This window comes from Oncorhynchus kisutch, linkage group LG6 (assembly GCF_002021735.2).
Source record: "Oncorhynchus kisutch isolate 150728-3 linkage group LG6, Okis_V2, whole genome shotgun sequence".
NCBI lineage: Eukaryota > Metazoa > Chordata > Actinopteri > Salmoniformes > Salmonidae > Oncorhynchus > Oncorhynchus kisutch.
The window spans coordinates 12,396,157-12,468,245 of record NC_034179.2 but is presented as its reverse complement, the minus strand read 5'-3'; the positions used below and the strand labels follow the sequence as shown (position 1 = coordinate 12,468,245).

Genomic DNA, 72,089 nt, shown 5'->3' with positions numbered 1-72,089 from the left:
TTCACTATTCAGCGCATGTGACAAATAAAATTTGATTTGATTTATAAAAATGGCGTACAAGACAGCTGTCTGATTCGCGCCTGTCTGAGTGGACTAATCCATTGTGGAGGCCTTGGGGATGGAACAGTCCATCACTAAAACGTGCTTATATACTGTAGGCTACTGTATCAATCGCTCATTCATTCATTTGTTCAGGTCATCCACACAGCATACGAGTCATTCATGATTTGAAATGTAATCAAGCATTTTAGTTTTAAAATAAAATAAAGCGAGTCTGGAATAATTAGCTTAAATAATAAATAAACCATTCAATTTCGGGAAATTGCATTCACGAGTGAATGAGACTGTGTTTAGTCTTTTCTGTAATAAAGGCTTGACAAAAAAACATTACAACAGACTCTGGTATGCTTATAATTTATTTAGTGTTGTTTAAACTGTTCCAAACAGTCAGAAAAGGTTTGTTGTAATCTAACAGCATCTGTTTGGAAACATAATACGCAGACAAAGCTTGTTCCTTACCTTATTTTTCTTCATCTCCAGTATTTAACAACTAGTCACATTTATTCCACACATCTGACTTCCCCTTTACTTCCTGAGAAACCAGTACACATTCCCCCATCTCCAGTTTGTCATGTCCTCTGCATCCATTTTGCTGTTACGGTGTTCAGAGTTTGTTATAACCCATTTATTGATGTGATTATGATATGCTATAGGTCAGGCCCTGTCGTTAACGTGCATGAGATGCATACGTGTCACGTAGAGAGAGCAAAGGGGTTGAGGGAATAGGGAATGTTTTTCCTCAACAAATGAGGGATTTCTGTAACAAAATCCTTCAGTCAGAAATGTCTGTAATTATGTTACAGCTTCAGCAACAGACAGCGTGATAAACACTGTTGATGTTCTGTGGTGGTCGCTGCAGCAGGGAGGAGAGAGAAACGGTTGCTCGTCACACAGTCACTCGCTGCCATGTTTTTTACCACAGTGCAGCAAGTCTGAGCCTGGCCAGGCACAATCAAATCAATTGCTGGTCGGACTCCCTCTAGTCATTTATGCGTCTTAATTATTTAATCAAACAGTGTGCATAAAGCATCAGACAAGCTCAGTGAATATAGTTGATTTGATTAACACACATAGGATGTGTCTAAATGGAAAAAAATACACATTTAAAAATCGATTGCTCGAAAGAACAGATGACTCTTGGTCGACCAAGATTTATTTTTGGGGGTTGGGGACAGCCATATATCATCATTGAACAAGTACCAAGTCTCTCAGCTGTGATTTTACATAGGCCTAATTTAGCCTAACAAAACGTCAAATATTGATTTACAAGACAGGTATTCCTTTTCCTTACCCATTTTTCGTTTTTTCCTCTTGTCCTTTCTCTTGACGGTGGTCGCAGATCTCCTGACAGTGGATTTAGCTGCCCTGGCCTTACAGAGTGGGCTCCTGTCTGATCTGCGCTGCCCACCTGCTGCACGTAGTTCCCCCAATTCCCTCACTTTCTTCCTTTTCTTGGCCCGAATCCTGTCCATCCTATTCTCTGTCACGTTCACCTTGCGTGGGTGGCCAGCACCAGAGGGTGACGTTGTTGATTTATTGTCTGTGGCACAATGGCAGCGATGATTGTCCTGTGACTTTGTCCCTATTTCAGAGAAACATTTTGGACAACATCTTTGTCCCTCAGAGAGTTCGTTCCTGTCCACTTTAACATAGACATCAGTCAGTCTCATGGGTATAGTAACACCAGACCTGCTGGTATATGTTGCCCTAGCAGGGCGAGCAGGGGACTTCCCTGTATAGCAGTGTTCCCCCACACTGAGACGCGGCTCACATGACCCTGATGATACGTCCGATCCCTCTTCCTGCTTCACCATTCGTCTATTAGGCCTATATTCCAATTCCTGTGGCTCTTCCTTCACATTCCCTCTGCCCACAAAGTCCTTGATAGTTGAAGAGGGCCCAGTTGAGCCAGTGAGTCTGTTCTGATAAGTAGGCTTACAGTCCTCCTCATCCTCCACTCCCCGTGTGTGAAATTGCCCAGTTCCACCCCTGCACATGTCCCCTTTAACCCTCCCACCACTCTGTCTGTCAGAACTAAGTTTCTTCTCTGAATCCTCCTCCATTGAAACCAGGTGCTCAGAGTCCTCTGATAGCCCCTCGTCAGGCTCCACCCTCTTCACCCAGACAGCTGGTAAGGGGAAGTCAGAGGGCATGCTGACACTCTGGCAGTAGATGCGTAGGTCCGCCCCGCAGAAATGCGGAAAGTGTATGTAGGCGTTCTCGTTCCCGTCATAGCCCAGGATGGACTCTCGGCACTCGTGGATGGGTTGGCCCAGCACAGCGTCCTGTACGTCCTTCTGGGTCTCGTATACGTTGTCACACAGGCCTTTGAGCAGCCACACACGCTGAATGAAGGGTAAGAGATGGAAGGGGTTCTCCTCCAGGGGGCTAACCACCCCGACTGTCCTGAAGAACTGATGGGATAGGCCCAGCTGCTCAGCCATCCACCCCTGGTCCTCCGCCGTACCCATGGCATAGTACCAGCCTTGCACCCTGTGGCGGAGCTCGGACTCCCAGCGGCAGTAGGTGAGGGCTGGGCGACGGTGGAGCGTCCCACTCCTCTGGGGCGGGCAAAGAAGTGAACTCATGATCTTGGAGAGGAAGATGCTGCAGCGAGGCATGAGGAGGCACCGCTCCAGCTCAAAGAACACTATCTCTGGGAGGTTGAGAGCTGCCTGGGCCAGGCAGAGGAAGTGGCCGATGGCAGGGAGTTCCCACATGGTCTTCAAGGGGGTCTGGGAGGCCTGGGAGAGAAGACTGCGCTCCCACTCCTCCACCTCCTTGGCTGAGGTCTCCTCCGCCTCCTTCTTATCTAGCTCCCGCTGCCTACAATCAGAAATGAAGGATGAGTTTATGAACCAGATGTCCTACTAAACACAAACAATCACAGCCATAGTCATAGACAGAATGAAAAATTATTTTAAATGTTTAATGTAATTATATTGTCACAGTTGTCAGGATTAAGCAGTCTATGGAATTTTCAAGTTTTATTCTGACCATGGAGGGAGTGGGAACATAGAAAACCCTCAGGCACTGGAACATTCCATTCATATCTTACCTCTTCTCTTCCTTGACTCTCTGCTGCCCCTCCAGCCTGAGTGCCTGGACCATGATGGACTCATTTCCCCCCACTGTGATCGTAGCCAGGCTGCGAGGCACTGTCCTCCGTCTGGTAGAGGTGCCTACGGGCCCCCTCTCATCCTCGGTCCCCAAACGACCCTTGGAGGTCACTGCCAGAGTGGTCTTCTCTCGCAGCGTCCTGGTTGGGTAGGTGGATACAGACACAGCATCATAGGGCTAGTTAGGGTCCCAGTCATTTCATCAAGGGTCCTGGATGAAACAGACACTACTGATGTTTGAAAATGTTTTACTTTTAGTTACTACTACAACAGCAACTGAAGAAAGAATCCATACCATTGAATGTGTGCATTTTAAATGTGGATGAATGTATGTACAATATGTAGGCTGTGTCATGAATACTTGAATATATATACACCATGCATTCGGAAAGTATTCAGATCCATTGACTATTTCCCACATTTTGTATTCAGACTCTTTGCTATGAGACTCGAAATCGAGCTTAGGTGCATCCTGTTTCCATTGATCATCCTTAAGATGTTTCTACAACTTGATTGGAGTCCACCTGTGGTAAATTCAATTGATTGGACATGATTTGGAAAGGCATACACCTGCCTTTATAAGGTCCCAGAGTTGACAGTGCACGTCTGAGCAAAAACTAAGCCATGAGGTCGAAGGAATTGTCCATAGAGCTCCGAGCCAGGATTTTGTCGAGGTACAGATCTGGGGAAGGGTACCAAAACATTTCAGCAGCATTAAAGGTCCCGATGAACACAGTGGCCTCAATCATTCTTAAATGGAAGAAGCTTGGAATCATCAAGATTCTTCCTAGAGCTGGCCGCCCGGCCAAACTGAGCAATCGGGGGAGAAGGGCCTCGTTAGTCAGGTGACCAAGAACCCCATAGTCACTCTGACAGAGCTCCAGAGTTCCTCTGTGGAGATGGGACAACCTTCCAGTTGGACAACCATCTTTGCAGCACTAAGCCAATCAGGCCTTTACAGTAGTGGCTAAGACAGAAACCTCTCCTCCGTAAGGCACCTAAAGGACTCTCAAACCATGAGAAAAAATATAATTTGGTCTGATGAAACCAAGATTGAATTAATTGGCCTGAATGCCAAGCGTCACGCCTGGAGGAAACTTGGCACCATCCCTAAGGTGAAGCATGGTGGTGGCAGCATCAGACTATGTGGATGTTTTTCAGCAGCATGGAGACTAGTCAGGATCCTTGATGAAAACCTGCTCCAGAACGCTCAGGATTTCAGGCAAGGGAAAAGGTTCAACTTCCAACAGGACCATGACCCTAAGCACACAGCCAGGACAACACAGGAGTGGTTACGGGACAAGTCTCTGAATGTCCTTGAGTGACCCAGCCAGAGCCCGGACTTGAACCCGATCAAACATCTCTGGAGAGACCTGAAAATAGCTGTGCAGCGACGCTCCCCATACAACCAGACAGAGTTTGAGAGGATCTGCAGAGAAGAATGGGAAAAACTCTACAAACACAGGTGTGCCAAGCTAGTAGCGTCATACCCAAGAAGACTCAAGGCTGTAATCGCTGCCAAAGGTGCTTCAACAACGTACTGAGTAAAGGGTCTGAATATTTATGTAAACGTGATATTTCAATTTGTTTTATTTTTTAGACTGTATATTTGCAAAAAAAATCTAAAAACCGGGACAATTTAATCAATTTTAGAATAAGATTAACATAACAAAATGTGGAAAAAGTTAAGGATGTCTGAATAGTTTCTGAATGCACTGTAGGTATGTAAGACTTACCTTGACAGCAGTGTCAACTTCTGCTCAAGCATTATTTCCAATTTCTGTGCCTGTTTAGAAATCCAGTGGTCGACCCCATGGTGCCTGTAGCAGTTCTCTAGCATTAGCCTGAAGTCTGCTACAAACTCTGTGATTGTTTCATACTCCCGGCTAACAAACTTCTCCTCCATCCTTCTGAAACACATGGACTTCTTGAGGTGACCCCTGACCCAGTCAGTGTGTTTTTCAAGGCCAATGGGGTGCAAGAAGGGAGTCATGATGCCTTTGTGCTTTTCCAGAAGAAAGCCATTAAATATCCTATAGGCCTGCTGTAACTCATAGCTAAGGTCTTCTTCAACTGTAACTGTGGTAGGTATGCAGACCTCTGACAATGACAGTTCGTTTGAGATTTCAGGCACCCCATCATGTCTTAGCGCAGGATTACTAGTAGAACTACTGTGGGAATGAACATAAACATTCTCCAGGGAGGTTCCATTGCTGAGTCCTCCTTTGGTGACTAGGCTGCTGCGTTCAGTACTGTGCCATTTGGAGTCTAATGATGATACAATGTGAACATTCTGGTTCTGAGATCCTGAACCCAGTTCATTCTGACAGTCTCGGTTGAGAAAAAATAAATTACTATTGTGGCTGTCCTTCTTGTCAGACAAGTCTTGCTGCTCCCCTTTGTCGTTTTGTGGCACCTTGGGTGGGTTAAATGTTTCAGTTTGCACTTTCATGTTGCTGGCTGCCCTATATTTCAATAGGAGGTAGCTAATTAACTACTAAAAAAACAGACTTTTATTGGCTAACCTTGTTAGCTAACCAGCTGACCGCAACCTAACATTGGTAAACTTTGTTGCCATCTTAAAACATTTTTTTTTAAATTAAATGCACAATTGGCCGTTCTGTCAATTACGTTCAGAGTCCTTCCTCGTTTTGACTCTTCAAAACATTCACCGGCACGTGCAAGAATGAGTTGACGTTACAGTTCTACCTAGCCAGCCAGCTAGCTAGCCATCCAAACAGTAGTTAGTCCTAGCTAGCCAGCTACCTAGCTAGCCAAACAGTAGTTAGTCCTAGCTAGCCAGACAGTAGTTAGTCCTAGCTAGCTAGCCAAACAGTAGTTAGTCCTAGCTAGCTAGCCAAACAGTAGTTAGTCCTAGCTAGCTAGCCAAACAGTAGTTAGTCCTAGCTAGCCAGCCAAACAGTAGTTAGTCCTAGCTAGCCAGCCAAACAGTAGTTAGTCCTAGCTAGCCAACTACCTAGCTAGCCAAACAGTAGCTAGTCCTAGCTAGCTACTTATGATTTAGTTAACTAGACAGCATTGTGAGATACGTTATGAACGTTCGTTTGACAGCGAACATTGTTATTTGTTCATAAAAGTATTAGGTTGGGCTTATTTAGCTAATCCACCACAAACTAATATACATTAGTTGACAAGAGACAAAGTGAAGTTAAAAATTTGCCATATAGCTATTACCTAGTATAACTTTTCTTTGATAAATTATCTGATGGGACTGGTAGTCTAGATTCGACAAATATAGCTAGGTCAATTTACAAGGCCATTACTCATACCTCACATCAGCGCTTTAAGGTCGCGTCCGATACAAGCGGTACAAACTGCTAGTTCGCTAGCCAACTTGTTAGCTAGCAGCTAGTTAGCCGGTGTTGTACAGGCAGTGTGGCTGTGTCTCCTTCACAGCCTATCATTGAACTCATTGTTTCCAGTCAGAGGCCTGCGTCCGCAGTGTCCGATGCAATGTTTTCAGGGAACATTTTAGGCAACACAGCGATGAATCCTTGCTATGATGAGCCAACGAAACCAGTTTAGCTAGAAAGATAGCTAAATGAGAAGATCCATCAATTCAGCAAGCTTGCTGGGAAGCTAGTTAGCCGGTTAGATAACAATTAATGTAAGTTATCTAACTTCAACATTTTCTCAAATTAAATTAACTAGCATAAATCTAGATAGAGAACTTTCTAACTCAACTCAACAGTTTACAAAGTTAGCCAGGTATCGAGTCCGTTCCACCAGAGATGCTATGCTAGCTAGCTAACTAAATATTCCCCGAACGACGTTTCTTTGCATCGTCCTGGGTGCGTGTTAACACCCTGACGTAGTCGCGTGGCACAGATTTTTTTTATTGGGGTTTCATAATACTGAGAGAGGACTTATTTCCCTCTTGCAATATAATTACTTTACCAATGTTAACGAATTGTTCAGACAAAATGTTGATGAATTTTAGGCACATTTGTATACCCTAAAATTACAAAGAGAGATGATGAGCCTTGGCAAGCATACTTTGTAATTCTAACCTGTCCTCTTCAAGTTATTACCTGCCTTTTTAAGCAGGTACAGGTGAAAAGCATGTCAGATGTCAATTTTACCACCGGCAATTAATGTGAGACTGATGGCAAGTTGACAAGTAATTTAGAGATAGACGAGTCAGTCAAGTTCTGCCCCTGAACAAGGCAGTTAACCCAGTATTCCTAGGCCGTCATTGAAAATAAGAATTTGTTCTTAACTGACTTGCCTAGTTAAATAAAGGTAAAATAAAAATAAATTAAATAATAAAGAAGTTCATCACTGGTTACATATATATATTCTTCTATGCTATAATGGCAGTCCGCAAACAAATGTTAAAGTTGCATGCTGCCACTTACTGTGCTGGAGTTTGTGGTCAATCATGGTTTACAACATTAAGGACACATTTCTACATCCTCCTACCTAACTCAGCAATTCTGAGAAAATAAAAAAGAGCCCTACTAACTTTTAATAGACCCCCCCATCCCATCCAACCTCAATGACCCAACACTTCATACTTTCCCTCTCTTCATCATACTTATAACAATATAACAACACATGTTCCACTGTTTCATTGACCATACACTCCCGACACAAACTTTTCACAAACACCATCTCTTCCTTCCTAATATGACATTTGAATCTTGGTCCACCGACCTTTCTTTGGAGAGTATATAAATGCCAACCCTTGTGCTCAGAGTACCATCTCTTCTGCCACACATCTATCAATAGGTCTCTGATCTTACATTTGGCCTCACCTCTACCCAGTGGAACATTAATATTAATTATATCGTGTTTTAAAGCTCTTTTGGCTATCTGGTCTACAATTTCATTCCCTTCCACACCCAAATAGGCTGGGACCCAGCACAATCTCACTACCACACCCACTCTCTCAATTCTCCATAAGAAAATAATGCCTCCAATAGCAGGTCACTCCTATTAGATTTTCCAGATGATAAACTATTCAATACTGTCACGTTCTGACCTTTATTTTCTGTGTTTTGTATTTAGTTAGTATGGTCAGGGCGTGAGTTGGGTGGGCAGTCTATGTTTGATTTTCTATGATTTGGGGTTTTCTATGTTTCGGCCTAGTATGGTTCTCAATCAGAGGCAGATGTCATTAGTTGTCTCTGATTGAGAATCATACTTAGGTAGCCTGGGTGTCACTGTGTGTTTGTGGGTGATTGTTCCTGTCTCTGTGTTTGCACCAGATAGGACTGTTTTGAGTTTTCACATTTCTTGTTAGTTTGTTCATGTGAAGTGATTTATTAAAACATGAATCAAAACAACCACTCCTTCCGCCTCTCGTTCAGATGAAGAAAACCATTACAAATACAGATAGAGAATCTGAGCATACTATAATTCTGACAGGTTGTATGTCCTCCACCCATTTTCTCTACCAAGGTTAGATCAACAACAGGATCTGGCAGTAACCACGGAGGAACATCCCCTATCACCACAGAAGTGCCAACTTCCAACTCCCCCAAACCACTCTCATCAGCAAGCTTTCCAACTTTCCAACCAAAACCACTGCCATGTCTACTAGTATATTCCCAACAGTCATCTAGAACTGTAGCAATGGGAAGGACAATCTCACAGCCATTCAGCCTAACCCAATAAGCTAATGACAATTTTTTATACCATATATACCAAAGGCATCTCACCTGCCTCCACTAGTATGGCACATGCAGATGTTGATTTAAATGCACCAATACATATCCTTAAAGCTATATACTAGATTCTGTCCTGCTTCTGAAGCCAAGTCTCGCCACTGTTCCATAAACAATACAGCGTAATCAATTGTCGTCCTGATCAAAGCTCTATAAATATCCAGCAACGATTGAATGTCAGCATAAGATTCACCACCTTCTTACACGTTGTTTCAACATTTATTACATAATATTTCAATGTATATTGCTCATTGAACCACATAACCAAATATGTGTACTTAGAAACCCTCCACATAGGCTGTCCATACAGAAAAAAACTGTATATTATCAGCAACATTCTTCTTCGAGAAGAACATACAGCAAGACTTCACTACTGACAATTTAAAACCCCAGTCAATTGACCATCTTTCAACATCCAATATAGCTTGTTGAATAGATTTGGTCACATGAGAGACATTCCTTCCCCTCTTCCAAACAGCTCCATCCTCAGCATATAGGAAAGCCCCAATATCCCTACCTACATTCAAAAACACATCGTTAATCATAATATTGAACAAAATAGGACTGATAGAACTGCCTTGAGGAATACCATTGTCAACTCGATAGGAATCAGATAAAATCGACCATATTTGAACTCAAAAGTGATTATTAAATAAGAAGGTCAAAACTCATTTATACAATCTCCCACCAATACCAAGTGTTTCCATCTTAATCAGTAGGCCTTCTCTCCACATAGTGTCGTGTGCCTTTTCAATGTCAAAAAAATCATTTTTTTCAACTTCATTGCTCACCTTTACTAATGCATCCAATGTAGATCTAGCTATGTTCCAGGAAATATGACAATCTGTTGACTATCAGCTTTTCCATCAGTTTACATAAGTCTGAGGTCAGTGCCATTGGAATGTAACTATCAGCACATGATGGGTCCTTACCAGGATTTACAAAAGGTAATATTACTGCACGTTTCCAACCAGAAGGTATAACTCCCTCACTCCAAATCATATTAAAGAATCCCAGAAGAACATGCATCAGGTAGATGCTTAAACATGAAACCAAGATTGAACTCTTGGGCCTGAATGCCAAGCGTCACGTCTGGAGGAAACCTTTCAGCGGTAGGAACTGGGAGACTAGCCAGGATCAAGGCAAAGATGAATGAAGCAAAGTACAGAGAGATCCTTGATGAAAACCTGCTCCAGAGCATTCAGGACCTCAGACTGGTGTGAAGGTTTTGGTCACGTGGACTGGGATAGGTTCCGGGTAGCCTCCAAGAATAACATCGACGAATGCACTGATATGGTGACTGAGTTTATCAGGAAGTGTATAGGAGATGTTGTACCCACTGTGACTATTAAAACCTTCCCTAATCAGAAACTGTGGATAGATGGCAGCATTCACGCAAAACTGAAAACCCGATGGCAAGATGACTGAGAATATGGCCGAATACAAACAGTGTAGTTATTCCCTTCGTAAGGCAATCAAACAGGCAAAACGTCAGTATACAGACAAAGTGGAGTCGCAATTCAACGGCTTAGACATGAGAAGTACGTAGCGGGGTCTACAGCCAATCACGGACTACAAGAGGAAAAACAGCCAAGTCACAGACACCGATGTCTTGCTTCCAGACAAGCTAAACACCTTCTTTGTCCGCTTTCAGGATAACACAGTGCCACCGACGTGGCCCACTACCAAGGACTGTGGGCTCTCCTTCTCCGTGGCTGACGTGAGTAAGACGTTTAAGCTTTAACCCTCGCAAAGCTGCCGGCCCCTATACGGCATCCCTAGCTGCGTCCTCAGAGCATGCGCAGACCAGCTGGCTGGAGTGTTTACAGACATATTCAATCTCTCCCTATGCCAGTCTGCTGTCCCTACATGCTTCAAAATGGCCACCATTGTTCCTGTACCCAAGAAAGCAAAGGTAACTGAACTAACTAAATGTAGCACTCACTTCTGTCATCATTAAGTGCTTTGAGAGACTAGTCAAGGATCATATCACCTCTACCTTACTTGAAAACCTAGACCCATTTCAATTTGGTTACCGCACCAATAGATGCAGATGATGCAATCGCCATCGCACTACATACTGTCCTATCCCATCAGGACAAGAGCAATACCTATGTAAGAATGCTGTTCATTGACTATAGGGAAAGGGGGGTACCTAGTCAGTTGTCTAACTGAATGTATTCAACTGAAATGTGTCTTCTGCATTTAACCCAACCCCCCTGAATCAGCTCAGAATTCAACACCATAGTACCCTCCAAGCTCATAATTTGTTTAATTATTTTTTTATTTAACCTTTATTTAACTAGGCAAGTCAGTTAAGAATAAATTCTTATTTACAATGATGGCCTACCCCGGCCAAACCCGGACGACGCTGTGGAGAAACTGAAACGGTCCACCCACACAGACAGTATGATGAAGAAGCCGCAACATTGCCTCTTCAACCTCAGGAGGCTGAAGAAATTTGTCTTGGCACCTAAAACCCTCACAAACTTTTACAGATGCACAATTGAGAGCATCGTGTCGGGTTGTATCACCGCCTGGTACGGCAACTGCACCGCCCGCAACCGCAGGGATCTCCAGAGGGCCCAATGCATCACCAGGGGCAAACTACCTGCCCTCCAGGACACATACAGCACCCGATGTCGCAGGAAGGCCAAAAAGATCATCAAGGGCAACGACCACCCGAGCCACTGCCTGTTCACCCCGCTATCATCCAGAAGGCGAGGTCAGTACAGGTGCATCAAAGCTGGGACCGAGAGACTGAAAAACAGCTTCTATCTCAAGGCCATCAGACTGTTAAATAGCCATCACTAGCACATTAGAGGCTGCTACCTTATATACATAGACATGAAATCACTGGCCAATTTAATAATGGAATACTAGCCACTTTAATATTTTTATTTTGCATTACTCATCTCATATTTCTTAAACTCCTGACCGTTAGCAATAAGGCTTCTGGCATTCCACTGAACGATGACAAAACCCATAACTCTAATTGTCATCATACTGAGACATTCCATCATTAGTATTATTAGGGAAAGAGAGGTTGTTGATGGAGGAGAAGAGTGAGGGACAGATTGGGAAAGATGGCGGAAGTGGATGCTGAGTTTGAATCAAGTATCGCATCAAGCAAAGTTGGTGAAGACGAATGATCTGAATGGACAACAGTAGTATCAAAAACTGAAAGAAAATGGTCTGAAATTGGAGTGGAGGATACGTGTATTAGAGATATGATAATGAATCACTTCTTGTTGGGATGCATTTGTTGAGTAAGGATGCATATGTGGGAGACCCATTTGAGGTGTCAAATTGTGAAGTATGCGCTGGGAAAAGTGGAGTCTGAAATAGTGACCAGGAATGGTCTTATTTTGATGAATGGTATTTCTGAAGAACAGAGGAAGATTGCAATGAGCCTCAATAGATTCTGGACAACATAAGTTTTGTGTTTTGAAATTCGGAGTAGAGCACCTGTCAAAGGAGTCATCTCAGGGGTGACGACAGATGTTCAGGTTGAAAACCTAAAGAGAATTCCTAGTGTGGTTGGTGCCCGGCGTCTGACCCCCTGGGTGAATGAAGAAAAATAAGAAAGTCTATCGGTCCTGTTGTTTTTTGATAAAGAGCAAATACCTACGCATATGAAGCTTGGTTATGTAAGATACGCTGTAGCTTTCGTCCCCAAACCATTGCAGTGTAAGAATTGTATAAGATTTGGCCATGTTTCTAATGTGTGCAGATGGACAGAGTATATTGAAGATTGGTGTGTAGAAGGACGACGGTGTTGCCATTGTGGTGGGGGATCATGATCCCCATTTCCAGGAGTGCACTGTACGGGTAAAGGAGATTGAGGTGGCAAAAGTTAGTGTGGTCAATCAAATCTCCTATGCGAAGACGATTAAAAGAATTGAGAACAAGTGATGCTAGTGAAGATATGGTACGGGACGCATCGTAGCCTGTAGTAAATGTTTGCTGCCAGTCAAAAAAATACCATGTGTGTTAAAAAGTTGGATTTTGAGGCATTCATTGCCACAGATGTAAACTGTAAGTACAAGTTTCAAATAAGTTTAAGAAACTGGACATTATTGTGGCTATGGCAGAAAAGTTTTTGGGACTTAAGGATTTTACATCTGAAGGCTTGCAAGGGGTACTGGTGCCGGAAGACCCTCCCAGGTTCCCCTTGAGCCTGTTATTTTTTAACGGAAAAGTTGTTTGACTTTGTTTAGTTTATTTATACATTTTTTGGTAGTTTGGTGTTTTTTTGTTGGTATTTTGTTAAATTTTTGGGGATCCTGTTTCCATCCCGCACAGTAGGTGGCAGGATGCATATTACATTGTGCACTCGCAAATATACCATAGAAGAAGTATTATTATTGTTATTATTATTATTATTAGTAGTAGTAGTAGTCAACATATCAACAATCACGGCGACAGTAATATCTGTTACTCCTAAAAACTCTGTTGCTGCTTCCACAATGATTTTCAACTTGGCAGTTCTTTCCACAAATGCAGTCAAGTTGATAACCTTTCCAATGAAGGCCATAAAGTCAATCTGATTACCTGCCAAGGTGTCCACTGAACAGGTCTCGTAACCATGTCAGGACTAGCATAAGCAACATTTCCTACAGTAGGTCCCCTTCTTCCAGTACTGTCCCTATTGTCTCCATCATTCTGCCTAATAGTTCCACCAATTTGCCTTGCAGCCTCTGCATAACAGACATTATGAGTGATTTTATATATTTGGGGCTCTCTACCCTCTTTCTGCACCTGGAATTCAACAAATGCTGCAATGTGTTCCCCCCACAATTATAACAGTTAACCTTGACATTGTTCTCACATTCACCATAATCATGTTCCCCCCCCCACAATTACAACAGTTAACCTTGACATTGTTCTCACATTCACCATAATCATGTCCCCCCCCCCACAATTACAACAGTTAACCTTGACATTGTTCTCACATTCACCATAATCATGTTCCCCCCCCACAATTACAACAGTTAACCTTGACATTGTTCTCACATTCACCATAATCATGTTCCCCCCCACAATTACAACAGTTAACCTTGACATTGTTCTCACATTCACCATAATCATGTCCCCCCCCACACTTACAACAGTTAACCTTGACATTGTTCTCACATTCACAGTAACCATGTTCCCCTCCACACTTGGCACATCTTTTCTTTCCTTTGCACAGAGTAGCTACATGTCCCATTCTTCGGCATTTAAAACACCTTAATGGAGCTGGTACAAACTCTCTAACACTGAAAGCCAGGTAGCCCATCTGTACCTTCTTAGGCAAAACTTGCTCAAACATTAATAGTACTGACAGGCTTTCACTTCTCTGCCCCTCTTTTGGCTTCAACTACTATGCCCCAGTCTACATTTTCTTTTATATCATCTATAGAGTGTGTAACCCCAGAAATGACCCCGCTCAGCTTAGCCGAAGATCCAGAGACATGACATGATTTTCTTCCTATTTTCAGAATCTTCCCTTGCTGAACATTGTCAGCACAGACTATTAACAGTCGACCATTAACAATGAACGGGGGCTAATGTGATTTCACCTATCTCTTTCTTTTTGGCATTGGTTAATCGAATAGGGTATAGATTAGACCCTGTGTTCACATCAAACACGATTACAACTTTCCACTCCAACACATCATTAATATGGTTATTCACTACTTTCGTCCTCTTCATGCATTCAACACTAGAACTGCCACTGCTGTCAGCAGTGCTTTAACCTTTCACCACAGACCATCCAGGTCCTTGACTTTCATCATTCCCACCCATACCATCATAACTATCATTCATGTCGACCCCAGTTCAGCACAGCTGTTGCTAAACCGCCTACCACAATATGAAAGGATGGATTCTATCTCACTTCTCCACCGACCCTTGAGACCACAAACACATTTTCTCACTGTCGCTCCGTGCTTCCTCCCCACATAGAATTAGGAATTAGAATACTACTAGAATGGACATGAACCTTCTTATGATGGAATAAAGGTCAGCCATTTTGGTCGGAGTTAGTCAACCATGGTTTGCCAGTGCTGCAGTGGTAGAAAAAGTGGTCATATTTGAGTATAAGTAAAAAAAAAAAAACGTATTAATAAAAAGTGACTCAAGTAAAAGTGAAAGTCACCCAGTCAAATACTACTTGAGTAAAATTCTAACAGTATTTGGTTTTATATATACTTAAGTATCAAAAGTAAAACAAATTGCAAATATATACTTAATTATCAACAGTAAAAGAAATTGCAAACATATACTTAAGTATCAAAAGTAAGAGTCTAAATCTTGTTTTTTAGTTTACAGACAACCAGGGGCACACTCCAACACTCAGACATAATTTACAAACGTAGCATGAGTGTTTAGTGAATCTGAGAGATTGGCGGTAGCAGGGATGAACAGGGATGTTCTCTTGATAAATACGTGCACTCAACCTGGTCTCTGAGCATTTTGTATTATTCTGTACGTAAAGCCAAGACACGCCATTAAGTATGTTATGTTTGGTATGGTTACATAATACAGATGGTTACTTAAGGCAAAAACGGCAGGGAGGTGGTTAGTCAGGGTGGATGGGTATGCATATAACACAAACGTCTAGCAACCCAAAGGTTGCAAGATCAAATCTCATCATGGACAACTTTAGCATTTTAGCTAATTAGTAACTTTTCAACTACTTACTACCTTTTATCTACTTTGCAACTACTTAGCAAGTTAGCTAACCCTTCTCCTAAGCCTAACTTTAATCTTTTTAGCTAATCCTGCAACTAACCTTCACCCTTTCTCTGGTCTCTATAGTCCCCTGCCCCCTCAGAGAGGATATGAATACGGCAGAAATGTCTAGAGTGACAGGAAACTAGTTGTAAAACTGGAGAAAAACATTCTCAGCCTCATTGCAAAATGTGTAGAATAGCATGAGATTACCTAGAAAATGTCACATTTTCCTCTCTGCCCCATGGCAATATGTGTATAATTGCAGGAAATGTACTTTAAACAGCAACATCTTCTCTCAGCCTCCTCAAGAAATGTGTAGAATAGCATGAGATTAGCTATAAAACTGCACATATTGTCTTTGCCAAATGGCTAAATGTGTAGAATTGTAGGAAGTTAGCAGTTTCCCAAACTGGGGGGGAGAGGGCTTGCTCAGACCTTGCGGGCCCCCCTTGAAACTACAGCATGCCACTTAGATTAATCAGTTCATATAGGTTAGTGCTAGTTGACATCTGCAGAAGGCCTACATACATGCACTACACTGCAGGCTACTGTTCAGTATTCAGAGGCTCAATAACTTTTCCAAATTCAATTTCATGCAGTCTATGGTTCAACCACTAGATGTCGATAGAGACCCACAGTAGTAGTAGAGCAGAGCTCAATCAATAGGTCTTTGGTCCAATTTATTCCAGGCAGGTTCCACTTCCAGTTTTGATGATACAAGACAGGTACGTTGGCCACACCCACTAATTGCCCACACCTGATGCCAATTGTTTTATTTTAATTTTATTTGACGTTTATTTAACTAGGAAAGTCAGTTAAGAACAAATTCCTATTTACAATGACGGCCTACCCCGGTTGTTAACAGTTTAGGTACAGTATTGCATTGAGAGAGCAAGTGGTAAGAGGAAGCTAGACATGATTAATTGTTGTCCATCATATTGAGTATGGGCTGCTTTTTTTTCTCCCGTAAAAAAAAAAAATCCACATCTTCCCGCAACAGATACACAGATGACGCAATCTCTATTGCATTCTACACTGCCCTCTCCCACCTGGACAAGAGGAACACCTATGTGAGAATGCTGTTTTGGTATTTTATTAGGATCTCCATTAGCTGTTGCAAAAGCAGCAGCTACTCTTCCTGGGGTCCACACAACACATGACATAATACAGAACATCAATAGACAAGAACAGCTCAAGGACAGAACTGCATCCATGTTTTCTTAAAGGCACACGTAGCCTACATATCAATACATACACACAAACTATCTAGGTCCAATAGGAGAGAGGCGTTGTGCTATGAGGTATTGCTTTATCTGTTTATTTGAACAATATGAGTTGGAACAGAGCTTAAAGTTCACATCATTAAGGAATTAACATGAGCCACACACCAACACATGAAGAAGGCATGATAATGCCTCTTCCCCCTCAGGGGGCTGAAAATATTTGGCATAGGCCCTCAGATCCTCAGTTCTACAGCTGCACCATTGAGAGCATCTTGACTGGCTGCATCACCGCTTGGTATGTCAACTGCTTGGCATCTGACCGCAAGGCGCTACAAAGGGTAGTGCGTACAGCCCAGTAAATCTCCAGGACCTCTAAACTGTACCAGACGGTGTCAGAGGAAGGCCCTAAAAATTGTCAAAGACCCCAGCCACCCTAGTCATAGACTGTTCTCTCTGCTATTGCATGCAAGCGGTACTGATGCACCAAAGCTGGCACGAACAGGACCCTGAACAGCTACTACCCTCAAGCCATAAGACTGCTAGTTAGTTAAACAAATACAGTGCATTCAGAAAGTATTCAGACCTCTTGACTTTTTCCACAATGTTACATTACAGCCTTATTCTAAAATGGATTTTAACATTTTTATTCTCATCTACACATAATACCCCATAAAGACAAAACAAAAAGTTTATACATTTTTGTAACTTTCTTCAAACATTACATTTATTCAGACCCTTTACTCAGTATTTTGTTGAAACACCTTTGGCAGAGACTAGAGATTCGAGTCTTCTTGGGTATGATGCTACAAGCTTGGCACACCTGTATTTGTGGAGTTTCTCCAATTCTTCTCTACAGATTCTCTGAAGCTCTGATAGGGATGGTGCCAGGTTTCTTCCAGACGTGACGCTTGGCATTCAGGCCAAAGTGTTCAACCTTGGTTTCATCAGACCAGAGAATCTTGTTTCTCATGGTCTGAGAGTCCTTTCGGTGTTTTTTGGCAAACTGTATGCAGGCTGTCATGTGCCTTTTTACTAAGTGGCAGCTTCTACCATAAAGGCCTGAATGGTGGAGTGCTGCAGGGAATGTTTTCCTTCTGGAAGGTTCTCCCATCTCCACAGAGGAACTCTGGAGCTCTGTCAGAGTGACAGTCGGGTTCTTGGTCACCTCCCTTACCAAGGCCCTTCTCTCCCGATTGCTCAATTTGGCCAGGCAGCAAGCTCTAGAAAGAGTGTTGGTGGTTCCAAAATTCTTCCATTTTAAGAATGATGGAGGCCACTGTGTTCTTGGGGACCTTCAATGCGGCAGACATGTTTTGGTACCCTTCCTCAGATCTGTGCCTCGACACAATCCTGTCTCGGAGCTCTACGGACAATTCCTTCAACCTCATGGCTTGGTTTTTGCTCTGACATGCACTGTCAACTCTGGGACCTTATAAAGGCAGGTGTGTGCCTTTCTAAATCATGTCCAATCAATTGAATTTACCACAGGTGGACTCCAATCAAGTTGTAGAAACATCTCAAGGTTGATCAATGGAAACAGGATGCACCTTAGCTCATTTTCATGCCTCATAACAAAGAGTCTGAATACTTATGCAAACAAGGTATTTCTGTTTTTTATTTTTAACACATTTGCTAACATTTCTAAAAACCTGCTTTCACTTTGTGGTATGGGGTATTAGGGCAAGATCGAGGAGGAAAAAGTTAATTTAATCCATTTTAGATTAAGGCTGTAACGTATCAAAATGTGGAAAAGGCAAGGTGTCTGAATACTTCCCGAATGCACTGTAGATACTCTAGTCTATTAGCCACATTATGACTGTCCTTGCTAGTTACTGTAGCTACCTGGACTATCTGCATTGACCCCTTTTGAACAAACTCATCACACTGCTGCTACTGCTTATCTAGCCTGTTGCTTAGTCATTTTACCCATACCTATATGTATATATCTACCTCAATTACCTCGTACCCCTGCACATCGATTCTGTGCCGGTACCCTGTGTGTATAGCCAAGTTATCGTTACTCATTGTGTATTTATTTATGTTATTTTTCTCTCTGAATTGTTGTTAGGGCCTGTAAGCCTTTCACTGTTGGTCTACTCCTGTACAGAAAGCATGTGACAATTTGATTTAGACAAATATTTTTGTAGCTATATATATATATATATATTTTATATACATATATATATATTTTCTTAACTGTCTAGTTGTATTTATCAACCCAGCTCTTTACAATGCAAGTCGGTGTAGGCTTTAATTTGACATTGAAGTTAGACATTCAATATCAATGCCTTAATTTGACAATGACCACTGTGTACATTGCACATTCTAAAAAAGAGGTGAGATATAACAGAGTTTTGAGAGAAAGGAGATAGGAATCCCACTGGACAATGAATGGAGAAACGCATAACGCCCCTCCCAGCAGAATGTCGACCAATTGTGCTCACGTTGTTACTTTGTTGCTAAACTAATTGTCAGGCCATCTGTTCTAAAAGTTGAGAAACCTAACTGTTTTCCTCAAGTGTGTAATGTCCCGATTCCAAAGCTATATGACATTACAGAGAACAAGTTCATTATTTCACATCTCAGAAAAGATTTGCAATGCTGTACTTCATGAAATTCTCGCTAATGTTTTTTTTTTTTAAACTAAGGTGCGTAAAGATGGAGGAATTCAGATTTAAAAAAATGTTTTTTTGGGGTGGAGGAATTCAGATATGACGTCATTGTTTTCAGCACTCCCCACAGTTCTTAAACTATGGCTCCCAAATTTAACAAAATGTGCCAGTAAATCAGCTCAATCTACTTTTTAGTATACTGTGCTTTGCTGATACAAAAGGATAACGGAGAGCACTGTACAATACGGCGAATTGAGAAAACAAGGCATTTTAGGTAAGTACATGAGGGTAGCCATCTTTAAACACCTTAGTTATTAGCCATATTTATACACCTATGTTATTGACTCCCATTCCCTACTTGAAGGAGAGCTTTCCTTGTCCCAGAATCGCCCAGAATGCACCGTGCGGCCCATTGACGACGCATGGGCAATTTACACCATGGGCGTTAATACGATTCCAATGGAGTATCTCTGGATATACTGACATCCGTTGGCTGGTTTCCTGTATTTGCATGCCCACAAAAAAAGGGTATTCACTAGTTACACCGTTCATAAAGTCATAAACCACGCCCATTTTTACATTTGATCTTAAAATGTAATTCTAAACCTTACCTTAACCACAATGCTAACTTTATGCTTAACCTTAATCTTAAATTAAGACCAAAAAGCTAATGTTTTGTTTTCATATTTTTTTGCGACATATTGTCAATTTTGACTTAGTCTGCGCTATCTAGTGGAAACTACAAAAAAGGGGCCCTGCGTCTTTAACGGCAAATTGTACTGAATTTTATTTCGCGAGATTTGCTTGGCGCGGTGACCCATGTGAGCGACACCTCCTGCAAGAATCATTCTCCCCTGCAGAGGAAAAGGCTATGGAGTGCTGAACGTTTTCACTGTTATTCCCCTTTCCCCCCAAGCCCCTGTATTTGTTGTGATTAGATTTCTGTAACCTTTTTGGTGGCTATCGGGCGGTGGAACGATGTGGATTCAAATTCGGACCATAGACGGAAAGGAGACACGAACCATTGAGGATCTTTCCAGGCTGACCAAAATTGAGTCTCTGAGGCTGAAAATCCAAGATATCTTCAATGTAAACCCCGGACAACAACGGTTATTCTATCGGGGCAAACAGGTAGATGTCTCACCTATGGCCATCGTAACAGTTGTTTGTTTACGTTGCAGGATTAGGTGTCAGGCTGCTAACGTTGTACTTAATACCGGAGCTTCCTGTTTTGAAGGGAATTCGCCAACAGTTCTTGCGCAAGAACCAAGAGGACCCACTCTGCCAGTGATATTAATTTGCTGCTGTTGTCCCCATTCATGCTTTATCTACTGTTGGATACATTGTTGCAGCGTTTTCAGTTGGCCTATTTAAAATGCAATCGCCAACACTTGAGCTAGAGAGCTGAGAAATGGCGTATACTTCCTGGTCTTTTTCCCCCCAGATATTTAGTGTTGGGAAGGAAATGGAAAATGTCCATTCAGATCCAATTACCAATTAGATTTTTTTCTGTTTTCATTTTCTTATATTTTGGATAGGTGGGCATATTTTATATAATTACCCCGTAATAGTCTTAGATATGTTGAAAACGCGGCGGAATCATGTTTGCAAAAACATCTGGGATCTTTACTAATGTTTCATTGCCTTTCATATTCATGCGGCATGTGATTGTATGATGCATTTGTTTACGCTTAGGATGCGTTGCTCCACGTGCATTGCCATCCAGTGAAGTGCAGTGTTTACACCCGCGCGCTACTGGTTTGACACCCTCGACGTCACTGCATAGTGAACACGGTGGTTAGGCTTTCTACTGAAATATGCTACGGTCAGAGTGATCTAAGCATGATTACTTTGTTTCCCCCATATTCTGCATGTACATGTAAATCTTAAATACTTAGTGATATATTGAATACTGTCTTTCAAATTTAATATGAGTTAGATAAGAGGTTCTGCTGGACAATTACTCCTGGGGATTCTAGACAATTTTCTTTAAAAATGTAACCTTTATTTAACTAGGCAAGTCGGTCAAGAACAAATTCTTATTTACTATGATTTCCTAACTGTGGGGCAGAATGACAGATTTTTAACTTGTCAGCTTGGGGATTTGATCTAGCAAACTTTAGGTTACTGGCCCAACGCGCTAACCACTAGGCTACCCGTAGTTCTAGACAAGTACTCCTGGGGATTCTAGACAAGTACTCCTGGGGATTCTAGACAAGTACTCCTGGGGATTCTAGACAAGTACTCCTGGGGATTCTAGACAAGTACTCCTGGGGATTCTAGACAAGTACTCCTGGGGATTCTAGACAAGTACTCCTGGGGATTCTAGACAAGTACTCCTGGGGATTCTAGACAAGTACTCCTGGGGATTCTAGACAAGTACTCCTGGGGATTCTAGACAAGTACTCCTGGGGATTCTAGACAAGTACTCCTGGGGATTCTAGAAGCTGAAGTGGATTGACACATTTTCTCTCATTAACGCTACCTCTTTTACAATAGGACATTGATCAGTCAGTGCAACATTGTATTTTCTGAGACTTCACATAATGCCTTGTCATAATTTCAGTGTTTGTGAAGGTCCATTTTTTAGGGCTCTGTGTAGTAATGTAGTAGCATGTGTAGCAATGTAGTAATAATGATTGGCTGCTTGAGTGTTGTCAGAATAGGTGTACACCTATTGTAAGTGTACACCCACCTACAACCACCTAATGACTCAAAATGCAGGCAGTTAAGAAAAACACTGGCAATACGGTTGGAGACATCCTGTTCAGTCCTACTGCCCATGTAATGGCCATTAAGTCCTCTCCTGTGTGTGTCAAACCACATTGTATTTGTCACATGCTTTGTGAACAACAGGTGTAGACTAACAGCGAAATGCTTACTTACGGGCCCTTCCCGACAATGCAGAGAGAAATAATCTAAAAATAATAACACCAGTACCGAGGTAATTGTGGTAGATATGTACATATATATAGAGGTAAAGTGACTAGGCAACAGGATAGATAATAAACAGTTTATTTTTTACCTTTATTTTACTAGGCAAGTCAGTTAAGAACAAATTCTTATTTTCAATGACGGCCTAGGAACAGTGGGTTAACTGTCTGTTCATGGGCAGAACGACAGATTTGTACCTTGTCAGCTCGGGGGTTTGAACTTACAACCTTCAGGTTACTAGACCAACGCTCTAACCACTAGTCTACCCTGCCGCCCCAGTAGCGAGTCAAGAGTTAGTGCAAAAAGGATCAATAGTTAACCAAATAGCTACCCGGACTAACTATTTAGCAGTCTTATGGCTTGGGGGTAGAGAGAGAGAGAGTGTGTGTGTGTGTGAGACACCCACTTCATAATTGGCGGTAATCTGAGTAATCAGATGTAGAATGCTGGGAGGAGGAGGCTGTAGTCAGGCAGTTAATCGTCTGAGCGCTATGTCCCTGTGTGCTTCTCAAATGGCACCCTGTTTCTTATATAGTACATTACTTTTGATCACAACCCGTATGCACTAGGTAGAGAATAAGGAGCCATTTGGGACACTACCTGCGTGGGGAGTAATTAAAGTTGGAATAATGACTCGAAAGGCACCCCATAAAGAAAATACTGCTTTTCTATTATCAGATAATACACTTTAATCACACCATTTTATTCTATTTATTTGATTTACCATAGAAATGACTTCCCTTTTGAAGGCCAGTTAGCCATCCTTATATCCGAAGGCCCCACTTCTACATTTAATCTGTAAATAAATCAACAAAAGCAGAATCGTGTCTGGCATTGAAAATAAATAGGTTGATTTTGTTTTCTTCTTCTTATTATTACATGAAGTTGAAATGTTTTTTGTCTCTGCACATGCATGCTTGGGGAGGGATTCCATTCCTGCGGAAGTCGTTTGTTGCTGTATAATGTTGTACAGCATGAGGTGTCGGCCATTTTGCATTTTTTGAATGAGGAATCCCTCCATGTGTTTGTCTGTGTTGAGGAAACATGGGAGTAGCCACACCAAGCCTACTTTTTTTGTGGAGAGTAAGCGACTAATTAATTGTTTTATTTGACCTTTATTTAACTAGGCAAGTCAGTTAAGAACAAATTCTTATTTAACTGCCTGTTCAGGGGTAGAACGACAGATTTGTACCTTGTCAGCTTGGGGGTTTGAACTTCCAACCTTCCAGTTACTAGTCCAACGCTCTAACCACTAGGCTACCCTGACTAAGCAGGTACCATTTTATAAAGTGAATTTAAACAACAAAAGACCTGCACTTGGTTAGCTTTGACACGGGTGTTCAGTTGACAGCCCACATATGTTTCATCATTGTGTGATTTATGCATGGCTGTCTGTTTTCTAAGGAAACAATATGGTTTTCTCTTCATGCATTTCCATAGAGTGTTGAATTTTCCCACTATCCTTTTATTTATGCCTAGTTAATGATGATGATGATGATAATAATACATAATGTGTCATTTAGCAGATGCTTTTATCCAACACAACTTAGTCATGCATGCATTTTTTGATGTAGAGGTGCTCCCGGGAATCGAACCCACTATCCTGGCGTTGCAAGCACTATGTTCTACCAAATGAGCTTCAGAGGACCACAATATGTGCTAGGCTATGGTTTTGAGGGTTATGAGGCTTATTATACAAGAAGACCCTTGGGTTTCAGTGCTGATTTTGTGGAGTACTGTAGTATAGTTGTACTGTAGTGAAGGCCTGGTAGTACAGTAATGTACTGTAGTAAAGTTGTAGTGTAGGTCTACTAGGACAGTAATGTAAAGTAGTGTAGGTCTAGTAGTATAGTTGTACTGTAGTATAGTTGTAGTGTAGTACAGTAATGTACTGTAGGAAAGTTGTACTGTAGTGTAGGCCTAGTAGTACTGTAGTAAAGTTGTACTGTAATACTGTAGTGTAGTAGAGTAATGTACTGTAGTAAAGTTGTACTGTAATACTGTAGTGTAGTACAGTAATGTACTGTAGTATAGTTGTACTGTAATAGTGTAGTACAGTAATGTACTTTTATTTCCTCTGCCTCGTAGGAAAGCAGGCAGGGTGGGTGGGGGATTTCCACGTGTGAAGAAATGTGAAGAATGAGCCACTCACAGTACAGACTACCGAAACACTGTTAGAATATGCTGCTGGAGGAGACCCGTTCAACTCATTCAATATCAAAATGGCGTCGTTTCAGACCTAGTTCAATGCATTGACTGACTCTGCCCTTGTGTTTGAAGATGGTCCATTTTACAGAGCCACAGTGGTCTTGTAAGTCTGTGGTAAAGGTACCTTTTCTAGTCTTTATAGTACCTGCCTAACAGTCACCCACTTTCCCTTACATAGGAATACAGTCACCATTGCCGTTCTCTTTCAGATCAGAACATGCCGTCTCATCACACTCAAGGCTTGTGATTGGCTGGTTTTGAATTATGCTCTCTGTCTATTGGCGAGTGAGTGTTGCTCAGAGTGTTTGAAGGTCAGGCAGTAGTATTTCACTGTTCGAGTTGTAATGACCTTTCGGTGCCAAAAAAAAACACTCGTACGTCTGGAATGTTATAAATGCTCCCAAATGCGAGAGAATACCGATCAACTGTTTTTCATAAACACAAATACACACACAATGTTTTCAACACGACAGACTAATAAACCGTGACACATTTTCTCTGTTGGAAAACCCAGGGCATTCGTTCAGTTATCTTGGTACTGCTCAGAGGCATTGAGGGCTTTGTAAGAACCGGTTCCATCGTTGTCCAGGGTTTTGGGGGACAGGGATAAGAGTGAGCTGCAGTCATCCATGCGTACAGGCACGCCCAGTTTAGGGCTGGGCTGGCTGAAGGTTTGAAGCCTGTCGTCTGACAGGGCTGAGGGCACTTGAATCCATTTACATAGTGCTTCTTGCCTGCAGTGGAGGCAGTTTAATAACCTGATGAAAGTTGGTGTCCTTTATGAGTTAAGGAACGGTGTGCCATTTTAAGAAGTGACAGTTGAGTTAGATCAATGGTCGTGTTCGTAAGGGCACACTGTAATAAGACGTTTTCAAAGCATTTTGTAACAGAAAACAACAATGAGCATTAGATAGTCCCTCTCCTTTTTCTTCCATTTTGTGCCTACTGAACACAACCCAGTATTCTGTGAATCCTGTAGGTCAAAGGTCAGAGTAATTGTTACGTTGTATGAATTGGTGTGGGTTTTCTGAGAGAGGTGAAAAATGGGAGTAGGAGGGAATCAATCCAAAGCTTTAGGTGTTTTATTGTGCCTATCTTTCCTGCCGTCCTGCCATAGAGAACACCTTACAGACACTGTGCTTAAGGACAATAAATCAATTGGACGTTGGTAACCACAAACCTAGCTCTGGCTTATATAATAAACACAATAACATTCAAGTCTTTACATTTTTTTTTTACATGGAAATATTCTAGTTTAGTCCAAGTTTAGCCATTTCTGTGTTCAAACACCCTGCACGTGGATTTAGATTTTATGATTTTCGGTTATCACAGTATTCGCACGGTCTAGTCTAGTTCTTTTGTTGGTGGTTCCATCAACGGCGACACTATGTTGAAGCCTGTGTGTTCTTAATTTGAATAGCAGCTAGCTACAGAAACTGTGCCGCGGTTGTTGGTAATGCAAGGTAATTGGGAGCACTTTCCTTCTCACTGTACCAGACCGGTTTGTCAAAAACGCAGGGTCCTGCTTTACAAACACAACGGCTAGGAAGAAACGAGGTTTGGCGGGGGGGGGGAGCAAGCCGCACCGAGCCAAATCAAGTCCACTTCTTTTTGTCCATGTATTTACTAGAGCTAAAGAATGGAATCTATTTGAGGAACACATGACTGTGTTCTGTATAGATGACTAAATACTGCAGAGTTTGGGTACACTCTAGATGTGCAGTTCCATGTCAGTGTTTTGGGCTGCTTGGGGCCGGGGTGTTCGCTCTTGATAAGAAACGTGACCTTGTTTTTTTGTGTTTTTTTTCCCCCTATTGCTCCCCTCTTTGGCAGTCTAGCGGGCGGTAGGCGAGGGGTGGGTTGGGCGGCGGGATGGGCCGTGGGGGATGGGGTACGGAGCAGGAGCACTGTGTGTTTGTTGGGCGTTTTCTAACTTATCCCAGAATTACTTTCTCCCTGCCAGGCTGACTGTGGCTCTCTAGTCTCTCATCACCACACTGACTCTATAGACTAGTCTCTCATCACCACACTGACTCTATAGACTAGTCTCTCACCACTGACTATAGACTAGTCTCTCATCACCACACTGACTCTATAGACTAGTCTCTCATCACCACACTGACTCTATAGACTAGTCTCTCATCACCACACTGACTCTATAGACTAGTCTCTCATCACCACACTGACTCTATAGACTAGTCTCTCATCACTGACTCTATAGACTAGTCTCTCACCACTGACTCTATAGACTAGTCTCTCATCACCACACTGACTCTATAGACTAGTCTCTCATCACCACACTGACTCTATAGACTAGTCTCTCATCACCACACTGACTCTATAGACTAGTCTCTCACCACCCCACTGACTCTATAGACTAGTCTCTCACCACTGACTCTATAGACTAGTCTCTCACTGCCCCACTGACTCTATAGACTAGTCTCTCACCACCCAACTGACTCTATAGACTAGTCTCTCACCACTGACTCTATAGACTAGTCTCTCACCACTGACTCTATAGACTAGTCTCTCACTGCCCCACTGACTCTATAGACTAGTCTCTCATCACCACACTGACTCTATAGACTAGTCTCTCACCACTAACTCTATAGACTAGTCTCTCACCGCCCCACTGACACTATAGACTAGTCTCTCACCACCCCACTGACTCTATAGACTAGTCTCTCACCACTAACTCTATAGACTAGTCTCTCACCACCCCACTGACTCTATAGACTAGTCTCTCACCACTGACTCTATAGACTAGTCTCTCACCACTAACTCTATAGACTAGTCTCTCACCACTAACTCTATAGACTAGTCTCTCACCACCCCACTGACTCTAGACTAGTCTCTCACCACCCCACTGACTCTATAGACTAGTCTCTCCCCACTGACTCTATAGACTAGTCTCTCACCACTGACTCTATTGACTAGTCTCTCATCACCACACTGACTCTATAGACTAGTCTCTCACCACCCCACTGACTCTATAGACTAGTCTCTCACCGCCCCACTGACTCTATAGACTAGTCTCTCACCACCCCACTGACTCTATAGACTAGTCTCTCACCGCCCCACTGACTCTATAGACTAGTCTCTCACCACCCCACTGACTCTATAGACTAGTCTCTCACCGCCCCACTGACTCTATAGACTAGTCTCTCACCGCCCCACTGACTCTATAGACTAGTCTCTCACCGCCCCACTGACTCTATAGACTAGTCTCTCACCGCCCCACTGACTCTATAGACTAGTCTCTCACCGCCCCACTGACTCTATAGACTAGTCTCTCATCACCACACTGACTCTATAGACTAGTCTCTCATCACCACACTGACTCTATAGACTAGTCTCTCACCACTGACTCTATAGACTAGTCTCTCATCACACCACTGACTCTATAGACTAGTCTCTCATCACACCACTGACTCTATAGACTAGTCTCTCATCACACCACTGACTCTATAGACTAGTCTCTCATCACCACACTGACTCTATAGACTAGTCTCTCATCACCACACTGACTCTATAGACTAGTCTCTCACCACTGACTCTATAGACTAGTCTCTCATCACACCACTGACTCTATAGACTAGTCTCTCATCACACCACTGACTCTATAGACTAGTCTCTCATCACACCACTGACTCTAGACGAGTCTCTCATCACACCACTGACTCTATAGACTAGTCTCTCACCACTGACTCTATAGACTAGTCTCTCATCACACCACTGACTCTATAGACTAGTCTCTCATCACACCACTGACTCTATAGACTAGTCTCTCATCACACCACTGACTCTATAGACGAGTCTCTCATCACACCACTGACTCTATAGACTAGTCTCTCATCACACCACTGACTCTATAGACTAGTCTCTCATCACACCACTGACTCTATAGACTAGTCTCTCATCACCACACTGACTCTATAGACTAGTCTCTCATCACCACACTGACTCTATAGACTAGTCTCTCACCACTGACTCTATAGACTAGTCTCTCACCACTGACTCTATAGACTAGTCTCTCACTGCCCCACTGACTCTATAGACTAGTCTCTCACCGCCCCACTGACTCTATAGACTGGTCTCTCACCACTGACTCTATAGACTAGTCTCTCATCACCACACTGACTCTATAGACTAGTCTCTCATCACCACACTGACTCTATAGACTAGTCTCTCATCACCACCCTGACTCTATAGACTAGTCTCTCACCACTGACTCTATAGACTAGTCAATCACCGCCCCACTGACTCTATAGACTAGTCTCTCACCACTGACTCTATAGACTAGTCTCTCACCACTGACTCTATAGACTAGTCTCTCACCACTAACTCTATAGACTAGTCTCTCACCGCCCCACTGACTCTATAGACTAGTCTCTCACCGCCCCACTGACTCTATAGACTAGTCTCTCACCGCCCCACTGACTCTATAGACTAGTCTCTCACCGCCCCACTGACTCTATAGACTAGTCTCTCACCGCCCCACTGACTCTATAGACTAGTCTCTCATCACCACACTGACTCTATAGACTAGTCTCTCATCACCACACTGACTCTATAGACTAGTCTCGCATCACCACACTGACTCTATAGACTAGTCTCTCATCACCACACTGACTCTATAGACTAGTCTCTCATCACCACACTGACTCTATAGACTAGTCTCTCACTGCCCCACTGACTCTATAGACTAGTCTCTCACCACCCCACTGACTCTATAGACTGGTCTCTCACCACTGACTCTATAGACTAGTCTCTCATCACCACACTGACTCTATAGACTAGTCTCTCATCACCACACTGACTCTATAGACTAGTCTCTCATCACCACACTGACTCTATAGACTGGTCTCTCACCACTGACTATAGACTAGTCTCTCACCACTGACTCTATAGACTAGTCTCTCATCACCACACTGACTCTATAGACTAGTCTCTCATCACCACACTGACTCTATAGACTAGTCTCTCACCACTGACTCTATAGACTAGTCTCTCACTGCCCCACTGACTCTATAGACTAGTCTCTCACCACCCCACTGACTCTATAGACCGGTCTCTCACCACTGACTCTATAGACTAGTCTCTCACCACTGACTCTATAGACTAGTCTCTCACCACTGACTCTATAGACTAGTCTCTCACCACTGACTCTATAGACTAGTCTCTCACCACTGACTCTATAGACTAGTCTCTCATCACCACACTGACTCTATAGACTAGTCTCTCATCACCACACTGACTCTATAGACTAGTCTCTCACTGCCCCACTGACTCTATAGACTAGTCTCTCACCACCCCACTGACTCTATAGACTGGTCTCTCACCACTGACTCTATAGACTAGTCTCTCATCACCACACTGACTCTATAGACTAGTCTCTCATCACCACACTGACTCTATAGACTAGTCTCTCATCACCACACTGACTCTATAGACTAGTCTCTCATCACCACACTGACTCTATAGACTGGTCTCTCACCACTGACTATAGACTGGTCTCTCACCACTGACTATAGACTAGTCTCTCACCACTGACTCTATAGACTAGTCTCTCATCACCACACTGACTCTATAGACTAGTCTCTCATCACCACACTGACTCTATAGACTAGTCTCTCACCACCCCACTGACTCTATAGACTAGTCTCTCACCACTGACTCTATAGACTAGTCTCTCACTGCCCCACTGACTCTATAGACTAGTCTCTCACCACCCCACTGACTCTATAGACTAGTCTCTCACCACTGACTCTATAGACTAGTCTCTCACCACTGACTCTATAGACTAGTCTCTCACCACTGACTCTATAGACTAGTCTCTCACCACTGACTCTATAGACTAGTCTCTCACCACTGACTCTATAGACTAGTCTCTCACCACTGACTCTATAGACTAGTCTCTCACCACTGACTCTATAGACTAGTCTCTCATCACCACACTGACTCTATAGACTAGTCTCTCATCACCACACTGACTCTATAGACTAGTCTCTCACCACCACACTGACTCTATAGACTAGTCTCTCACCACCACACTGACTCTATAGACTAGTCTCTCACCACCACACTGACTCTATAGACTAGTCTCTCACCACTGACTCTATAGACTAGTCTCTCACCACTGACTCTATAGACTAGTCTCTCACCACTGACTCTATAGACTAGTCTCTCATCACCACACTGACTCTATAGACTAGTCTCTCATCACCACACTGACTCTATAGACTAGTCTCTCACCACCACACTGACTCTATAGACTAGTCTCTCACCACTAACTCTATAGACTAGTCTCTCACCACCCCACTGACTCTATAGACTAGTCTCTCATCACCACACTGACTCTATAGACTAGTCTCTCATCACCACACTGACTCTATAGACTAGTCTCTCATCACCACACTGACTCTATAGACTAGTCTCTCACCACACCACTGACTCTATAGACTAGTCTCTCACCACTAACTCTATAGACTAGTCTCTCACCACTAACTCTATAGACTAGTCTCTCACCACTAACTCTATAGACTAGTCTCTCACCACCCCACTGACTCTATAGACTAGTCTCTCACCGCCCCACTGACTCTATAGACTAGTCTCTCACCACTGACTCTATAGACTAGTCTCTCACTGCCCCACTGACTCTATAGACTAGTCTCTCACCTCCCCACTGACTCTATAGACTCGTCTCTCACCGCCCCACTGACTCTATAGACTAGTCAATCACCGCCCCACTGACTCTATAGACTAGTCGCTCATCACCGCCCCACTGACTCTATAGACTAGTCTCTCACCACTGACTCTATAGACTAGTCTCTCACCACTGACTCTATAGACTAGTCTCTCACCACTGACTCTATAGACTAGTCTCTCACCACTGACTCTATAGACTAGTCTCTCACCACTGACTCTATAGACTAGTCTCTCACTGCCCCACTGACTCTATAGACTAGTCTCTCATCACCACACTGACTCTATAGACTAGTCTCTCATCACCACACTGACTCTATAGACTAGTCTCTCACCACTAACTCTATAGACTAGTCTCTCACCACCCCACTGACTCTATAGACTAGTCTCTCACCACTGACTCTATAGACTAGTCTCTCATCACCACACTGACTCTATAGACTAGTCTCTCATCACCACACTGACTCTATAGACTAGTCTCTCACCACACCACTGACTCTATAGACTAGTCTCTCACCACTAACTCTATAGACTAGTCTCTCACCACCCCACTGACTCTATAGACTAGTCTCTCACCACCCCACTGACTCTATAGACTAGTCTCTCACCACTGACTCTATAGACTAGTCTCTCACTGCCCCACTGACTCTATAGACTAGTCTCTCACCGCCCCACTGACTCTATAGACTCGTCTCTCACCGCCCCACTGACTCTATAGACTAGTCAATCACCGCCCCACTGACTCTATAGACTAGTCGCTCATCACCGCCCCACTGACTCTATAGACTAGTCTCTCACTACCACTAATTGGTATGGTTTTGTACCTTTGTTGCGTTAGGGAAATTAATCGTCACACATACAACAGCCCTGACTCACTTATAAAAATACACACACACACACACACACTCAGCTGTGCGTACACACAAAACAAGTGCATTTTGGAAGCACAGTTCATATACTGATGCTTTGATAGGTTCCATGGCACCTACTCACAAGCACCTTCCCCAATTCTGATGAAGGTTGATCCCGGGTGGTCCAATTCACTTAATAGGCAGACACAGATAAACCCCACAAAAGTACCATAGTCTCTCACCACTGACTCTATAGACTAGTCTCTCACCACTGACTCTAGACTAGCCTCTCACCACTGACTCTATAGACTAGTCTCTCACCACTGACTCTAGACTAGTCTCTCACCACTGACTCTAGACTAGTCTCTCACCACTGACTCTATAGACTAGTCTCTCACCACTGACTCTATAGACTAGTCTCTCACCACTGACTCTATAGACTAGTCTCTCACCACTGACTCTAGACTAGTCTCTCACCACTGACTCTAGACTAGTCTCTCACCACTGACTCTAGACTAGTCTCTCACCACTGACTCTATAGACTAGTCTCTCACCACTGACTCTATAGACTAGTCTCTCACCACTGACTCTATAGACTAGTCTCTCACCACTGACTCTAGACTAGTCTCTCACCACTGACTCTATAGACTAGTCTCTCACCACTGACTCTAGACTAGTCTCTCACCACTGACTCTATAGACTAGTCTCTCACCACTGACTCTAGGCTAGTCTCTCACCACTGACTCTATAGACTAGTCTCTCACCACTGACTCTATAGACTAGTCTCTCACCACTGACTCTAGACTAGTCTCTCACCACTGACTCTAGACTAGTCTCTCACCACTGACTCTATAGACTAGTCTCTCACCACTGACTCTATAGACTAGTCTCTCACCACTGACTCTATAGACTAGTCTCTCACCACTGACTCTAGACTAGTCTCTCACCACTGACTCTATAGACTAGTCTCTCACCACTGACTCTATAGACTAGTCTCTCACCACTGACTCTATAGACTAGTCTCTCACCACTGACTCTAGACTAGTCTCTCACCACTGACTCTAGACTAGTCTCTCACCACTGACTCTATAGACTAGTCTCTCACCACTGACTCTAGACTAGTCTCTCACCACTGACTCTATAGACTAGTCTCTCACCACTGACTCTATAGACTAGTCTCTCACCACTGACTCTATAGACTAGTCTCTCACCACTGACTCTATAGACTAGTCTCTCACCACTGACTCTAGACTAGTCTCTCACCACTGACTCTATAGACTAGTCTCTCACCACTGACTCTATAGACTAGTCTCTCACCACTGACTCTATAGACTAGTCTCTCACCACTGACTCTATAGACTAGTCTCTCACCACTGACTCTATAGACTAGTCTCTCACCACTGACTCTATAGACTAGTCTCTCACCACTGACTCTATAGACTAGTCTCTCACCACTGACTCTAGACTAGTCTCTCACCACTGACTCTATAGACTAGTCTCTCACCACTGACTCTATAGACTAGTCTCTCACCACTGACTCTATAGACTAGTCTCTCACCACTGACTCTATAGACTAGTCTCTCACCACTGACTCTATAGACTAGTCTCTCACTGCCCCACTGACTCTATAGACTAGTCTCTCACCACTGACTCTATAGACTAGTCTCTCACCACTGACTCTATAGACTAGCAGATAAACCCCACAAAAGTACCATGGTAATAATATAAATATTCTGTCATTTTAATTCCATATACAGTACTTTTCTCTGTTGTGTTTTAAAATCATTGTCATATCTGTCAGCCAAGATAGAATCTAATTGACTTTTACATTAATATTTTATCATTTTTTACCCAATTTCGTGGTATCCAATTGTTGTAGTAGCTACTATCTTGTCTCATTGCTACAACTCCCGTACGGGCTCGGGAGAGACAAAGGTTGAAAGTCATGCGTCCTCCGATACACAACCCACTGCTTCTTAACACAGCGCACATCCAACCCAGATGCAAGCCGCACCAATGTGTTGGAGGAAACACTGTGCACCTGGCAACCTTGGTTAGCGTGCACTGCACCCGGCAAGGATATCCCTACCGGCCAAGCCCTCCCTAACCCGGACGACGGTAGGCCAATTGTGCGTCGCCCCACGGACCTCCTGGTCGTGGCCGGTTGCGACAGAGCCTGGGCACGAACCCAGAGTCTCTGGTGGAGCAGCTGGCGCTGCAGTACAGCGCCCTTAACCACTGCGCCACCCGGGAGGCCCCTCTAATGGACTTTTTCAGGTTCGGCCTGGTGGTGTAGTGCTGCCCATCTTCTCCACATGGAATATATTAGGTCCAGCAATTGCCTATTCAAACACTAAAGGAGACGTTCAATAATTACGTATTCAAAATAGGTTGTCCCAACCTTGCCAATGCGTAAGCAAAGCATGTCCTATGCAGTTTTTAGTCACTGTCTGAGTGCTGTGCTTGTAATGATTTTGAAATGAGCTTTTCAATGACCGATAAGATAAACACAGAAAGTAGTTTGACTGGGGAGAGGTGGTAATTGTGATCAATAACCAAATAATGAGAATACACACTAGGGTCGTCCCTGACAACAACAAAAAATCTCGGTTGACCGAAAGTCGTCTGTTCTTCCAACCAATCAAATTTTTTAAACTTGTATTTTTCACACACACAGTTGAAGTCAGAAGTTTACATACACTTAGGATGGAGTCATTAAAAGTCATTTTTCAACCACTCCACAAATTTCTTGTTAACAAACTATAGTTTTGGAAAGTCAATAAAGACATCTACTTTGTGCATGACACAAGTAATTTTTCCAATAATTGTTTACAGACAGATTTATTTCACTTATAATTCAATGTAATACAATTCCAGTGGGTCAGAAGTATACATACACTAAGTTGACTGTGCCTTTAAACAACTTGGAAAATTGTGTCATGGCTTTAGAAGCTTCTGATAGGCTAATTGACATAATTTGAGTCAATTGGAGATGTACCTGGTGATGTATTTCAAGGCCTACCTTCAGACTCAGTGCATCTTTGCTTGACATCATGGGAACATCAAAAGAAATCAGCAGCTTCATCCTTGGGAGAAATTTCCAGAAGCCTGAAGGTACCACGCTCATCTGTACAAATAATAGTATGCAAGTATAAACACCATGGGACCACGCAGCCATCATACCGCTCAGGAAGGAGACATAGTCTCCTAGAGATTAATGTACTTTGGTGCAAAAAGTGCAAATCAATCCCAGAACAACAGCAAAGTACCTTGTAAAGATGCTGGAGAAACAGGTACAAAAGTATCTGTTTCCATAGTAAAACGAGTCATATATTGACATAACCTGAAAGGCTGCTCAGCAAGGAAGAAGCCACTGCTTCAAAACCGCCATAAAAAGTCAGACTATGGTTTGCAACTGCACATAGGAACAAAGATCATACTTTTTGGAGAAATGTCCTTGGTCAGATGAAACAAAAATAGAAATGTTTGGCCATAATGACCATCATTATGTTTGGAGGATAAAGGGGGAGGCTTGCAAGCCAAAGAACACCATCCCAACTGTGAAGCACGGGGTGGACACATCATGTTGTAGTGGTGGTGCACTTCACAAAATAGATGGCATCATAAATAGGGAAATGATGTGGATATATTAAAGCAACATCTCAAGACATCAGTCAGGAAGTTAAAGCTTGGTCGCAAATGGGTCTTCCAAATGGAAAATGACCCCAAGCATACTTTCAAAGTTGTGGCAAAATAAGGACAACAAAGTCAAGGTATCGAAGTGGCCATCACAAAGCCCTGACCTCAATCCCATAGAAAATGTGTGGGCAGAACTGAAAAATCGTCTACGAGCAAGGAGGCCTACAAACCCGACTGTTACACCAGCTCTGTCAGGAGGAATGGTCCAAAATTCACCCAACTTATTGTAGGAGGCTTGTGGAAGGCTACCCGAAATGTTTGATCCAAGTTAATCAATTTAAAGGCAATGCTACCAAATACTAATTGAGTGTATGTAAATGTCTGACCCACCCCCAATAATTTATTTCAGCTTTTATTTCTTTCATCACATTCCCATGTGATGAAAGAAATAAAAGCTGAAATAAATTATTCTCTCTACTATTATTCTGACATTTCACATTCTTAAAATGAAGTGGTGATCCTGACTAACCTAAAACAGGGAATGTTTACTGGGATTAAAAACTTAGTTTAAATGTAATTGGCTAAGGTGTATGTAAACTTCCAACTTCAAGTGTATGTGTATCTATATATATATATATATATATCTATGTCTCTGTGTTTTAATAAAATCATCCATATGCATTGAGCTTGTCTGATACTTTAAACTTACTGTTTGATGAAATAAGACAGAAATGATTCGAGGGAGCCAGAGATCTAGATAACCGGGGAAGAAAATATATCCCGAAGTTGCTGGTAATAAATAAATAAACGAGTCGTCATCAACCCTTCTCATGTGGAATGCCGATTTATATCTTACCATTTCTACTGATCTGCGTGACAGTTATGGTTTTCATATACACATTTTTGCCGAACAGTTTCATTTATGATAACTTCTTCACATCTCAAAATCATTGTCATGTGGTTAATCACAATGCTATCTAAATGAAAAAATGATACATACTAAAAAAGTTGTTTCTATTGTCAGTTATGTAAAAATAGCCTACACAAAGCCAACAAATAAAAACATTGCAGCCTGCAGGTAGAAAACATTCTGATTTTAATATAAATATCCAATAATTCACATTGGCTACACATGGCCTGTCTGCAACCAACTTGAAACATTGTATCAACAATGAACTTGGGTCCAGCTGAAGCTTTTGAGCTAGCTAACTTGCAACATTGTTTAAAATACTTTGGGCCCTCAGTTTCCTGCCCAGTGAGCTCAGGACGTACACAGCTGTAGGGTATTTACGCAAGGAGTAAAAAGCAGTGCTTGACTTTGGCAGAAGCTCACCGGAGAGGAGTGCTGACACCTCAAATGTTCTACTGCTTGAGCTCCTGTTCCTCTTTATAGAATATTAGCTCAAAAGTATTGTGGAGCTGCTGCACGTAAATATAAACAGTACCGGCACCCAAAATGAGTACCGGAACATATTTCAGTTCAAGTCAAGCACTGATGAGAAGTAATCAGGTAGGCCTATTTTATGACTTTTCCACTGAATCAGAGCATAGCATTTTCCCCTTTCACTCTGAGTTGTTATCGAAAGGGACGGAGCTGGAAAGATTTTTTAAGTACATTGATGAACTATTGTCATTCTCAATGGATGTTAAAACCGACTTTGTTTGCTGTTTGAGGTGAAGAAAACATTACTTTGAGAATCTCCACAGCTCATTAGTGGTTGTGCGTTAAGCCAATCAGAAATTCTATCAGACATCCCCAAATGGCCACATTAATATACCTACATTTGCAAGCAGGCCATGTAGCCTAGAGGGCTATTTCTATGCGTATTCATGCTTACTCAGCATTGACAGGAGCGCTTCAAACAAAAGACTATGACTAAATTGACAACTCGTAAATGGAATGAAATAAACCAAAACTTGTTTCTCACAAGTACAGCAGCATAGGTTGTGGGATCTGCAAACAAAATGTCCACTCTGACAATGAGAACGGTAAAAGATTGGAATAATATGTTGAATGCATTAACATAAATTACCATAACAAAACAAACATTGTAGATGAGGAATTAACGGTAAATGTACTACTGGCGATGTATGTAAAGGGGAATTGATAGACGCTAACAATCAAATGCAAACAATTCACACTAAAGTTATGAAACAATGAATGTGCACAAATTGGCAGAAGAGAGCACATTCTAGAGAAGTGCATTGTGCATCTGGGTACTGCATGGTTAATCTGATGTCTGCATTGGCCGTGTAGCATTTATGGTGATAAGCCTCAGCAGAAATCAGGGCATTCATACTTCTTGTGCTTTGCTGAGCAGTGCAAAGCTGTGGTGAAGGAAATTGTCAAGGAAGTGAGTTTTTGTGTTTTCTACAGGATGCACCGCCCCCACCTACAGTCAACCAATCATGTCAATGCAGAGCCATACAGAGCCCTCCACATTGTTGTAACAGTTGGGAGGAGCATGGCGATGCGGTATGGAGCTCGATTTGGTCTCTGGAGGCTCCGCAATTGCGTCCCACCCTCCATATGGAGCCTCCGACCACATTTTCAGATAAATTGGCTCTCAGTCTAGGCCTCCACAATGGATTAGTTCACTGAGATGGGTGCATATATGGAGATGTTTTTGTCATTTAGAAATGTCCTTGTTCTTGACAGAAAAGCACCCCCCCCCTCCTGTTAAAATAACATCAAATTGATCAGAAATGCAGTGTAGACATTGTTAATGTTCTAAATTACTATTGTAGCTGGAAATGGCTGATTTTTAATGGAAGCCCAGCATCCTGGAGTCTCCTCTTAACTGTTGACTTTGAGACGGGTGTTTTACGGGTACTATTTAATGAAGCTGCCAGTTGAGGACTTGCGAGGCGTCTGTTTCTCAAACTAGATACTTTAAAGTACTTGTCCTCTTGCTCAGTTGTGCACCGGGGCCTCCCACTCCTTTCTATTCTGGTTAGAGCCAGTTTGCGCTGTTCTGTGAAGGGAGTAGTACACAGTGTTGTACGAGATCTTCAGTATCTTGGCAATTTCTCGCATGGAATAGCCTTGGTTCTGAGAAATGGACTGACGAGTTTCAGAAGAAAGGTCTTTGCTTCTGGCCAGTTTGAGCCTGTAATCGAACCCACAAATGCTGATGCTCCAGACACTCAACGAGTCTAAGAAGGCCAGTTTTATTGCAACACAACAGTTTTCAGCTGTGCTAACATAATTGCAAAAGGGTTTTCTAATGATCAATTTGCCTTTTAAAATTATAAACTTGGATTAGCTAACACAACGTGCCATTGGAACACAGGCGAGATGGTTGCTGATAATGGGCCTCTGTACGCCTAAAAATCTGCCGTTTCCAGCTACGATAGTCATTTACAGCATTAGCCATGTCTACTCTATATTTCTGATCAATTTGATGTTATCTTAATGGGAAAAGTTTTTGCTTTTCTTTCAAAAACAAGGACATTTCTAAGTGACACCAAACCTTTGAATGGTAGTGTGTGTCTAAAGTTTTAGAACACCTACTCATTCCAGGATTTTTCTTTATTTTGGCTATTTTCTCAATTGTAAATAATGGTGAAGACATCAAAACTATGAATTAACACATATGGAATCATATAGTAACCAAAAAATGTTAAAGAAATCCAAATATATTTGAGATTCTTCAAATAGCCACCCTTTGCCTTGATGACAGCTTTGTACACTCTTGGCATTCTCTCAACCAGTTTCACCTGGACTGCTTTTCCAACAGTCTTGAAGGAGTTCCCACATATATGCCGAGCACTTGTTGGCTTCTTTTCCTTCACTCTGTGGTCCAACTCGTCTCAAGCTATCTAAAAACAATTTTGGGACTCAATGAAAACAACAGTGGCTGTAATAATTTATACTGCATGATCTTAATTTATTATTCACATAAGGATATATCAAGTTATTATTATTATCCATACCGCATCGCCATGCTCCTCCCAACTGTTATTATTATTATGGGGTGGCAGGGTAGCCTAGTGGTTAGAGCGTTGGACTAGTAACCGAAAGGTTGCAAGTTCGAATCCCTGAGCTGACAAGGTACAAATCTGTCGTTCTGCCCCTGAACAGGCAGTCAACCCACTGTTCCTAGGCCGCCATTGAAAATAAGAATTTGTTCTTAACTGACTTGCCTAGTTAAATAAAGGAAAAATAAACAATTATTACCCCTTTGTACACCAAGAGTGACATTTTCATGCCCCTGAACAGGCAGTCAACCCACTGTTCCTAGGCCGTCATTGAAAATAAGAATTTGTTCTTAACTGACTTTCCTGGTTAAATAAAGGTTAAAAAAAATAACTATTATAATAATAATAATTTTGCAAAAGCAAATGGCAGTGAGCCAACCAACCATAACATTTCAAATAGACCGGATGTATGGCATATTATCCAATCGGCCAAAAATGTCACCATCTCTTGACCATTTCTAAACACCAAATTTGTAAAAACATTTACAGTGCAGTCGGGAAGTATTCAGACGTTTTGCCTTTTTCCACATTTTGTTGCGTTACAGGCTTATTCTCACATTGATTCAATAGTTTTCCCCCTCATCAATCTACACACAATACCCCATAATGACAAAGCAATAACAGGTTTTTAGAAATGTTTTACAAAATTGTAAAAAAAAAAATGTTTTAAAGGTATTCAGACTCAGTGATTATAGCCTTGAGTCTTCTTTGACCCTACGAGCTTGGCACACCTGAATTTGGGGAATTTCTCGCATTCTTCTCTGCAGATCCTTTCAAGCTCTGTCAGGTTGGATGGGGAGCGTCGATGCACAGTTATTTTCAGGTCTCTTCAGAGATGTTCAAGTCTGGGCTCCGGCTGGGCCACTCAAGGACATTCAGAGACTTGTCCCTAAGCCACTCCTGCTTTGTCTTGGCTGTGTGCTTCGGGTCATTGTCCTGTTGAGGCTAAGGTTTACCTTCCAATCTGAGGTCCTGAGTGCTCTGGATCAGGTTTTCATCAAGGATCTCTCTGTACCGTTCAGCTTTCCCTCGATCCTGACTAGTCTCCGAGTCCCTACCACTGAAAAACATCCCCACAGCATGATGCTACCACCACCATGCTTCACCGTAGTAATGGTGCCAGGTTTCCTCCAGACGTGACGCTTGGCATTCAGGCCAAAGAGTTCAATCTTGGTTTTCATCAGTTTTCTCATGGTCTGAGAGTCCTTTAGGTGCCTTTTGGCAAACTCCAAGCATGTGCCTTTTACTGAAGAGTGGCTTCCATCTGACCACTCTACCGTAAAGGCCTGATTGGTGGAGTGTTGCAGAGACTGTTGTCCTTCTGGATGGTCCACCCATCTCCACAGGAACTCTGGAGCTCTGTCAGTGACCATCGGATTAATGGCCCTTCTCCCTCGATTGCTCAATTTGGCCGGGCAGCCAGCTCTAGGAAGAGTCTAGGTGGTTCTTAACTTCTTCCATTTCAGAATGGTGGAGGCCACTGAGTTCTTGGGGACCTTCAATGCTGCAGAAATGTTTTGGTACCCTTCCTGTTTTTTCTTTGTCATTAAGGTGTGTGTGTGTGTGTGTGTGTGTGTGTGTGTGTGTGTGTGTGTGTGTGTGTGTGTGTGTGTGTGTGTGTAGATTTGATTATTTATATTTAATCCATCTTAGAATAAGGCTGTAACAAAATGTGGAAAAAGTTAAGGGGTCTGAGTACTTTCCGACTGCACTGTAGAAAACATTCAATATCATGTACTAACTGCACCAGTGTTTTAGTATTTTTCTTGTTGCAACCTAAGGAGCCTATAAAACGTCTTGATAGAAAGTGGATTGCTTAGTTCGTGGCTGCAGAGGGATATAATGTGAATAGTCATTGACCCTCCGATGAAAGGTCTAATGCAGATAATGTACACTGTGTTATAGCGTTCCATGCATATCATCATTGCCCCTTTCCCAACACAATAGATGAATTCAAGTCAGTGTGCCGCAGCCTGCCTAGTGTCCTTTTGTCCAGGATGGTTACCATAGAAATATAATTACTAAAACGGACATTCCATTCAAGTCGATGTTCTGTGATGGGTAGTAATTATATTTCTATACTATGCTGTCAACGCCACACAGCAGATAGACACACACATAAACACGGGGGGAGGGGGGTCCTTTATTGGTTGTCATAGCGACTTACCCCCCCTTCTAAGACTGTATGCATTTATTGGAGGAAAACATGCAGTGGAAGGCAGAGATTTGTGTTCATTTGTTGTGCTGACTTCAGGAATGGATGTCTGGTTTTGGGGAGAAAAATTCAAATGTACAGCATATTTCCCGATTCACAATGGTGTTATTTCTTATTGGAATATTCTTGTTCTCATTGTCACAACTAAGATGCATTATTTCCCATTATTTCATTTTGAGAGATGTAGCCCCCACTGTAAAATGATTCCCTAGCCTTATCCCCCTGGTCGCATAACAACTAGGACATTTGGCCCATGGACAGAGTAGATAGAAACCTGTCTGGTACAGGACAGGTGGTGCAGAGCTATTGATTGAGTCTGGAGGTGTAGTAGCTCTTCTTAGTTCAGGTCTTTTATAGGTTTTGATTCTGAATGGTGCTGAGCATCAACACATTGTCCCTCAGCCTTCTGCAGCATTCTGTCTTTGCCGTGCTCTGTGTTTGTCCCTCTGCAGCATTCTGTCTTTGCCGTGCTCTGTGTTTGTCCCTCCTCAGCCTTCTGCAGAATTCTGTCTTTGCTCTGTGTTTGTCCCTTGACAACCAGCTTGTGCTCGGCTTACGCTTCCGACGACGGGTCAGTGACGCTATGCTGATGATTTAATATCGCACAAATGTCGGCCAGTACCCCCCCCCCCCCCCCCCCCAATATGTCTGCCTACCAGATCAATTTGTATGTATTTTTCAGATGCAAGAGGGCCAGATGCTGTTTTACTATCCCAAAGCTGTTTTACCCATCTCAAGAGGAAAACGCCGAAAACAAAAAATAGCTGCCTATCTGACATTGATTTGTGTCTTTTATTTTTCAGATGGAAGATGGCCACACACTGTATGACTACAACGTGGGTCTGAACGATATCGTCCAGCTGCTTATCCGTTCCCAAGCGGGGGACGCTCCAGACAGTCCTCTCGTCATCTCCCCTGTCGTCAGCCCCAAGGAGTGTGACACAATGCCCCCCACCACCCCCAACACTACGACTGGTGCAGCTACCACCCCCTCTAAACCTACCACCGTGGCCCCAACACTTACCCCCAAACCCACCACAGTCAACAACAACACAACCACCACTGGCGACACCAGTACTACCACCAACATCAGTACAACTACCAGTAAGAACACGAATATCACCAGTGATCCCAATAACAACGGAGACGAGTCTTCTTCTGGTCCACCGGCACCACTGGAGAAGCACGACAACCAGCCATCAACCTCTACACGTCCCTTCCTCATAGACGCGGGAATTGGGGTGTTCAAGGTAAAAGAGACTGTGGTACAATTTTCTCTCAGGTTGATTCATTTGTGGTTTGTATACGAAAGGCTGTGGGATAATATGCTATAGAATAAGAATATAATTAAGCAAAAAGGCCCGGGGGGTGGACACAATGCGTCGTGCCTGGATAGAGGCCTTAGCCGTGGTATATTGGTCATATACCCAAACCCCTGAGGTGCCTTACTGCTATTATAAACTGATTACCAACGTAAAAATTGTTAGACCACTGCGCCACCGGGAGGCGGGTATAAGGCACTGCATCGCATTGCTAGCTGTGCCACCAGAGACTCTGGGTTCGATCCCAGGCACTGTCGCAGCCGGCCGCGACTGGGAGGCCCATGGGGCAGCGCACAATTGGCCTAGCGTCGTCTGGGTTAGGGAGGGTTTGGCCGGCAGGATATCCTTGTCTCATCGCGCACTAGCGACTCCTGTGGCGGGCCGGGCGCAGTGCATGCTGACCAGGTCGCTAGGTGTACGGTGTTTCCTCCGACACATTGGTGCGGCTGGCTTCCGGGTTGAATGGGCGCTGTGTTAAGAAGCACTGTGGCTTGGTTGGGTTGTGTTTCGAGGGAGCTCTAATCAAAAAGACAGTCCTCAGTCGGAGCTCAGTTGATTAGAGAGCGAGCATTCACAACTCTACTATAGCTCACCTGGTTAGAGAGAGAGCATTCACAACTCTACTATAGCTCAGTTGGTAACAGAGAGAGCATTTACAACTCTACTATAGCTCAGCTGGTTATAGAGAGAGCATTCACAACTCTACTATAGCTTAGTTGGTTATAGAGAGAGCATTCACAACTCTACTATAGCTTAGTTGGTTATAGAGAGAGCATTCACAACTCTACTATAGCTCAGCTGGTTATAGAGAGAACATTCACAACTCTACTATAGCTTAGTTGGTTATAGAGAGAGCATTCACAACTCTACTATAGCTTAGTTGGTTATAGAGAGCATTCACAACTACTATAGCTCAGTTGGTTAGAGAGAGAGCATTCGCAACTCTACTATAGCTTAGTTGGTTATAGAGAGAGCATTCACAACTCTACTATAGCTCAGCTTGTTAGAGAGAGAGAGAGCTTTCACAACTCTACTATAGCTTAGTTGGTTATAGAAAGCGCATTCACAACTCTACTATAGCTTAGCTTGTTAGAGAGAGAGAGAGCTTTCACAACTCTACTATAGCTCAGCTTGTTAGAGAGAGAGAGAGCTTTCACAACTCTACTATAGCTCAGCTGGTTATAGAGAGCATTCACAATTTAGGAGATACTGAAATATGTTTTGTCGTTAATTTCCTTCATGGCAATGGTACACCAGCAGCAGGTCATGCGGCCTCATTTCACCACCTTTTCCCCTTTGCATTGCTGTGGTTTGGGCCCACATGCCTGTGGTAGTTTGAATTGGCAGCCATGTCTCAACTCCCTCAGCGATCTGAACTCCATCTCCATAGTGACCGGCCGGCCAGGACACAGTGCTCAGGAGTGTTTAGCTACTGTAGCAGGTCCAGTGGTGTGGGTGCCAGTCAGGGGTCTGTCTGGCTGACTGGTGTGTGTGAGGTGGCTGGGTTGCTTTTATCTGTCCTATTTCACATGTGTGAATTGGAAATGTTTATTTTTTTTGCATATCCCAACTCTCCCCGAGTCACCCTTGGAGAATGGGGTCACAGCCAGGGGAGGTTGATATATTGTTATGGGTCCTTATTCACAAAGCGTCTCAGAGTGGGAGTTATGCTATAGGATCAGTGTAGCCTTTTAGATCATAATGAATAGGATTTATATGGACGGGGGGGGGGCGCGTCATACAACGGCAATCCTGTTCTGATAAGCGTTTTGAATACTGGCCCTGTACTCAAGTGTCCCTGTTGAGTGATGTCTGGATGGGACTGTACCTCGTCTTTTACCTCATGGTATGTTGCTCTACAGATTTTAATCTCCCCTAGGCCTAGAATCAGATAACAGGTTCTAGAAGCCATATTACCATGGAACAAATGGTTGCTAGGAATTTCTCTTGGTATTTTTTATTATTCATACTCACTTACAGTAAATGGTGGAGCTGCTACGTTTTGATGGACACACTGTTCACACACAAAGCCAAGCTGCAGGGGAGTGTGTGCCTAAAGATGCCTTGTAGACCCAAGCTCAGAGACACACTATACCCAGAGCCCAGCCCTGAGAGAGGGCCTGCCGCTGGCGAACCACAGCGGCTGTAAAAGATATGTGCTGGAACATGGACAAGACAGTCTCTTGGCTCAATGCTTATAGCGCCATCAAGGAGATGACTGCAGCTGTGTTTTCAGTTCCAAAAGTATGTGGACGCCTGCTCGTGGAACATCTCATTCCAAAATCATGGGCATTAATATGGAGGTTGTCCTCCCTTTGCTGCTATAACAGCCTCCACTCTTCTGGGAAGCCTTTCCACTAGATGTTGGAACATTGCTGCGGGGACTTGCTTCCATTCAGCCACAAAAGCATTAGTGAGGTCTGGCACTGATGTTGGGTCAATTAGGCCTGGCTCACAGTCGGCTTTCCAATTCATCCCAAAGGTGTTCGATGGGGTTGAGGTCAGGGCTCTGTGCAGGCCAGTCAAGTTCTTCCACACCGATCTCGACAAACCATTTCTGTATGGACCTCGCTTTGTGCACTGTCCATGCTGAAATAAGAATACAATGGGTGTAGATCTTACCGTGAAATAGTTACAAGCCCTTAACCAACAATGCAGTTTTAAGCAAATAGTTTAAAAAATATTTACTAAATAAATTAAAGTAAAATAATAAGGTAGGTAGGTAGTTGTAAAGTGACTGCATATCTAATAAACAGGGAGTAGCAGCAGTGTAAAAACAAAGGGTGGGGGTGGTGTCAATGTAAATAGTCTGGGTGGCCATTTGATTAATTGTTCAGCAGTCTTAGAGGCTGATAAGGAGCCTTTTGGACATAGACTTGGATGTCATTGTATGCTGGAGTGTTAAGATTTCCCTAACTAAGGGGCCCGAACCATGAAAAACAGCCCCAGACCATTATTCCTCCTCCACCAAACTTTACAGTTGGCGCTATGCATTCGAGCAGGTAGCGTTCTCCTGGTATCCACCAAAACCCAGATTAGTCCGTCAGACTGCCAGATGGTGAAGCCTGATTCATCCCTCCCGAGAACGCGTTTCCACTGTTCCAGAGTCCAATGATGGCGAGCTTTACACCACTCCAGCCGACCCTTGGCATCGCACATGGTGATCTTAGGCTTGTGTGGCTGCACAGCCATGGAAACCCATTTCATGAAGCTCCCGTCATTGTGTTGATGTTGCTTCCAGAGTCCGTTTGGAACTCTGTAGTGAGTATTGCAACCGAGGACAGACAATTTGTACGTGCCATGGGCTTCACCACCCGGCGGTCCCGTTCTGTGAACTTGTGTGGCCCACCATTTCGTGGCTGAGCTGTTGTTGCTCCTAGATGTTTCCACTTCACAATAACAGCACTTACAGTTGACCGGGGCAGCTCTAGCAGGGCAGACATTTGATGAAACTGACTTGTTGGAAAGGTGACATCCTATGGCGGTGTCACTTTTGAAAGCCACTGAGCTCTTCAGTAAGGCCATTCTGTTGCCAATGTTTGTCTATGGAGATTGCATGGCGGTGTGCTTGATTTCATACACCTGTCAGCAACGGGTGTGGCTGAAATCGCCAAATAGCCTGAAATAGCCACAAACCTTTGGCATTGTAGTGTACTAACAGGATTACTTAAACACTCAAATGTACCATTGTGCACTCTGACTCACTGTCTGATAAATAGCATATTTTATTATATTATGACTAATGATGGAGATGACTGAACAGCAAACAGGTTTACTCAGTAGATAAAACTGACGAGGTAAGCACACTCACACATAATGAACAGGAAGTAGTATATGTATTGTATTACTTAACTTAATGTGAACAGAAAACACCAAAAATCTGCCTAACTTTGATACTGCTACTGAGACGAGTACAGTAGTAGTGATATCTCTGAAAGCTAACGTTTGTTTTAGTTTGTTTGTGATCAATTGTTGCAGGTTCAGGGTACCTGTATTATTGATGTGCTACTGTTTTTGAGATTTAAATGTACTCAAATTTAAATGTACTCAAACCCAGCAGGCGCCGACAGAGATGGCCGAACGCCTCGCTTCGCGTTCCTAGGAAACTATGCAGTTTTTTGTTTTTTTACGTGTTATTTCTTACATTAGTACCCCAGGTCATCTTAGGTTTCATTACATACAGTCGAGAAGAACTACTGAATATAAGATCAGCGCCAACTCACCATCAGTACGACCAAGAATATGTTTTTCGCGACGCGGATCCTGTGTTCTGCCTTACAAACAGTACAACGGAGCAGATCCTATGCAGCGACCCAAAAAAACGACTCCGAAAGAGAGGGAAACGAGGCGGTCTTCTGGTCAGACTCCGGAGACGGGCACACCGTGCACCACTCCCTAGCATTCTTCTTGCCAATGTCCAGTCTCTTGACAACAAGGTTGATGAAATCCGAGCAAGGGTAGCATTCCAGAGGGACATCAGAGACTGTAACGTTCTCTGCTTCACGGAAACATGGCTCACCGGAGAGACGCTATCCGAAGTGGTGCAGCCAACGGGTTTCTCCACGCATCGCGGCGACAGAAACAAACATCTTTCTGGTAAGAAGAGGGGTGGGGGCGTATGCCTTATGGCCAACGTGACATGGTGTGATGAAAGAAACATACAGGAACTCAAATCCTTCTGTTCACCTGATTTAGAATTCCTCACAATCAAATGTAGACCGCATTATCTGCCAAGAGAATTCTCTTCGATTATAATCACAGCCGTATATATCCCCCCCCAAGCAGACACATCGATGGCTCTGAACGAACTTTATTTAACTCTCTGCAAACTGGAAACAATTTATCCGGGGGCTGCATTCATTGTAGCTGGGGATTTTAACAAGGCTAATCTGAAAACAAGACTCCCTAAATTTTATCAGCATATCGATTGCACAACCAGGGGTGGAAAGACCTTGGATCATTGTTACTCTAACTTCCGCGACGCATATAAGGCCCTGCCCCGCCCCCCTTTCGGAAAAGCTGACCACGACTCCATTTTGTTGATCCCTGCCTACAGACAGAAACTAAAACAAGAAGCTCCCACGCTGAGGTCTGTCCAACGCTGGTCCGACCAAGCTGACTCCACACTCCAAGACTGCTTCCATCACGTGGACTGGGAGATGTTTCGTATTGCGTCAGATAACAACATTGACGAATACGCTGATTCGGTGTGCGAGTTCATTAGAACGTGCGTTGAAGATGTCGTTCCCATAGCAACGATTAAAACATTCCCTAACCAGAAACCGTGGATTGATGGCAGCATTCGTGTGAAACTGAAAGCGCGAACCACTGCTTTTAATCAGGGCAAGGTGTCTGGTAACATGACCGAATACAAACGGTGCAGCTATTCCCTCCGCAAGGCTATCAAACAAGCTAAGCGCCAGTACAGAGACAAAGTAGAATCTCAATTCAACGGCTCAGACACAAGAGGTATGTGGCAGGGTCTACAGTCAATCACGGACTACAGGAAGAAATCCAGCCCAGTCACGGACCAGGATGTCTTGCTCCCAGGCAGACTAAATAACTTTTTTGCCCGCTTTGAGGACAATACTGTGCCACTGACACGGCCTGCAACGAAAACATGCGGTCTCTCCTTCACTGCAGCCGAGGTGAGTAAGACATTTAAACGTGTTAACCCTCGCAAGGCTGCAGGCCCAGACGGCATCCCCAGCCGCGCCCTCAGAGCATGCGCAGACCAGCTGGCCGGTGTGTTTACGGACATATTCAATCAATCCCTATACCAGTCTGCTGTTCCCACATGCTTCAAGAGGGCCACCATTGTTCCTGTTCCCAAGAAAGCTAAGGTAACTGAGCTAAACGACTACCGCCCCGTAGCACTCACATCCGTCATCATGAAGTGCTTTGAGAGACTAGTCAAGGACCATATCACCTCCACCCTACCTGACACCCTAGACCCACTCCAATTTGCTTACCGCCCAAATAGGTCCACAGACGATGCAATCTCAACCACACTGCACACTGCCCTAACCCATCTGGACAAGAGGAATACCTATGTGAGAATGCTGTTCATCGACTACAGCTCGGCATTCAACACCATAGTACCCTCCAAGCTCGTCATCAAGCTCGAGACCCTGGGTCTCGACCCCGCCCTGTGCAACTGGGTACTGGACTTCCTGACGGGCCGCCCCCAGGTGGTGAGGGTAGGCAACAACATCTCCTCCCCGCTGATCCTCAACACTGGGGCCCCACAAGGGTGCGTTCTGAGCCCTCTCCTGTACTCCCTGTTTACCCACGACTGCGTGGCCACGCACGCCTCCAACTCAATCATCAAGTTTGCGGACGACACAACAGTGGTAGGCTTGATTACCAACAACGACGAGACGGCCTACAGGGAGGAGGTGAGGGCCCTCGGAGTGTGGTGTCAGGAAAATAACCTCACACTCAACGTCAACAAAACTAAGGAGATGATTGTGGACTTCAGGAAACACCCCCCTATCCACATCGATGGAACAGTAGTGGAGAGGGTAGCAAGTTTTAAGTTCCTTGGCATACACATCACAGACAAACTGAATTGGTCCACTCACACAGACAGCATCGTGAAGAAGGCGCAGCAGCGCCTCTTCAACCTCAGGAGGCTGAAGAAATTCGGCTTGTCACCAAAAGCACTCACAAACTTCTACAGATGCACAATCGAGAGCATCCTGGCGGGCTGTATCACCGCCTGGTATGGCAACTGCACCGCCCTCAACCGTAAGGCTCTCCAGAGGGTAGTGAGGTCTGCACAACGCATCACTGGGGGCAAACTACCTGCCCTCCAGGACACCTACACCACCCGATGCTACAGGAAGGCCATAAAGATCATCAAGGACATCAACCACCCGAGCCACTGCCTGTTCACCCCGCTGTCATCCAGAAGGCGAGGTCAGTACAGGTGCATCAAAGCTGGGACCGAGAGACTGAAAAACAGCTTCTATCTCAAGGCCATCAGACTGTTAAACAGCCACCACTAACATTGAGTGGCTGCTGCCAACACACTGTCAATGACACTGACTCAACTCCAGCCACTTTAATAATGGGAATTGATGGGAAATGATGTAAATATATCACTAGCCACTTTAAACAATGCTACCTTATATAATGTTACTTACCCTACATTATTTATCTCATATGCATACGTATATACTGGACTCTATATCATCGACTGCATCCTTATGTAATACATGTATCACTAGCCACTTTAACTATGCCACTTTGTTTACATACTCATCTCATATGTTATACTGTACTCGATATCATCTACTGTATCTTGCCTATGCTGCTCTGTACCATCACTCATTCATATATCGTTATGTACATATTCCTTATCCCCTTACACTGTGTATAAGACAGTAGTTTTTTTTTTTTTTGGAATTGTTAGTTAGATTACTTGTTGGTTATTACTGCATTGTCGGAACTAGAAGCACAAGCATTTCGCTACACTCGCATTAACATCTGCTAACCATGTGTATGTGACAAATAAAATTAGATTTGATTTGATTTAAGGTCTCTGTAGTGTTGTGGTGTCTCCCTTGTAGTATGTTTTCCTATATTTGTATTTTTAATCCCAGCCCCCTTCCCTGTAAGAGGCCTTTTGCGTTTTGGTAGGCCGTCATTGTAAGTAAGAATTTGTTCTTAACTGACTTGCCTAGTTAAATAAATATAATAAACAAATTGGCGTGTGGCCCAGAGGATGTCCCTGTCAATTAGCAGTCCCCATTGGCCTGTAGAGATGAACATGTCTGCTTTCACTATCCGTCTCTCCTGGAGCTGATGACAGGACCACATGAAAACAGCAGCCTGACTGAAGGCTCTGTCTGATTCTCATGTAGATGTGAATTAATATGGAAAGGTACAAGCTTTGTCCTTTATAAACAGGCTGGTGGGTTTTGGAGACTAGCGTTGGAGTCGATTCCATTTAAATTCAGGAATTTGATTTACTTCCTGAATTGAAATGGACTTGACCCCCAAAAACCCCACTGTCCCTCCCAGCCTAACCCTAACCCTACCCCCTAACCCCTAACTCAGCTCTTTAATTCAAGGACTTTACAACGATGTCTGATACTTTATGTTCTGCATCTGTACAAGGCTGAGATCTGGATTGATGGTCTCTTGGTGCGTCCTCGGTTTGTTTTTATGATGCGTAACGTTGTTAGCTAATAGAGTTAGCCGCTCAGGGTGATGTCACTGTTCTGGAATGTTCATCAGTTCTGGAATCTTCATCCGTGAGTTCTTCAGTGAGTGTTTGTTGAGCAGCAAAGGGGGGACAGAGAACCTCCATCCACTGTAGCCACGATACACATTGTAGATATGCTCAGAGGTCCCAGACAGCATGTTGTTGGCCTTGCCCCTCCCTGTCTCCTAGCTCTGTTATGCACGTGAGCTGCTCATGTCCCGTATACTGAGGCAAGGGCGGCACATTTATAGCATAGTCAATGGTGTTTAGCTAACACACTGGAGACAGTGTCTCTCATTTTGTCGCTAATCATGAACTTTTTCTTTCGTCAAAACTTTCCATTGCCCAAGTAACTGAGGATTATTTTCCACCACTTTGTTTGTTCATGATGTCAACAAAAGTAAAAAGGCTTTGACTTATAGGAATACCTTTTCTTTTAACATTTCATCACTATCCTTGAAATGTCCCGTGAGTCTGTTGCTTTGTTTACCCACAAACCTGTTATTGCTTTCATCAGTACTCCAAGCCAGCTGCACTCTGCACATCCATACATTTTAATTGTACGTGTGCATTTTATTCATAGTTGAAAGGTAAACTCAATTTTCTGTTTATTTTTCTCCTTTCAGATAAACGAGTTGGTGGACTGCAGGGACATAAGCATCGGTGCCTGGTTTGAAGCCTGCATCGACAACGTGTCACTCAGCCCAAAGGGACAGAACAGCACCAGTAAAGCTCCTACAGCAGGGAAGGTTGGCAGGCCTAGCAAAAGGACGAACGGCAAGCTTGAGACAGAGCCGGGCCAAAGCCACCTCTCCTCCTCAGACAATAATAATAATGGGAATAATTCTACTTCTGTGTTGAACTCTGACAGTATTGGGCCAGGGGCTGGGCCCTCCACCTCTCAAACAGACTATACTGCCACAGACAAAGAGAAGGAGGATGTGACGTACCACATCAGATATGATGAGTAAGTTGTCTGTGCTTTCTGACCTACTAGGCTTGCTATCGCAGATTCATAGTTTCCTTTTTGGTTTGCTCATGGTTTTAGAAAAGTTTAATTCAGTTTGGTGGGATTAACCAACTGTGAGTGGTGATGGATCCTACCAGGTAAGACTGGGGTGCTTGGGAGTTCAGGAGGAGGTGTGATTGCATGCTATATATGAATGAATGAATGATCTAAGCCATAAATAACGGCTGTATAACACGATATACACTTACAGTATGTAGTGCTGCACCATTAGATTCAGAGGAGGAGAGATTACATGCCATATAAATCCTTGTATATCTACAATGATACTTCTTGATGTGCTACACCATTGCAGTTGATTTACAATAGCCCCACCCTCTCATTTGACCTTTAACCCAGGAAACAAAAGCTCAGGCACTAATTGAAGAGAATCCTATTTCTCTGATAGCCTTGGTGAGTCAGTCAAATGGAAATCGATGTGCAACAGGAAACCATTTCCTGTCTCAGAGATCCTTTAGAGAAAGGAATAAAAACAATTTGTCTGCAGCGTTGATCCTGGAGTGAGAATGTATGTTTTTAGGACTGACGCATAACTTTCATTTACACACAATTGCTAGGCGGAGAGTAATAGCCAGATGAAATAGACAATATATAGTTCAATTCTGGATACATCCTGTCAGTTTGGAAATCTGAGATGTTGAATTGCATTTTTACTATATTTACACAACTTCCAACTTCTCTAAAAACAACATTGTCAGTAGTTGGTGTTTTGAACAAAAACTGTGACAATGTGTTCCGTTTTACATGCAATCAAAGTAGGGAACATCTGCAACATATTAATGCAAATTTTTTATTTATTTAACTCACGCAATTTAAGCAGAAATTGCCCTGCTGGATGGTGAATGTTCCCCTGTAGGGATGTTTGGGATGTGAACCCACAACCCTTGGGTTCAGAGGGAACAGGAAATGGGGTCAGGTTGGAGCAGCTTGTTCAAAACCACAGCCCCTGATTTATCCCTCCCTGCCTGCAGCTTATAAGGGAATGTAGAATCGGGTGGTGTAGGGGGAAGCTGCTAAATAGAATTTGGAGTCATCTTTTTCTGGTGAATCCATTCAGAAGGAGCCGTTTCCATGGTAACCACGGAGTTCTCGGGAGCGTTACTCTAACCGCCTCATCTCCACATTCTAATTGCTGCCTAAAATTGAGTGGCACATCTAGCATGTCACATGGAGAGGTACAGGAGGCTCGTTGCTGTGTGAACCACATACACCACTGCTGTTGTAGAGTAGCTATCAATCTCTTCAGCCATATTGAAATATGATCAGTGTTTGACTTGGGCAGGAGCTCACCGACGCTGACTACTGGCACCTCACATTTTCTACTGCTTGAGCTCCTGTTCCTCTTATGGAATATTAGTTCAAAAGTATTGTCCAGATCCTGAACCAAAATATACACAGTACTGACACCCAAAATGAGTACCGACGTCTATTTTCAGTCCAAGCCAAGCACTGAGTATGACGATTGCAAATAACATCAACGCATATTTCAAATGACCCCAAGCCAAGCAGCTTCTCTCTCTGGCTCTGATTGGTAAACGGCACAATCTACCTTCCCAGGTTTTTACTGTTTGTTAGAGCGGAGGGTTTTTCTCATCTCCTTTGTGTGCGTTGTGGTTAGGCAAGGCTTTCCAAGGTTCTTGCTGTATAATTTGATGCAGAAAAACAGCCTGTTTCACATTGAAATCTCGAACTAATTTCCAACAAAACTGTTGCCTCCAAGATAAAGAATCCTCTGCATTTTTGTTGTTGCCTGTTTTTCTATACAAGCATCTCAGATCTGGCTTATGGTCTGTCTAGTATTTGGCCCAACCAATGCATGTACATCCATCCAACCAGAAACCTGGATAGCATAAATAATACAATTATCAGATTATATGGTTATATAAAATAGATCAGAAGGAATATATTACTGCAGAGACCATGCAATTTCGGTATTGTGGCAGCTAACACCCCCACCCCCCCCTTTCTAATTTAGCTGCATGGATTAAACCTGGTACATAGATGTAACAGATCTAATTCAGTGTATTTTCATTCAGTCTATTTCACTATTGCTAAAGGCAGACTGAGACCAAATGCCTGCAGGTCCATTGAATTATAAAATAATGCCGCTGTTACAACAGACTTGGCAACCTTGTATTGCGTGAATAGATCCAACCAGGACTGCCTTCCTGCTAGTAAATTACTCCCCCACTGTCCTCTCAATGCACTTCACTTCACTTATCCTCCCTCTTGTTTTCAGATTAAATGTGATTAAACAGATCTTGAATTTTTTTTTCACCGTTTCCATTTAAATCCTCAATTACAAATTAACAGAGAGGTTAACAGAATGTGATCATTTCACCCGTGATGCTACCATGGAGTAATTACGCTCAACTAAGAACAGCTGTGTGTGTGTGTGTGTGGCTCCTCATCTGAACCCAGAGACCCTATCAAACCATGCAGCTTATCTGACAGCCATGGGACCCAGCAAAACGATATTGGTTTTCACATCTCTCCTCTACATGCTGTACATGAGATCTGTCTGGTTGTCTACTTATAATGTTGATCACAGTCTCTCCAGTCAACAATCTAAAACCCAAATTCTAAATTACATTCTAGAATCCCTGCTTCCAGCTCCTCCTAGGTCCCATGTACAGTATGAGGGTCTGTGTGGCCCATGTTGGGGGTGGACCACCGTGTGCTGAACACTTGACTTCTGTTCTGTTCTCCCCCTACGGAGCCTCCTGTTACTCTCCCAGTGTCCCAGCACATTGACTTCTGTTCTCCCCCTACGGAGCCTCCTGTTACTCTCCCAGTGTCCCAGCACATTGACTTCTGTTCTCCCCCTACGGAGCCTCCTGTTACTCTCCCAGTGTCCCAGCACATTGACTTCTGTTCTCCCCCTACGGAGCCTCCTGTTACTCTCCCAGTGTCCCAGCACATTGACTTCTGTTCTCTCCCTACGGAGCCTCCTGTAACTCTCCCAGTGTCCCAGCACATTGACTTCTGTTCTCCCCCTACGGAGCCTCCTGTTACTCTCCCAGTGTCCCAGCACATTGACTTCTGTTCTCCCCCTACGGAGCCTCTGTAATCCCCGCCACCCAAAAAAGGAAATCTGTGCCTCTAGCCTGCTACCCTCACACAGTGTCCCAGCACACTGATGACTTGAAGCTGTTACTGTGCCCAAGCATTCTTCCCTAGTGTCTACTCACCTATACACTAGTCATGTTGATGGACTGAATTGTAAAATGCATTCTAGTAGAATGCATAAATGACTTGCATTAACAGGACACATTAGCATACATGTGTTAAGTAGTGAGGGCCCTATGCACTCCCTCTCTCTCACACACAGACACGCACACATGAACATACACACACATGAACATACACACACATGTAGAGGGTGTTGCTGTGAACCATATGCTGGTCTTTCGCTCTCCCTCTGTGTAAGGCGTCGGCCCGGGGGCTATAGAGGGTGTGTGTGTGTGGGGTACCACGGATTGATATTCAGGACATGAACATGATTGTGCAGGGAGCACATGCAGGGAGAGAGAATGTGAGGGACGATCAGACTGAGGAGGTTGTGTCTGAAACGGCACCCTGTTCCCTATATACTGCACTACTTTAGACCAGAGCCCTATGGTACCCTATTCCCTTTATGGTGCACTACTTTAGACCAGAGCCCTATGGCACCCTATTCCCTTTATAGTGCACTACTTTAGACCAGAGCCCTATGGTACCCTATTCCCTTTATAGTGCACTACTTTAGGCCAGAGCCCTATGGCACCATATTCCCTTTATAGTGCACTACTTTAGACCAGAGCCCTATGGTACCCTATTCCCTTTATAGTGCACTACTTTAGGCCAGAGCCCTATGGTACCCTATTCCCTTTATAGTGCACTACTTTAGACCAGAGCCCTATGGTAGCCTATTCCCTTTATAGTGCACTACTTTAGACCAGAGCCCTATGGTACCCTATTCCCTTTATAGTGCACTACTTTAGGCCAGAGCCCTATGGTACCCTATTCCCTTTATAGTGCACTACTTTAGACCAGAGCCCTATGGTACCCTATTCCCTTTATAGTGCACTACTTTAGGCCAAGAGCCCTATGGCACCATATTCCCTTTATAGTGCACTACTTTAGACCAGAGCCCTATGGTACCCTATTCCCTTTATAGTGCACTACTTTAGGCCAGAGCCCTATGGTACCCTATTCCCTTTATAGTGCACTACTTTAGGCCAGAGCCCTATGGTACCCTATTCCCTTTATAGTGCACTACTTTAGACCAGAGCCCTATGGTAGCCTATTCCCTTTATAGTGCACTACTTTAGACCAGAGCCCTATGGTACCCTATTCCCTTTATCGTGCACTACTTTAGACCAGAGCCCTATGGTACCCTATTCCCTTTATAGTGCACTACTTTAGGCCAGAGCCCTATGGTAGCCTATTCCCTTTATAGTGCACTACTTTAGACCAGAGCCCTATGGTACCCTATTCCCTTTATCGTGCACTATAGACCAGAGCCCTAATGCAGGTCCACTTCTATCTAGGTTTCATAGTACAGCCAGTGGCAGCTAAGCCTCCTCCCCATGCTAATGTGTGTTGTAGCATCCATTCAATGGTCAAATGAATGTCTAAATAACAGTCTTCCTGTGGTCGGGATTCCATCACCCCACCACTGTCACATTTATATGATGGAGGATGGGCTGAGAAGATTAGCACAAAATCCTACAGAAACCACTGTAATTGTATTTCAGCAGAGTGTTAAAGATTTAAGATGCATCTGTCTAGTCAGTGTGTTACTAACTCAAATGAGATGGTCAGACAGATGCATGAGAAGGTCAGAGGAAAGCTCTGTGATTTGTGACACTGCAGTGTGTGTGTGTGTGTGTGTGTGTGTGTGTGTGTGTGTGTGTGTGTGTGAAAAGCATTGTGTTAAGCAGACGTAGGTGAGCTAGTCTCCAGCTTTCACACCGTCCCTTTGAAACGGTAGATCCCCTTGTTGTCTCTTCTCTCCTGATCTCCGCCACAGAGATCCTATGTTTTATACATTAGACATTCTTTTGATGTAAAACTCTGATAACCTGGGGGATGTATTTGAAACATACATACATACATACATACATACATACATACATACATACATACATACATACATACATACATACATACATACATACATATACAGTATAGCCTACACTTGCATCATTTACTCTTTTCTTATGGTGATACATACTTGACAAACTCTTTCTACATCTCTAAGCCCGTTGAATTTGTCCCAGTTCACAGTGCATATTATATTTGCTATCTGAGTGCCTGCATGTGTGAAATATCAATTTATCCAAAGAGGTGAACCTGGACCCAGTTTTCCTTGCATGAAAAAGATTAGTGACTACCCAAGGAGACCGTGGTGAACGATGCTCCCTCACCTTCTTTTTTTTCAATTTGAGAATACACTGAACTGGTAAAAATATTTCTGGAGAATTCTGGAAAATTGAAGTCTGATACATTTGAAATGATATTTAATTACCGCTAATGTCATCCATCGAATGACAAACTAAATGAATATGTAGGCTATAGCAGCATGCAGGGTGGCAGGGTGGCCTAGTGGTTAGAGTGTTGGACTAGTAACCGAAAGGTTGCAAGGTCAAATCCCCGAGCTGACAAGGTACAAATCTGCCGTTCTGCCCCTGAACAGGCAGTTAACCCACTGTTTCTAGGCCGTCATTGAAAATAAGAATTTGTTCTTAACTGACTTGCCTAGTTAAATAAAGGTAAAATACAGGGAAGAAACCACCGTTTACCAACCTGTCTTCCCTCTCTCTCTAGTGGTGGTGCAAATTAGGAATAAACTGTAGGCTTGTGCAGAGGCCCGTCGGTCGGAGGCTTGACCACTTTGAACGGGCCAAATGCGACATAACAAGAACTGCCACAGACAGAACTCCTGAGGTTGACTTGGAGCTCATGTACCACGTACTTACAGTAATGTATACAGAGAAAGTGGTCCACCACATGAACCTTGTCATCACACTAACGAGATCTAGGATCCAAATTCACCGTGTGTCTGCCTTGATGTTCATAAAACTCCACGGACACCTCTTGCGCAGTGGAACCCAGAACGGTATGTTGACCACTTGGTAACGGTGAGGTCCTTTCAGTGCCACAATTTTGAAGGGCGCTCAAATCGCTTAAAATAACACTAATCAAGATCTGTTGCCTAATATTCTTACTCATCGTATTATTATAAATAGAAGATTATCACTTCTCACAATGGTGCTCATTGAGTCAATTTAAATCAATGGTGCTCATTGAGTCAATTTAAATCAATGGTGCTCATTGAGTCAATTTAAATCAATGGTGCTCATTGAGTCAATTTAAATCAATGGTGCTCATTGAGTCAATTTAAATCAATGGTGCTCATTGAGTCAATTTAAATCAATGGTGCTCATTGAGTCAATTTAAATCAATGGTGCTCATTGAGTCAATTTAAATCAATGGTGCTCATTGAGTCAATTTAAATCAATGGTGCTCATTGTGTCAATTTAAATCAATGGTGCTCATTGTGTCAATTTAAATCAATGGTGCTCATTGAGTCAATTTAAATCAATGGTGCTCATTGAGTCAATTTAAATCAATGGTGCTCATTGTGTCAATTTAAATCAATGGTGCTCATTGAGTCAATTTAAATCAATGGTGCTCATTGAGTCAATTTAAATCAATGGTGCTCATTGAGTCAATTTAAATCAATGGTGCTCATTGTGTCAATTTAAATCAATGGTGCTCATTGAGTCAATTTAAATCAATGGTGCTCATTGAGTCAATTTAAATCAAAGCTGAATGAATGTCTCGCAAGATCACATAATGATTAATCATGAAGTATTTGACATCATGTAATATAATAGCATAGTAAAAGCATATATGTTACACCAAATACACCTCAGTCATTTCTTATCTGAAGCTGAATAGTCAACAACAAATCCTACGCCTAAAACTAAACAGCGCATGCCGACAGGCAGGATATAAGCTTTCATTACAGCTGTCCAGCGATCCCAATTGATTGGTGTTTGTTCTGACGATGGACACAATGAAGCACATTCGACAGTGATGATGGTCTATTTTGAAATGAGTTATGCCCCTAATTTGGTTTTTGTGTGGGCATAGGCAGACGTTGCAATTGGAGGATGCATTATATGCATATTCTATAATGATATTCAATGGGCTACAAATGTGGATTGAAAAATGACGTCATTATATAAAATAAATGTGCTCCTTCGCCTAAAAAAAAATAGCACTACTGCACAAATAACATGTATCTGAAGATTTTTTGTTGTGATTTTGCTATACAAACAATTATGCGAATGTGTGATTTGTATCACTTAAAATGTCAGATATTGCATATATGTTACGAACATTTCAAGTGAGTATACTTTGCCCCAAAAAATGTAAAATGAATAGAAAATGTACTCAGGTGTGTTGACATCTTATGAGCATTTTGCATGCATTGAATTAGCCAAGCAGTTCTGTCAATTCCCTCTGAGAGTAATTCATTTAGGAGATTTACACTCCCTGTAGATGCTTTACACAATGAATGCATTTTGGGGAAGATGTTATGTTGTTGAGGAGGAGGATGATAGATAATATTCTTTGCGCTCCCTAGTTACCCTGAGAACGGCGTGGTGGAGATGTGTGGCAGTAACGTGCGGCCACGGGCTCGGACCCTGCTCCGGTGGGACCAGCTCACGGTAGGCCTGGTTGTCATGGTGAACTACAACATAGAGATCCCCGAGGAGAGGGGCTTCTGGTTCGATGCTGAGATTACAGCACTCAATGAGATCTCCAGGACCAACAAGGAGGTCCGCATCAGAATCCTGCTGGGGTAAGAGAGGACATGCTGGGGTAAGAGAGGACATGCTGGGGTAAGAGAGGACATGCTGGGGTAAGAGAGGACATGCTGGGGTAAGAGAGGACATGCTGGGGTAAGAGAGGACATGCTGGGGTAAGAGAGGACATGCTGGGGTAAGAGAGGACATGCTGGGGTAAGAGAGGACATGCTGGGGTAAGAGAGGACATGCTGGGGTAAGAGAGGACATGCTGGGGCAAGAGAGGACATGCTGGGGCAAGAGAGGACATGCTGGGGTAAGAGAGGACATGCTGGGGTAAGAGAGGACATGCTGGGGTAAGAGAGGACATGCTGGGGCAAGAGAGGACATGCTGGGGCAAGAGAGGACATGCTGGGTTAAGAGAGGACATGCTGGGGTAAGAGAGGACATGCTGGGGTAAGAGAGGGCATGCTGGGGTAAGAGAGGACATGCTGGGGTAAGAGAGGACATGCTGGGGTAAGAGAGGGCATGCTGGGTTAAGAGAGGGCATGCTGGGTTAAGAGAGGACATGCTGGGGTAAGAGAGGACATGCTGGGTTAAGAGAGGACATGCTGGGTTAAGAGAGGACATGCTGGGGTAAGAGAGGACATGCTGGGGTAAGAGAGGACATGCTGGGGTAAGAGAGGACATGCTGGGGTAAGAGAGGACATGCTGGGGTAAGAGAGGACATGCTGGGAGGGGTAAGAGAGGACATGCTGGGAGGGGTAAGAGAGGACATGCTGGGAGGGGTAAGAGAGGACATGCTGGGAGGGGTAAGAGAGGACATGCTGGGGTAAGAGAGGACATGCTGGGGTAACAGAGACCTGTCATGGGACAGTTTCCGTTGGGAAAGTCTGTTTCTCTCTTCTAGGTCAGATGATTATCCCAGTTATGTAACTTAGATATTTCTGCTTACATAAGTTAAGAGGACTTTCTCTATTTCTGTTTGTTAACCTCAAAACATCCTAATAGCCTGGCTGAGTGGGTGTAGAGAACATTCCCTGTGGAGCTCTGATGGACTGATTAACACATTCTCTCTCCCCTCCTCTCTTCCCAGAGGGCCAGGGGACGTCATCCCAGACTGTAAACTGTTGTTTCTGGATGAGATCTATCAGATTGAGAAGACTGGAGCACACTCGCTGTCTGCTGTAGATGGACAGTTCAAACGTAGGCCTCAGCACACTCATAACAATACTACAGTCTACAGCCAATCAGGGCTGAGATGGGGCATACCACAGCCAATCAGGGCTGAGATAGGTCTACCTAGTATGCCAGCTGTTCTAGAAGCGCTGAGGTCAAGGGGGTACTGCAAAGAAGTAACTTGAAATTGTTTTCATCAATTAGCCTGAAATTGATACATTTCAAATACTTCTTATATAGCATTCTGCATATTCAATTTAAATGGCAAGATTACATGGGTTATTGGCATCAATACATGCATGTGTGTTTGTGGTGTGTGTGGGCTTATGGGTATTTGTTTTTGTCGTAAGGTTTTGTTCGCCGGTGTGTGTGCCAATTCTTTGCATATGTATCTGTGTGTCTGTGAGTGTGTGCACACCGGTGTATGTGTTTACATGTGCGTCTGTGTGTGTATGTTTGTGCGCCGGGATGGATCCAGGCAAGAGCGGGCCGGAGTGTAAGCACTGCAAGACGGACCCCGAGTCGGAGTGCAGGTTCTGCTCGTGCTGCGTGTGTGGAGGGAAGCAGGATGCCCATATGCAGCTGCTGTGTGATGAGTGTAACATGGCCTTCCATATATACTGTCTCAACCCACCGCTAGCCACCATACCTGACGACGAGGACTGGTGAGCTCTGACCTGGTCCTCCCAGACCACCTGGGGGGTGCTATACTCAACACAGGATGACCCAATGGGCCCTGGTCAAAAGTAGTGCGCTATATAGGGAATAGGGTGCCCTTTGGGATGTAGACAAGACCTGTAGACCTGTGCACTGATGGCTGGTGGAGCAAGTATGATGCACAATGTCAATTGACTATAATGATTGAACATGCATTGTGAGTGTAATAGTCATGTTTACATGTTAGTGCTGACTGAGATATAGCTATGCCTTTAGCCATATGAATAAGTTCCACATTCTATATTTTCCTTTGGGTGCCAGTATAGATTTTATTGTAGGTACCAGATTTCTCTCTCATAGATGTCTTAGTAACACACTGTCTATACCAGAGACACTGACACAAACAGTATACTACCAGTAGTAGTTTCTCTCCTGTCCATCTACATTGACTTCCTGTATTGATCATGCTCTGAGAGGCAGTAGATCAGTAAGGGAGTTATGGTTCTTGTGTTGTGATTGGCAGGTACTGTCCCACCTGTAAGAACGACACCAGTGAGGTGGTTAAGGCCGGGGAGAAGCTGAAGGCCAGTAAGAAGAAAGCCAAGATGCCCTCGGCCCATACAGAGAGCCAGAGGGACTGGGGCAAGGTGAGACACATGGTCTATTACACTAACCCCTGGGCCCATACAGAGAGGGACTGGGGCAAGGTGAGACAGACAGGGCCCTTGACACTAACCCCTGGGCACAAGGTGGACTAAGGTTACATCCCAAATGGCACCCTATTCCCTACATACAGTGCACTACTTTAAAACAAAGTAGTGCACTATGTAGGGAATAGGTTGCCATTTGGGATATAGCCTAATATTTCCTAATGACACGGGTCACACCAGGGGGTTGGGGCCAATTCCATTTTTTTAATTCAGTCAGTAAGTAAAGTTATTAATTCTCAGTTTCATCAGACTTTAAATGGAATTGATCCCAACCCTGGGTCAGATCAGGTCATGGGCATTGGCAGAATCAGTATTTGTGGTTATCAAAATTCTAAAGGGGGAACTGGGGAGATAATTTGGAATTTGAAACGATTCTTCAAATTTGTTCTCTGGCTGTCAAGGACTCTAGCTAAACTATGTGGGGTAACTTAATTTGTTTGACTCATTGCATATTTCAACGGAAGAAAGAGGCGATATCTTGGCCTGGACTGGAGCTCATATTTTAATGCCTCACTCAGAAGGAGGACCTCCTTAGTTCTTTTGGCAGCAGACAGAATGAGTGAGACACACACACACACACACGGGGTGGCAAACAGGACTGTCATTGTCTAGCACTTTGTTCCGCTAACAGAAGCCATTGGCCTGTTGAGTCAGTGTTAGCAGAACAAAGTAGATCTCTTGTTCAAGGCTTGGTAGCGGAGTTACTGAGTGCTCCTGAACGTGTCAGTTGGCAACAGGTAGCAGTGGTCAAGCTTGGGTATGTTCATTATTCACCGAACCCGAAGAGAACGGGCTGAGACAGGGATGGACTACCTGGACTTTAATTAAGAACTACTTGTTTTCTGTTGCAAAATGTTTTGTCAGTGTGCCCTACTGAACAAAACTGTACTTTGCAATGTCAAACTAAAATGAGTATTATTTCTTATTGGACAAGTCCAGGTTGTGCCTTCCCATTTTACTCAGTAGTCTTCTGTTTGGTGCCTACTGAACATGACCCAGGCCCACAGTAAGTTCCTCTGCTCTCACTAAGATGTGTTATTCTGTGTTGGCTAACTCCCTCTCACACTGTGAGGCGACGGTAACTATGCCATTTAAAATGTTTTGCTACAATGTGTTCTACTGAACGCAACCCAGGCCCAGGTAACACAGACAGGACCTCGGTAAGTTACTCTGACTAAGCCACAGTGTTTGCTGTTTCCCTCTCACACTGTGAGGCGATGGTAACAATGCTATTTAAAATGACTCAGCAGAGTGAAGTTCTTTTCCTGGAACCAAAGTAGGGGAAAATAGCTAACCCCATTGTTTCCCAGAAATACACCATGGATGTGTACCAAACGGGACCCTATTCCCTATGTAGTGCACTACTTTTGATCAGGGCCCATGAGGTTCTGGTCAAAAGCAGTGTACTATATAGGGAATTTAGTGCCATTTGGAACACATAGAATGCTAATTGAAAACAGACTATTCTGTACATTAGTATGTATTTATGTGCTAAACAAGGTGTTTTGGGGGGGGGGGGGGGTTACTCATGGTTTGGGAATGTTATGAGAGAGAAACACTGAGGAATGAATCAAATTGTCCAACACTTTAATAAAATAATCATTTCCAGCCCGGAAAATGGATTCTTGTTATACAGAAAATGCTATTCAGGTCTGATTAGGCTATATGGTAGCTAAAGCTTGTACTAGGAAGTCCTTGGTTTATGTAATGTGTGTGTGTGGTCCAACGTGTGAATACATGCTAGCTAAAGCATGCATGATTAAGTCCTTCCCCTGAATGCCATGTTGATGTTACAGGGTATGGCCTGTGTGGGGCGCACTAAGGAATGTACCATCGTCCCCTCCAACCATTACGGACCCGTACCTGGGGTTCCCGTGGGAACAACATGGAAGTTCCGCGTTCAGGTGAGCCAATGGAAACGAGGTTTGGTACCATGTGACCATACAGTTGGGGTGATGCAGGTTTGGTGATTTCTCAGAAACTCGGAGAGAACAGAGAAAATGTAATATTTTCTAATCATGAAGATGTTGATTCTGGAAAATATAGTTATTTTCAGTTAACTTTAGAGGTTCATAGTTATCTAATATTCTGACACTAAGGATTTGTTTACATAGCCAGTATTACATCTATCACACCATTGTTCCTCCCCCTCACTCCCCCCCCCCCCCCCCCCCCCCCCCCCCCATATCACCCATCCTGACTCTCCCCCACTCCTGTTCACTCCCTCTAACTATCTTCTCCCTTCCTGTGTTCCAAGGTGAGCGAGGCGGGAGTGCACAGGCCCCACGTGGGAGGTATCCACGGCCGCAGTAACGATGGCTCCTATTCGCTGGTGCTGGCTGGGGGCTTCGAAGATGAAGTGGTGGGTGTTTTTCTTTTTCTTTTTTGTGTCTGTCGTTGTGTTTGAGCTCAGCAATCTAGGAGCGTGGGAGTGTAGGAGAAAAAACAGGTGGAGGGAGATCTCTTTAACCCGGTTTTCCCTCCTCTTGCCTCCTCTGTCTGGCAGACCCTCTGATGTCCCATGCTGTTTGCTCTGGCCCTTTTAGCCTGGTAAACACTGGGGGAGGATGGTAGTGTTACCCATCTATCTGGTTCTCACACCGCTGTCTCTCTTTCTCCCACTCCTTCTCTCCCTCTAACACGTTTGACTTTCTTAAAGGATGGTCACTGTACAGCATAGCTCTGGAGAATGCACAGCACTGTGATGAATGTTTTCACATTCGCTAGGTTTCCATCCAATTGGTGACAGATTTTCATAGGAATATTCTCAAATCAGTGAGTAATGACGTAGTGCCCACAAAATTTACTTTTTCCACTTAAGTTTTCATGGACCAAATAAAAGTAAAAAGTTCAATGTGTTTCCATCACATTTTCAACTCCACCAATACTTTGTCACAAAAACGGTTTCGTTAAATAGCGAATGTGCTCTTGCCGCTCTATAGCCAACAGGCTGCAGGTACAGTGTGGGTAGACTGTTTGGGTAAACTAGTCTACATGAGATTATTAGAGCGAGAATATGTTTATTTTGTCAAAGACAGTCGAGTGTCAATCATCATGTCATCAGAATAAGACCCTTTAATTGGAAAGGAGCATCAAGATCACCACCGTTCACGTTCACCACCCTGTGAGGTTCATCAGAGGTTATTTCATCTGTAGCCTAATCCACCACATGGTTTCACAAGTCTCAGTGGGAGGACCACACACCATGTCATCGCGTTACAACAATATGATGGTTATTAAATCAACATTTACACATGAAAGGTGTTTCCAACGCCAATTCTCGCAAATTATTTTAGACACAAATATCCTACCAAGTCATATATAAAAATGTTACCAAGGATGGATTTAGCTATTTTGACTGGATTTAAAATTGTAACTATGTTGATTTAGCTGTGTGCTTTGAGCTGTCATAAGAGATTTCAACTTACTCAGCAAAAAAATACAAAGATTAGCTAGTATGTGCAGAGACAGTATTTTTAAGAGGTGTGTGTGTGTGTGTGTCTCTTTTTAACCCTATGACCTCTACGTTAACCCTCAGGACAGGGGAGATGAGTTCACCTACACAGGCAGCGGGGGTCGCGACCTTTCAGGGAACAAGCGCATTGGGGAGCATTCCTTTGACCAGACCCTGACCCACTACAACAGGTACAGTAAAGAAAGCACTGTACCACCTGGCCTGTTTCTCTCCCTGACGTTTCAAATAGATACCTTTTTTCACTGTCAGACCTTTTTTTTGGGGTCGTCCCACATCAACACACAATTATTACACAGATCAATTATTTAACTGGTTTCAGGAACATCCACTAGTTCTAGTCATCACGTGACCTTTAACCCTTGACCTCTCAGGGCCCTGGCGCTGAACTGTGACGCCCCCATCAACGACAAGGATGGGGCGGAATCCAGGAATTGGCGTGCGGGGAAGCCGGTGAGGGTGGTGCGGAGCTCCAAGGGCCGACGTATCAGCAAGTACGCTCCGGAGGAGGGCAACCGATACGATGGCATCTACAAGGTACACTCGCTTTTATTTTCATTCAATCTTTATTTAACTAGGCAAGTCAGTTAAGAACATATTCTTATTTACAATGACGGCCTACCCCGGCCAAAACCTAACCCGGACGACGCTGGGCCAATTGTGCGCCGCCCTATGGGACTCCCAAATCATAGCTAGGGCACTAACATCCCCCTCTCAGGAACATGGACTGGATATCATGTCCTTTTGGAACCTTTATGTATGTAAGTAGTCTCTCTTAGTCCCTTGTGAAAAATAAAACATTCATTACAGATGTAATACAAACCGAGTGGAAATAAATGGGGTGCAGATATCAGAGGGGTTGATCCTCATTAGGAGTCTTTTGAGCACCATGTTGATTTCCCCAGATAGACCAGACCAGAACGGTAATCTCAACCCACGTAGTTTCAGGGATGTTGCTTCTCAAACAAGACAAGATGAGAAAATACATGTTATTTTTGAGATGAATCCCTGATTACCACAAACAAATCTAATCACATTTTTAGTGCCGTTCCTGTCTCACCATGAAACTCCAGTTAGTTAAACAGCATCAACATCAATGGGGCAATATGTACCCATACAGTTATAATGACAAGAATGGGCCTTCACGTTGTAGTCTTCTGTGGATGGTCAGTCATTCTATTTCTAATGTGTCTCAGGTGGTGAAGTACTGGCCAGAGAAAGGGAAGTGTGGTTTCCTGGTGTGGAGGTACTTGCTGCGAAGGGATGACCTGGAGCCTGCTCCCTGGACACCTGAGGGGCTGGCACGCATCCAGACACTGGGCCTGGCTGTGCAGGTGAGGGGTTTACGGTGCTGTTTTCTAGGACATTATAACCGTATGAGAGGACGTGGGTTTGGTTATGACTGCTGTTGTCTCTTTTATGTCTTCATTTCTCAATTGAATGTAAAACTGATCAGACTCTCCATTGTGTGTAGTTCTGTGTCCTTTGTTTGTTAATGTTGATATTTATGTCTGTCTGACTGTTTTCATGTGCGTTTAGTACAGTATCCTCTTGCACATCATTGTGCATTATGAGTTAGTTATAATGCATTGTAATACTTGCCGATGTTTTCATTTTCCTGTCTTTGTGCCTCTACTCTACAGTGTCGCCATTTTATTTTCATCTGTCTCTCTTTGTCTCTACAGTATCCTCCAGGCTACGTGGAGGCCATGGCCAACAAGACCAAGAAGGAGGCTAATGCTCGGCCAGGGTCCAGCAGGAGCAAGAAGCACCCTGGACGGGGCCGGCCGCGGCTACAACCTCTGAAGAAGAAGGTGAAGGAGGAGGATGAAGAAGAGGAAGAGGAGGAAGAGAAGCCCATGGAGGGTACAGACCAGTCACAGAGTAACGGCAGTCAGGAGACAGGTACCTGTTGAGACACCGCTAGGGATATAGGCCAGAGACCGAAGAGAGATGGGTTTTTGTTACCTTTAGGTGTACAGTTTATATCTGGTGCACTGCTATGTAGGCATGGGCGGAATTGCCGCTAGGGAAACTGGGGACATTTCCAATAGATATAGAACTAGATATGCCAAAGCATTTCGGGGGTGTTTTAAAGGTGTCAAATAAAATGTTACCCATACGATATGTGTCCATGCATCCGTAAACAATGTGTGTTGGTATGCGTCTCTCAGAGGTGTGTAAGGAATCGACGGAGCCCCGAGCCAAGCGTCAGAAGATGGAGGAGGCGTTCCAACTGACAGAGCAGCAGCAAAGCCTCATCAAGGAAGACCAGCCCAACAGAAAGAACTGGGACGAGGCCATGGGACACCTCAAGGAGGGGCCGGTACGTAAAGGTCACAATGCGACATGCCATGACGCAACAAGGCACAGTACAGCAGACGCCATGGCAACAGCACAAACAGCATCTAAACGAACACAACAGCAGCTCACAACTCAGTCCCCTTAATTAATTGTATACAACCAATATTACACCGACACACAGTTCTGATTTAAGACTAATATTACTGGAACAACTATTATGATGAATGTGAAGCTACGGTTTCCATGGTGATGTCTGTACCTGTACTTCCTGTCTCTGTTTCTTTAGAACTTCCTGAGGAAGGTGGAACAGACGTTTATGTGTGTCTGCTGCCAGGAGCTAGCCTACCAGCCCATCACCACCGTCTGTGCACACAACGTGTGTAAGGTTGGTGTTCACAAACTGTGTGTCGGTTTCAACTGAATCTGCTGTTTTAAATGTAGTGATTATTGTCCGATTGTGGTTTCATGATTTCATACACATACAGGTGTAGAATTAGAAATGACCATATGGCACTGTACAGTTAAGGAGTTGTCGTTCTTTGACTTCTGACTGACCTGTGGCATTCTCGGTCTGTTCCTGGTCTACCCCAGACCTGTCTCCAGCGGTCGTTTCGTGCTGAGGTGTATACCTGCCCTGCCTGTCGCCACGACCTGGGGAAGGATTACGTCATGGTCCTAAACAAGACTCTACAGCTGCTGCTGGACCAGTTCTTTCCTGGCTATAGCAAGGGCCGATGAGGACAAGACACCTGCACTTACCCAAACAGTTACACACAGACCCATGATGCATACAAACAAACATAGGCATACACACTTATTCATACATTGGTACACAGTATACACACACCCTCCATCTCCTAGGCAGCAGGGACTGACCCCACCTGTTGGACTTGGACTGTCCCCATTTACGTCACCAGCCTGAAGTCATCCAAGCCCCAGGAGAGCCTGGAGCACCATGCCCCTTCACCCCCAATGGGTTCCCATCCCTGGGTACCAACACCCCCCCACCACCACCACATGATTTCCCTCTCTCCCTCCCTCTCTAATTTTCCACATCCCCAGTCCACAGAACTCATCAGTTCATCGCCATCTACCTGTCCATGTGAGGAACAGCCAGAGAGGATGCTAATACTAACCATAGCCATGTAGAGAATATGTCTCTAAGTATGCTAACGCTACTTAGCCTCCAATGAGAGGGGGTCAGGGATTACCACCTAGGAGAGAGGGTTGATGGGAAATGTAGTGTACAATGTTAAAGGTTATTTCTTTATTACTGGTCGATTTGATCTTTAGACACAAATGGGTTCATTCTTTTAAAGGCCCAGTGCAGTCAAAAACGAGATTTTCTTGTTTTATATATATTTCCACACTGAGGTTGTAATAATACTGTGAAATTGTGAAAAGTATGATAATGGCCTTTTAATGTAAGAGCTGTTTGAAAAGACTGCCTGAAATTTCAGCCTGTTTTGGTGGAATGGAGTTTGACCTTCTATGGTGACATCACCATGTGGTAAATTAGTTAATAGACCAATAAGAAAGAGGTCCAAACCTCTCTGCCAATAACAGCAAATGCTTTGTTTTCCCTTCTGCACTCAAACCACTCCCAGACAGTCCTAGCAAAGTTCTTGCTTGAGAAATTGCTATTTCTCAAGCAAGCTATATAAGGAGCTATTTTTGATTTGTTTTTATTGAAAACAATCACAGTAAGGTACTTTGTTGTAGCCTTGTACGAACCACCCTTGTCTCACGAGTTCACATTCTGATTCCCTACACGGATATCCAGGATGGTTTGTACGAGGCTAGCTTAATTGTTTCCTAGAAATGATTTGAATATTGAGATTAAAAAAATCTGCGTTGGACCTTTAAAGATGTTCCTCCCTTTCTCCTCTGTTCCTTGTCTGTCTGTTCTTGTGGTGATGTTCCTCCTTTTCTCCTCTGTTCCTTGTCTGTCTGTTCTTGTGGTGATGTTCCTCCTTTTCTCCTCTGTTCCTTGTCTGTCTGTTCTTGTGGTGATGTTCTTTTTCTTTCAAATATTTCAGGATTTTTTTAAAGACATGCAAATGCAAAATGGTTTAAATAATGCTATGGTCTCTAAAGCAGCAAACTGTGATGTTTATTACTTCCTTCCTACCTACTGCTCGAAGTGCTTTATATACAAAACAGAAATGTTCTTCTGCATTGACTGGCAAGCTAATTGTGTCCTCCTCCTTTGAGCTTCTCTTCGTCCCCCCCTGTCTCTAGGGTTGCAAGATTCCGGTAACTTTCCAAAATTCCCAGGTTTTCCAGAAATCCTGGTTGAAAGATTCACGGAATCAGGGGGGAGAAAAGCAGGAAATCCAGGACTCCTTCAACAGGGATTTCTGGAAAACATTTGAGAAACGTTTGCAACCCTACCTGCCCCCCAGTCTTGTACCGTACCGACCCCTACCGTGGACTACAGTACTAACAGTTCTCTAGACGTCAAGTGGATGCTTCGCTTCAGCATTAATGTTCTCTGTTTTTATTGTACTTGTTAAAAAGAAAATGTTGAAAATAAAAAAAGTGTTGTCTATCATTTCCTATACTACTACAACGTATGCCATTTTTCTACCATTTTAGTTGCCTATTCTATTTTAATCTGTAGTTATTTTTGTGGCAAACTTTACCTGCTGCTGTGTCAGCCTGAATGAAGAGTTTCATTGCTTCATATTGTGATCTGAAATTTTATACATGGTATAATAATACTTGATATGTACCTAATTAAATATTTTGATTCCAGAAAACAACAACTTGCCTGTTCAGTTTCCTTCACATTAGAGGAGGATAGTGGACTTAGCCTGGTCCCAGTTCTGTTTTGTGCTGTAGATCAGTGTTTCCCAACTCCAGTCCTCCAGTACACCCAACAGCACACGTTGTAGCCTCGGACAAGCACACCTGATTCAACTGATCAACTAATCATCAAGCCCTTAATGAGTTGAATCAGGTGAATTGGTCTGGGGCTACTACAACATTGTCTTCTGTTGGGTGTCCTGCAGGACTGGAGTTGGGGAAAAACTGGTGTAGACAACGATCATAGGAGTTGGCCAGGAGGTACAAATGGATCTGGGACCAGGCTTCCGCTGGCCTCACCTGAAACTTTGGTTTCAGACTCAGTATGGGTCTCCCTGATTGATATATAAGACCCAAACAAAAGGACAGTGGAAAGAGGTAAATTTAGGCACTCGATAAAGATCCCCGTCTCTATACATTACTTAGGTCATGTAGGAGTCAGAGAATGATGATGTACAGGGGGGCTCCTTTTACATATACCTACCTACTGAGCTGATGAGTAAAGCCGGGTCCTTTGCTGATTAGTAGAGCCGGGTCCTGCACCCACTGAGCTGATTAGTAGCCGGGTCCTTACCTACTGAGCTGATTAGTTGAGCCGGGTCCTGTACATACTGAGCTGATTAGTAGAGCCGGGTCCTG

At 43.6% G+C, this 72,089-nt stretch overlaps 2 protein-coding genes across 2 annotated transcripts in view; one reads left to right on the top strand and one right to left on the bottom strand.

Moving 5' to 3' along the window:
- The window catches only part of LOC109892331 (uncharacterized protein KIAA2026), an 18,115-nt gene extending 11,081 nt beyond the window's left edge, over window positions 1–7,034 (bottom strand). The window contains exons 1-3 of the mRNA XM_020484804.2: window positions 4,916–7,034; window positions 3,119–3,319; window positions 1,352–2,886 (exon numbers count right to left, since the gene is read on the bottom strand). Coding sequence (XP_020340393.1) covers window positions 1,352–2,886; window positions 3,119–3,319; window positions 4,916–5,631 — 2,452 coding nt within the window. The 5' untranslated portion in view covers window positions 5,632–7,034. The remainder of the gene's footprint in view (window positions 1–1,351; window positions 2,887–3,118; window positions 3,320–4,915) is intronic.
- A 13,157-nt stretch (window positions 7,035–20,191) lies between these two features.
- On the top strand, window positions 20,192–71,410 carry LOC109892330 (E3 ubiquitin-protein ligase UHRF2-like). Its single transcript, XM_020484801.2, has 16 exons — window positions 20,192–20,555; window positions 42,761–43,207; window positions 52,118–52,458; window positions 60,158–60,376; window positions 61,417–61,526; window positions 61,978–62,164; window positions 62,680–62,803; window positions 64,663–64,770; window positions 65,124–65,228; window positions 66,405–66,511; window positions 66,713–66,875; window positions 67,535–67,672; window positions 68,024–68,243; window positions 68,513–68,664; window positions 68,929–69,027; window positions 69,234–71,410. The coding sequence occupies exons 1-16, from the start codon at window positions 20,403–20,405 to the stop codon at window positions 69,378–69,380; spliced, it is 2,820 nt and encodes a 939-aa protein (XP_020340390.1). The 5' UTR covers window positions 20,192–20,402; the 3' UTR covers window positions 69,381–71,410.
- Window positions 71,411–72,089: the final 679 nt, after the last annotated feature.

Coding starts and splice junctions, on each gene's coding strand:
- LOC109892330 (XM_020484801.2), top strand. CDS start 20,403: ATGTGGATTCAAATTCGGACCATAGACGGAAAGGAGACACGAACCATT. Junction 61,527..61,977: donor TGTAGATGGACAGTTCAAAC/GTAGGCCTCAGC, acceptor GGATGGATCCAG/GCAAGAGCGGGCCGGAGTGT. Junction 66,512..66,712: donor ACCCTGACCCACTACAACAG/GTACAGTAAAGA, acceptor TTGACCTCTCAG/GGCCCTGGCGCTGAACTGTG.